The sequence below is a fragment of the Ceratotherium simum genome, chromosome 6, assembly GCF_057802395.1.
Source record: "Ceratotherium simum simum isolate JZ-2026a chromosome 6, ASM5780239v1, whole genome shotgun sequence".
NCBI classification, from domain to species: Eukaryota; Metazoa; Chordata; class Mammalia; order Perissodactyla; family Rhinocerotidae; genus Ceratotherium; species Ceratotherium simum.
In genome coordinates this window covers 20,201,056-20,252,267 of record NC_141905.1, presented here as the reverse complement: position 1 = coordinate 20,252,267, position 51,212 = coordinate 20,201,056, and the positions used below count along the sequence as shown (strand labels likewise).

Here is a 51,212-nt window from a genome sequence, read left to right as displayed (position 1 = left end):
AATAAATTCTTTTGACACTGCCAACAACCGGAAGACGTGGTATGGTCTATAATTATGCTCAGTGGCAAAGTCTGCCTTTCTCCAAACTGGCCCTGATGTCAGCCAGACAGGACAAGCTGCAGGAGGGGAGGCCAGCCTGTCTCTCACCCAGAGGACCCAGGCATTGTTAGGCATCAGGGTCAATGTGGATCTGCTGCAGGAAATCGTGATTACAGATGACTCTAAATTATAAGGTACCACATCAAACAGTGGGGAGTTCATGGGATTCATTTGTGCAAGAGGTACTAAGGCTGGAAATTGATAACAATTAACATATGGTTAAGATAAATTCATAAATAAAAAATTGATCATGGGTTACAAGTGGAAACTGAGCCATGGGGAAAACATCCTAATCTGCAAGCATCGAGGATACTAATCAGCCCCTTCAACCACACAGAATGAGCCTGAGTGTGTCTGACCTGAAAACTCTGTCCCTTGCTGTGTTCCTCAAGTCATGATCCTCAAGAGCAGCCATCTCACATGCCCCCAACAACCCCAAGACCCGGCCTCACCCTTCAGTTACCTGCGGATTACTGAACAGCTGGGCTAGGCTGGGTAGGGGGCAGTGGCAGACTCAGATTAGAGAGCAGCAGGTGCTCTTGGGATCAACACTCTTGGAACCAAAGGGAAGGAAGCAGGATTGGGCCGAGGGAGGTGTCGAGCTCTGATGCAGACCCAGCCAAGGCCTTGGCCAACTCAGCTCTGGAGTTGTCCTGAGTTGGGACGAGAGGACTGGGCTTTAATACCCTCACATCAATCTTTCATTGACTGTGGGCCACTCTGGGAAGGGGTGAGGCAATCCCTGAAGAGGGCGAACAGCGGAAGGCTGTGCCTTCAGCACTCTCAGCAGCTGAGCGAGCAAGTCCTTATTCTTGAAAGAGGATCTCAGTGGGACATACTGCATCCACCACAGTCCACCCACTGTGCCACAGATCTATGCTTCACTTAAGTTTGGGGAGAAGCTCTTCCAGAATTCCAAGGAGGGAAGCTTAGATGAGGAAAGTTAGGGGGACAAACGACGTTCCCTGCCACTGTAGCTGGTCTTGGAGCTGCATTGGACACCCATTGTCTGCCTCCCCTCACCCTCACCTGGCAGCTCTGCTAATTGTGATCCAGACCCTCATCCCTGGGGAGTCTGAGCCTCAGGTCACCAGGCCCTTCTCAGTCCAGCGTTGCTGCACTTGTCTATTTACCATCAGATTTGGGCAAAGGGAGTATCAAGCAATGCCCGAGTGGACTGCCTGGGTGCAAAGAGATTACTCCCTGCCCCACTGGGCAACAGCAGCCCTACCTCCTCTTGATGGTCAGGGTCAATGCCCCCTGCGAGCTGGTGGCTCTTCTCGCCCAGGCAACAACCTTGGTTCAGGGGGACACATGCTGTGTTCTCTTGCTTCTCCCTTTGGGAAGCAGGGTCTCTAGGTCCACAGGGCCAAGAGCTGTGGGGACGGGAATCACAAGTTCCCTAAGTGGGTCACTGGGAGTCACATTAGGTGGAAGTGTTGTGCGGAGCAAAGACTGATCTATGCAGACGCAACCATGGCAGGGAAGAAACCCCTGTGAAGGGGAAATGGCAGTATGGAAGACACAGTGAGGGGACATTTACCAACTGCACTGAAGCCCGGGTTTCTTCCCTTTGTGGCTGTTGCAAGAATCTTAGTCATAACCATTTTCCTTTGGATGACTGTTTATTGTCACTTCTCTCTGTGGCTAACCTTGCTGGAGGAAACTTTATCAACGGGGAAACAAAAAGTATGGTCTTCAGTCCTTACAGGACAGGTTGCTTTCTTTTAGCCCCTAAACCTCTAAGTGTTTCCAGAGCACACAATGGTCACAAAACTGCTCTTTAAATATTTATTCAGTAAATTAAAAGGTGAAACAAAAACAAGGTGAGAAACTTACACCTGAAATGTGCATGCTTTTCCAGAATTGACTAGCTTGGGGCTCTGGTCCAGAGTCTGGCCAAGTGCTCAGGTGTCTGAGCCATAATGGCTCGTGGGAGGTGGGGTGAGGTGAGGCCACCTCGGTCTCCCCAGCTCCCTGTTGAAAAAGAAAGGGAGTTAAATGGATCCAGCGCCCACTCTAAGAGGTCATTTCTAGGTCCTGAGATTTTTCCTAGTGCTTTGTCATGTTTGGGATCTTCTACACCTTTTAAAAAAATTACCCTTAAAAACTGCCAAAATATATATCCTAATAAATACAACCATTCAAAATAAAGCTGGAAAATAAAACACTAATTCCAATTTTGCTTCAATTCAAAATATTTTTTGAGCTCCTCATTTGGCAATGCCTTCAGAGTCACCATATGAGTCACATAAGAAAGTTAGCCATTAATACCCTGATTTCACCAAAACTTTATTACTTACCAGGTTCATTATTATTCACTAGGTTTATCTGAATTTTTTGCCAATGGAAAAAAAAGCCAAAATTGATTACCATCATTGAAAACTTTTCTTTTAATGTGCCACAAACTTTGAGAAGTTCCAGACACTTTCAGCAAGAGATATGTATAGCTACCAAAGGTGACTGCTTTGAAGGAGATAACATTTGCTTAAATGTAGGTACTAGGACATGAGTTAAACTCATCTGTTGTGCTACTTAATAGTCACGGTCATGTATACCACAAAAGTTGTACTTTGTTTACATAACTTCTTACGAAGTAGATTTTATATACTTGGTAGGCTGAAAATTAAAACTGCTTTTCCCACAAAACTACTGACAAATGATCACATTCTTAGTTCTTTCATGATATAGTCACATTAAATCATTTTTTAAAAATTAAAAGGCAATTTAAAGCTAATTATTAGCCTTTACAAATGAGTAAAATTACGAAAAATCTTCTTTTTTTTTTTTTTTTAAGATTTTATTTATTTATTTTTCCCCCAAAGCCCCAGTAGATAGTTGTCTGTCATAGCTGCACATCATTCTAGTTGCTGTATGTGGGACGCGGCCTCAGCGTGGCCGGAGGAGCGGTGCGTCGGTGCTGCGTCGGTTCACACCCGGGATCCGAACGTGGGCCGCCGGCAGCCGAGCGCACTCACTTAACCGTTAAGCCACGGGGCCAGCCCCGAAAAATCTTCTTAGGAGCAAATGCACAAAACACCAGTGAAAGTGAAACTAGAGTGAACCTTACAGGAGAATAGTAACATTCTTTTCAATAGGTTTACTTTATATTCACATGGCAGTTGGCCCAACACGGTTATTGCCACAAAACAGACACTTCAGCAACTAGAAATTTTATTATTTCTATTTAATTTTTTTTCCCTAAAATAAAAAAGCAGTCTATGAAATATGAAATAAATAATAATCTGGTAGTCTTGTAGGGGTCCAGCTTCAGTACCACGGCACTTTCCCATTCCTCTCTTTATTTTATAAAGTACTTCATTTAGCCACTCGGGAAGAATTTATTTTCTTAATATCAACTCGGCTCAGAATCAACGTCCCATTTTTGAATTTTCCAACCTGTCCAGTCCGTCCACTTGACAAAATACTGGGAGCTGATTTCTTCCTTTTGGATTTCCTGCATTTAAAGTGAGAGAAAGGCACCACAGCTAAGCTTATAAAGGATTGCAGCATCACCAACCAGGCGACGGTGGCCTGCTCCTGCAAACTCCCGGTCCCTCCCATGCACCGCCCCCTGCTCTACTGCAGCACCACTGGCCTTCTGCAGTCCCCGAAACATGCCAACTGCATCCTTGCCTCAGGGCCTTTGCACTGGTTTCTTCTACGTGGAATGTTCTGTTACCAGATATTTCCAGGCTGTCTCCCTTTCTTCATTCAATTACCAAATCAGATGTCACCTCCTTAGAATGACATCCCAGCCCATCCCAGTGATTTTCTTTCACAACGCTTTATTTAACCTCTTCACAGAACTTGCCAGTACCTAACATCTCCTTACTTATGTGTTTGTATGTTTTGGTGTGTTTCCCTCACTACAATGTAAGGTCCTGAAGGGCAGGGATACCCTCAGTGTGATCATGGCGTCATCTCCAACACCTAAGACACCTATGTGCCTGGCACACGGTGGGCCTTCAACACACATACATGGCCAGAACAAACAGCCACTTAACAGCATGTGCAAGCTCACCAGGAGGCCAAAAAAAAAGTTACGACAAAAGAAGTCCATTTTGAAACAGTAACTTGAGAAGAGAGAAAAAGGCACTCAAACAAAAGCTAAGAAACAAGAATAAAGCAACAAGATCAACATTCCATTACTTAAATTATGGTGCTCTAGTTCATGTGGAATGTCAAAGAACAGGCAATACAGACCCAGACCGTGCTGTCATATCAGCAGGCTTTCTTAGCAGGGAACAGAAGTCTTTGGTTAGGGCCGGCCCCGTGGCTTAGCAGTTAAGTGCGCGCGCTCTGCTACTGGTGGCCTGGGTTCGGATTCCGGGCGCGCACCGATGCACCGCTTCTCCAGCCATGCTGAAGCCACATCCCACACACAGCAACTAGAAGGATGTGCAACTATGACATACAACTATCTACTGGGGCTTTGGGGGAAGAAAAAAAAAAAGAGGAGGATTGGCAATAGATGTTAGCTCAGAGCAGGTCTTCCTAAGCAAAAAGAGGAGGATTAGCATGGATGTTAGCTCAGGGCTGATCTTCCTCACAAAAAAAAAAAAAAAAAAAGAAGTCTTTGGTTGGAAATGTCAACCTCAGCTTTCCCACTAGTCACTTGAGGTGTCTGGTCTTTGCAAATGGGAGCCTGGAGAATGTTCCTAACTCAGTCCTGAGGTAGTTGTTTGATCTTGGACAATTTACTAAATCCTGTTCCCCTTAAAGGGCTTGATTAGGATAAGTGAAGATAGCGAGGCATTCTCACAGGCTAAAAACACCACATAAATGCAGGGTACTATTTTCAGAACTAATCAATAGGTTTATTCCACCCTAGTATCTAATGGTATCACTCACCTGTCTTCCTGCCCTTTCCTCTTCTTTTTCTTGAAAATATCTGTGTCCTGGGCCTGATGTCAGAATTTAAGACAACATATTTGTCAGTAATGGATAATAGAGATTTAGAAAAAGGCAAGAGGTTTGTGACCAAAAGCCATTGAGATACTATATTTGATATTTTTTCAAGTAGGCATATTAAACATAATAGACTCCAAGTTTCATCCTAAAACCCTTTCAAGAATGTGAAAGCCCATTCCAGAGAAGACTGACAATAGAAATGTCAAATCTTCCACTTTAGGTGAAAGGAAGGCAATACTATATGTATTCCTCTGGTGGTCTTTCATAAGCTCTTGTGTTTCATACGATGTGAAATGCAAGAAAAAGACTGAGTCTAGGGAAAAGATCAAAGTAGCTTACATCATTTGAGCAGGAGTTTGCATTTCAGAGCAAACTTTTCATGTGAATATGCCAGATCACTTGGCTGGTATTACAAAATGCAGCTGACTTGAAGAAGTGGACAGAATTTGCTCATTTAACTCTAGATCTTGTCATTGTCTAGATTGCTTTCCAAGCAGTGGAGTACAGCCTTCCACTGTGGCAAATTACAACCATGTTTCTGTTCTAGAAGTTTAATAGAGTAAAGAGAAGACTATCACACCTACCCTTCTCTTTTCTTCTTCCTTTGCTACCTTTTTTTCTTTGATTTGCTCCTGTAAAACCCTGTAATTCACATAACTATTTTTGGGAGGCTGAAATGAAAGAAAAAGGACACATATTATCATTTTCTATTTTGCAAAAATTTCCCGTGTCCCTTGCACTGACTTGCCCTGGGCTCTCGCACCCCTTTTCTGTATCCTGTCTGGTAATGGAAGGCAGAAGCAGCTCCTTACCTTGGCACCCAGCATAATGGCACGTTCCTGTTCTAGGACTCTTTCCCTTCCTTTTCCATAGCCTGTGATCCCAAACCGGTGCACTTCCAAACGAGCCTGTAGACACAAAGCAGAATCCAAAAACTCTACAGTGCATTCCAAAACTCCACAGGAGTTTCCTAGGAGGACTGCATGTCAGACACGATGTGCTGCACACCAAATACTTTTATGTATTCTCACGACCTGCAGTGACTACAGCTAGCAAGAACTCTGATACGGTGTGGCTTAAGGAGCTCTGTGGAGTTCTCTTACAACACTACCAGGATCTCACAACACCATTCTCTGACAATTTGGACAGTTGAAGCAAAGACTTATCTCTGCACAAATCAGTGGCAGAACTAGGATCAAATGCAGAGCTCAGCAGGACTTTAGATGCTCTCTAAAACAAGCTACTACCCATAAAGACAATAAAGCAACTTGAAGGTACCTCTCCAAACATATTTACTCATACTTAGAAACCATTTATCACAGCAGCTTCGAACATATCTGTGTTTTTTCTTTAAAAAGATACTGTAGAAGAAGAGAAAAAGCCACCAATACCCACTCTCAGCAGTTGAATTACTTCCTCCTGTCTTTTTTCTCATGCATTTTTAAAACCTAGTTACAATCACAGAATACACACAACTCTGCTTTTCTTACCACTGTATCATTGGCATTGCAGTCACAAAACCATCGTGTTTTAAACAGTTGCATAATATTCAATCAACTAAATGTAGTGTGATGTGCTTAACCATTTCCCCAACTATTGGGCATGTAAATATATTCAATTTTTTTTTTGTTATTATAAAGCTGAAAAAATTAACAATTTCAAAACACATACCTTTTCTAAGTTAAATTCTTGTATATCCATATCTTTCTCAAGGATACTAGTTTTGGTCTGAAAGGAAAAAAAACTCTTATTAAGATCATCTGTTACTATATCATTATAGCATCCATCACCAACAGAGAGTCATGTTTTTAAAAGCCTTGAAACTGGCCCAGATGCCTAATATCAAACAATAATACAAGCATGTTGCACAAAAGCCTAATTAACAGCTAATGGAAGAAAAATGGAGAAAAAAATTTTTAAGATCTCAAAGCTTAAGAGAAAGGATTGATGAGAAACTAAGAAAAAAGAAAAGATGGTCAGAGAGAGACCAACGTCTGTATCTCATGCACCATATGTAGAAAATTCTGTTCAGGGGGAGGCGGGTGGGGGGTTTAGAAAAAGACAATTGTTTGAGCAGGGATTTTAGACGGTACAAAAATGTCATGTTTGGGGCTGGCCCCGTGGCGTAGCGGTTAAGTGCGCACACTCTGCTGCTGGCAGCCCAGGTTCGGATCCCAGGCGCGCACCTACACACCGCTCATCAGGCCATGCTCTGGTGGCGTCCCATATAAAGTGGAGGAAGACTGGCATGGATGTTAGTCCAGGGCCAGTCTTCCTCAGCAAAAAGAGGAGGATTGGCATGGATGTTAGCTCAGGGCTGATCTTCCTCATTGAAAAAAAAAAAAAAAAAGTCATGTTTAAATAATTCTTTCTCTCTTTCCTTTCCTCCCATCAGCCATTAGAATAATGGCTAAAAAAATTCTCTTGAGTTGAAAATTTCTTTCAGGAACATCAGATTTCCAGAAATAGTGGTGACTGGGTTTGTAATTCCCAACAGAAAATAACGATACTGCAAATGCCTTCAAAATATGTGACTCTTTACATCAATATATCCCTTGGCTGTGGTTACCAACCCATAGAATTGACCAGAAGCTTAAGATTTTAAGAAAACTGTTGTCATGTCTGGCCAACAACAGCAGTCACTACTCAACTCCAGCCCCGAAATCTGTACCAGCAGGCAGGAGGCTGTAAAAGTGTGCAGCCTCTAGAAAAGGCACCGTTTCCCTTGCAGGACAATGGTGAAGGGGGATGTTCGGCCCTGAGCTGCGAGCTGGCTGCATGCCAGGGTGCAGCATCCTGCCATTCCTGCTCAGCAGGGTGGGGTCTGTGCCAGGATGAGAGCGTGGCACTCCGCCCCACGCCACACTGAGAGGTGCCGTGCACACTGCACACACGAAGGAGCCCTGGTTTCTCCTTCTCAGAACAGGAGTTGTGCTTCAGCTTATCCTGTTTTCTCCCCCCACTACTGTATTTTGGGTGTGTGGGTCAGTCACTGAATGTTTCCATAGATGACAGCTTCTGTTTCAATGAGGACCCCTGTACAAACTTCACAGGGGGTTATGATGATGAAATAGGATAAAGTAAATAGTAAGTGTGCAGCCCAGGTCCCGTAAACAGGAAGACTTGGCCAATGCTCTCATATTAACTAATCCACTGACTATAAATCAACAACCTCCCAGTAATCCCCACAGCACTGCCCATCTGCTGTCACACCGGACGCCGACTCAAGATGGGCCTGGGTGCTGGTGGCAACAGAGGATCACATCGTAGAGGATGACCGTCATGCTCTAGGCATGTGGCCCTGCTCTGTGCTGTTAGTCACAATAAATGCATCTTCCACATTACTTTATTGGCTTTTATTATGCTTATGATTTTCTTCAGACAATCACATATTTCACAGAATCAAATGCCTTACTTAAGAGCATGGGTGCAGGGGCTGGCCCGGTGGTGCAGCGGTTAAGTGAACACGCTCCGCTGCGGTGGCCCAAGGTTCGGGTCCCGGGCACGCACCGACATCCTGCTTGTCAAGCCATGCTGTGGCGGCGTCCCATATAAAGTGGAGGAAGATGGGCATGGGTGTTAGCGCAGGGCCAGTCTTCCTCAGCAAAAAGAGGAGGATTGGCAGATGTTAGCTCAGGGCTGATCTTCCTCACACACACACAAAAAAAAGAGCATGGGTGCAGCAGGGAGGACGCTGCATGGGGCACTTCCATGTATCTACCCGAGAAAGTCTTATCTCCTTTTCCATGACTGGAAAAAATTCCACACTTACTCTGAAGTTAGGATATCTTTTCCATTGGCATGCACATCTAATCCATTTAGTATGATCAACAGTAATAATATTTTTGAAAAACAAATGGATTAAATCTTCATGATGTCAGGATCATATCCAAATCCTCAAATACACATTTTATATATACATATTAAAAAATGTATACTGTTCACAGACCTCTAAAATCCCATTTACCTCCTTTTCTAAATATTTAAATAGTTCTTCCTCTCTTTTCCTTTCTCCCATCCATCCAATAAGTGATGACTGACTAAACTCTTTCGAGTTGAAAACTTCTTTCAGGAACATCAGATTGCTAGCAATACTGGAGATGTCACAGATGCCCTTGGCTGACCTGTTACTAGAAGATCAGCATGAGAATGGAGCGACAGGTCCTAAAGAGGACCTAGGCTCTGTAATAAAATTCTCTGCCAACTGTGTGGTAGTTATTGTGAGGCTGAAACCCCTGGGTCCTGATGTCCTTGCTCTCCCCAACACTAGCCCCACAGAACACCCAGTCCTTGCACTGCAGGTCTCAGTTCATCCTGACTGTGGGGACACGTGGGCTGAGGGGTCCTGCGTAGATCAAGGGCAGACCTGGGTGGCAGGTCTGGCCAGACATAGAGATCTTGGTATTCCCAAACCTTCTGTTAACATTTCACCAGAAACTTCTTAGCTTTATAGCTGTTGATGTGTTTCTGAGGAAGGATCTGGGTTCTAGATTCTCGTTTATAACAAAAGCAAAATTTGGAAAAAAATTCTTGGCTAATTATTTCATGATGCTGAGTCTATTAGCATGACCCCACCACCATCTAACTTTAATTTTTATGCATAGCTTTAAAACCACTTCAGTACATTATTCATAATGCATTCCCTGATTTGGAAACAGTCAGCGGTTTCCTCTGTGTTCTTTCCCCTCACACTCACTGTAGTAGGAAGCACTTGTACCTATAGGCAATATTGGGTCCTTCTCTACTTCTAGACACACAGGAGAACTGGGCTTCGCTGTCTACCTGAACTTAGGCAGGGCTACGTTACTTTCTTTGGCCAAAGAAATGTGAGCAGAGGGGAAGTATGCCGCTTCCACATGGAACCTCTAAGAGCCAGTCATCAACTCCCCTTCTCCACCAAAGCCACTAAGACTCTTCCAGGTGGTGGAGACCCTATTATCCTGGGTCTGTAGACGAGGAAGGTGTGGAGCAGAGCACTCCACCCCTGCCAATCCTGATGGACATGCAACACAAGAAAAAATTAACTTTTGCCTTTAAACCATTGAGATGTAGGGACTACTTGTAATCAAACCACTGCCTAACCTATCCTGACTAATAAAGCCTATGGTAGAGAGAAATGTTTGGAGATTTTGAGAACTTGTATGTTAGGCAATGAAGAAGGAAGAAAGCTACAAAAAGAAGGAACAGTTTGGGAGAAATGTGTGGGGGTGAGGGAGGAAGGCAGGGAGCCCACCAGGCTCAATGAACTTGTCTACGGGCTGCCTTGCTGACCAAAAGTATTTTCTCCTACAGTGATCAGATTTTTTATTCTATTAGTTACACTGTCCAACGTTTGTCCAATTAGAGAATAGCTGGGTAAATAAACACTCTCTTTTTAAAATGCAAGCAGTTCTAGGAATATTAAGAAATTAATTCATATCTTATTGAGTGTAAATTACTTCAACCAGATTACTTTCTTCCTAACACCTATCTCACATTGCATCTACTAAAGAACAGGGAACAGGGAATGTGGTACAAAGTTGAAGGGTGACGCTGGAGTGTGGAGGACTTCAGGGTAGAGTCCTTGCGAGTGACCTAGATAACGCAGAGATTATGAGGGCGGTTAGAACCTGGGGCAATAACTGGGGACAATGGTAATGCAGGGTGAAGGTTCTGGGTCAAGTGTACTTGTGTTACTCAAGGACAAAGAGCCTAACCTAACCTATATTCTCTCTCTAGTGTACTAGTTAGGTACACAGCTTTTAAGCCAGAAAGCCTGGGGTCTGAACCTGACTCTGGCACTTACTTCACATCCACAGTCCTTTATCTGGAATCCTTAGAAAATTCAGAAGTTTTTACATTTTAGAAAGTTAACACTGTGAATATACCGAGTGTTATATACCACTTCCAGTGGGGTCCAAGACAACAACCCATAATTAACTACATTCATATGTCTATAGTAACATCTATGAATATTCATGCCAAATGGAACAAAAATAATTCGTAAGCCTCATATCAGTTCAGGTCAGGTTTTGCTGCCAAATAAATCTGCACCAAACTTAAAAAAAAAAAAAAACCAACTAACTTGTCATTTCCAAAGCTCTGGGGTTTTGGAATTGCAGATATGGGACGCTGGCAAATAATTGAACCTGCCTAAGCATCAATCTCCCCTGTAAAATGAAGAGAGGTCACATAAATTGTGAGGATTCAGTGAGATAATGAATTAGTTAATGAATATAAATAATCACTTTTAGTACACAGTAAGCACTCAGTAAATATTAGCTATTATCAGCAATTCGTTATATGCTCAGAAGCAGCCTATGTGTACCTCAGTCCAGGCCACAGGATCCAAGAGTCTCTTCTGATCTATAGTACACTATTCTATTATTTCTATTACGTCTCTCTAACGCCTTTTCTATGTAGGCCACAAAGGAGGCTAAGGTTCCCGAAACAGGGGCGGTGACTGACCTATATGAAGATGGACCAATGCTAATGGAGGAGAAATAGCGTTAGTAAGACATATCCCTAAGGGCAAACACTACTTGGATCATTTAAGCTACACATGACACTTTCATTTCTTAACAGCATAGGAATTGTCTTTCTCACACGCAGCCTTGCAATACTCATTACAGAGTGGGTTTTCCCACTCATTCCTCAAATTACAAGTCCAGGCCATACCTATAATCTCTTTACCATACAGGGGCCACAAAGATCTTTTTAAAATATAAATCAGACCACCTCATGTCCTTGCTTACAGTTCTTTGATTCCCATATACTTTAAACTAAAATCCAAAGGTCTCACCATTGCCTACAAACCCGGCAAGAGCTGGTCTCAGCCTGTCTCTCCTACGACAGCTCACACCACTCTCCCCTCGGACCTACACACCGCAGGGCATTTGCAGTGCTGCTTTCCCTCTGCTGACCATTCTTCCCTTTGTCCTACTCCCACTAGCCTTGGAGCTTCTGGAACACAGCAGGCCTCTTCACACCACAGGGCATTTGCAATGCTGCACTCTCTCTGTCCGCATTACTCTTCTCAGCTCCCTTCACCAGCACAGCACCCTTTAACAGAGCGCTAGCCTGATGTCACCTCCTCAGACACTTCCCAACCACTCTATCTAAAGGAGGTTCTGCCCATTACTCTCAGGACCCTATTTCTTTCCTTGAGTGTTTACAACTCTTTAATTATATTATTAATTTACCTGGGGTTTGCCTGACTCCACCAGTAGATGGCACACTCCAGGAGAGCAAAGGACTATATCTTGTGCACTGCTGGATCTCCTGGGGCTGGCAAACAGTAGGCACCCAATTGTTTGTGGAATAAATGAATGACTGAATAAGCAATCTCTTACCTACTATTTCCTGTCAAACTATTTCCATAGTCACTGCTTATACATGGGACATTATCAGGAAGTTTATTTGTAGGTTAGACATTTAGAATGAGTAAAATGTTATATAAATAGTGGACAAATTCCCAGATCAGCCCATTAAAAGAAGTTCTGGTCACCAATTCTGATGTGTGTGTGTTGGGGGGTTTCCCCACATATCCAACAAGCAACGCTCTGACACCAGCTGGCTGTCCTACAATTCAAATCAATTCTGACACTATCTACCTGAAGATAGTGTCAGATCCCACAGGTCAAGGGCTCAGTCCTACAAGACTGCCCTCTACTTCAGATGCCATTTGAAAGCCCAAGTTGTTACCTGTACTTCTAACCCACTGGCTATAAATCAGAGGTCCCCATGACCCCTCCTTGGGTTCAATTAATTTGCTAGAGTGGTTCACAGAACTCTGGACATCCCTTTACTTACTCGATCACCAGTTTATTATAAAAGGATACAACTCAGGAACAGCCAGATGGAAGAGATGCACAGGGCAATGCGTGAAGAAAGGGCGTGGAGCTCCCATGCCCTCTCCCAGCACCTCCACATGTTCACCAACCTGAAAGCTCTCTGAACCCTGAAGCCTGTCCTTTTGGGTTTTTACAGAGGCTTCATTATACAGGTATGAGTGATTAAATCATTGGCAATTGGCCACTGATTCCAGCCCCTCCCCTCTCCCTAGAGATCAGGGGGTGAGACTGAACGTTCCAACCCCCTAATCATAGAGTTGGTTCTCCTAGCAACCAGTCCCCATCCTTGGGTGCTTCCAAAAGTCAATTCATTAACATGACAAAACACACCTTTATGGCTCTCAACTCTTAGGAAATCCCAAAGGTTTTAGGAGCTCTGTGCCAGAAACGGAGACAAAGACCAGATGTATGTTTCTTATCATAAATCACTGTTTCAATACACAATGCAGTTTAATCACAATATTGTGAAAGATGACATGAGTGGAGCCATATGACAACAGAGCCGGAGGAGCCATTTCAGAGGAACTGCCTTGCAGGTCTTGTTTTCTTTATCTTCCAAACTGGACCAAACCACCAACATTCCAAGAAGTCAGTAAGGACAAGAACACCCTGTCTGTAAGAACTGATGGAACTGGACTTTGCTGATGACTGATCGCTAACCAATCAATGAAGTACAAGTCCCGCCTTTTGCCTGATGATCAAATCTTAAGCTAATCTATGAACCTGGCCTCACCTCATCTAGCACCAATGAACTCTTCCTCAGTACAACTCACCTCATCTTCCCTTTTTCCCATAAAAACCCTGAACCTCTCTCCTGTAACTGGGACACTATTTGGGTTTCTACCTGAATCTGTGTTCCCCAAATTGCAATTCTTTGATTCCAAATAAACGCTTTGCCTCTTAAACTGGTTTCTGTTTTTGTAGGTTGACAGTATTTATAGCATAAGCCTAAGTTCTGGGAAAAGAAGGTCATTTCCTGGGTTTAGGCCGGCCCAGCCGGACTGCCGTCCAACTCACTAGGACCTCTTCCATTCTCAAGTGTTCTTCAAAGATGACCAGCAGATTCCATGACTGATCAATGGAGGCTATCATTATCTTATTATATATGTTTGCTGATTCCATGCCTGTTTGAACTGTCCTACAATGACCTGAAAGCTTTTAGAGAGCAGGAGCCATAACTATACTTTACCATGTTACACAAACTCTTAGCATAGCATTACATATCCTAATTAGCCCCGACTGACTATTCTTTACCTGCATTCCCTATGCCCAGGATATACCATAATAACTGGTGTTATATTCATTTGTATTTATTTACATGTTGCAACGTCAACATTCTAAAGTCTTTTTATGGGCATATGTGTTTTCACTGTGTCCGTATTCTGTCTTCTCAGCCAGACACATTCACATTTTCAAAGGATAAATTTTTAAAAGGATGAAAGGGGAGAGCACCAAGGACCAAAAAATTTCATTCAAGTCAGGGAGTCCAAAATGTAGAATGAGCTGAGGTTCCTGAGAAAAGCCAACTACAATGAAAAAAGGGCTCATTAGGAGCAAGAAGAAAAGACAATTCAAGAGCCTGCTGCAGATGTTCTATTATTAAGAGAAATGCAGGCTTATTCAATGCCAACTTTTTGTCCTTTCCATCAGAGAGAAAACTTTCCATTCCAGGAAGAGGAACATAAACCAGTGTACAAGGAAACTGAAGGGAGGGTGCCTAGATGCTTTATGTTAGTTAAATTCTCCAAACACAGAATTATATTACAAAGCAGCGCTTTCCAATCTTTTTCATATCATGGCACACAGAAAATACTAATATTTGTATGGTACACTGAGGTACACTGTGGTAATACTAATAATTGTAAGCTTCCCTGGCTGGCCAGCGTGGGGGCTCTGGTTGCCCTGAGGGATGAGGGAATTCATTTCTTGGCCTGCCGCTAACAGTTCCCAGTGCCCCAGTATTTAGAGTTTAAGAGTTGGAAAGCTGACTTAGAAGCCTAAAAAAAAAATGTAGATATGATTATAGAATGCACTAATAATCTTTGAGGAAGAGATGCTGGTTGGTAAGCTTGACATAAAGTGCTACTTGAATTCTAGAAAAGATTTTATAGATAGTTTTTTAAACCATAAAAAAGATGTAAACACCGGGCACTAACATGTGTTCACACGTTCATAAAGAACAATGCAAGCCTAACTATCTTTGTCAGAGGTTGAATTGCGGTTTCCAAAAAGACCATGTCCATGTTCTAATCCCCAGAATCTTTGAACGTGGCCTTATTTGGAAAAAGGGTCTTTGTAGTGTAATTAAGTTAAGGATCTCAGGATAAGATCCATCCTAGATTTAGAGTGGGCCCTAAATCTAGTGACAGGTGTCCTTCCAAGAGAAAGGCAGAGGGAGATGAGAGACTCAGACACACAGGGATGAAGGCCATGTGAAGACAGAGGCAGAGGTCAGAATTATGCAGCCACAAGCCAAGGAATGCCTGGAGCCACCAGAAGCTAGAAGAAATAAGGAAGGATTCTCCCCTTTCGGAGGGGAGTGTGTCTGCCAACACCTTAATTCTGGACTTCTGGCCTCCAGAACTGAGAGAATAAATTTCTGTAGAGCAGCTGCAGGAAACTAATACAATCCTCCTTTCCTTTTATGATAGACAAAAGTTTATAAGACACAGGGAATGGTATAGAAACGGAAAATCTGATTTTTAGCAATGAATTTGACAAAACCATTATGCTATCCTTGTGAAAAGTCTGGATGAGCAACCACACCTCTCTCATGGACTGAATTTCGAGTTAGATTTACAAATTTAGTCTGAAAGAGATTGCTGCTCACTAAAATCAAACTGCTCTTCCAACAGAAGGAAAGTTCCTTGAAAGCAAGGAGTTTTGCCTATTTTCTTCAGTGCTACATCCCAGTGCCTAGAACAGTGGCCAGAAATAGTTGTTGAATGATCGAGTTTTTATTTCTCTGAACACGATCAAGCAGAAGGCTTATAAACAGAAAGCGTTAACTCGGCAGCCTTGAGTTTATTGAACCCTGCACATTCCCAAGAATGTCCTGTTTTCAGGACTGGCCCTTGGCTGGCTCCTGGAAACTCAGCAATTGGAATATTCTGTTTGTTAAGAGTGTTTTTGCATACCTGAGACCTTGAGCCACACTGTACCAAGCATGCCCCAATACTTGATACTAACAATGTGATTTACAGTGAACACCTCCTTTTCCTCCGGGGGTCTAGAGCTTGATCAACTAAGGTCAATCTGTATGCCTACATGACTAACCCCCAATACAAACCCTGGACACCCAAGCTGGGGCAGGCTTCCCTGGTTGGTAACACTTGGCACATGCTGTCACACATCATGGCTGGGGAAATTAAGCACAACCCACGCAACTCCACTGGGGAGGACACCTGGATGCCTGCACCTGGTTTCCTCCAGACTTTGCCCCATGCACTTTTCCTTTCGCTGATTTTACTCTGTATCTTCTTGCTGTAACAAATCGGAACCGTGATGATTATATGCTGAGTTCTGAGTCCTGTGAGTGCTTTAAGCAACTCCTTGAGCCTGAGGATTTGGGGACCCCGACACAGTCTATAAAGATATTCACTAATATTACAATATCAGGGTTTTCACCATAAACATAAACTAACCAACTCGTTACCTTTGTGTTCTCCTCTTGATCTGGCTTCTGTTTTTTTTGTTTACTTCTGCTGTGAAATTCTACCACTTCTACTCGCTCTATATTGTTCTTCAGAGGAGAGGGAAATACTGCAGCACTAGGGACTTCTGGTCCTGAAGGGGAACCACTGGGGGTCACAGCAGGAGCACACTGCAGCTCTTCTCTGAGTTCCTTGAAGAAGCTGCAAGCACTCTTTCGCTGGCCTTTTATAAGAGAACCAGGTGAGGAAGCTGGCTCTGCTGCCAAGGCTGCTGGAGTCCCCACATCTGTCTTCTTGTTTTCCCTTTTCTTTCTGATCTTTTTCTGTTCTGCTTCATCTTCTGTCTCTCCTGTTTGTTCAAACACACAAAGGAAAAATAAATATTCTGGGTTTTAGCTATCAACATCAGCTCATGTGAATGCACTTGCACATATGTCACAGCGATAAACACCCAGGAATACATACCAAGAAAAAAACTATTTGTTTTTCTTCAAATCGAGTTGTATTTGCACAATTTATAGAATCCAAAATGCAGTCATCTTTTCCTAAGTGACCATATTTATGTCTTTAACTTCTTATTAGCACAATTATTTTACATTTATCTCACCTTTGTCTTTACTAAAAGTGTCACCATGGCCATAGTCCCAAGGACTGGCAATCCCAGTTGGCTCACGTACTCATTTGTACTGAAAATGTCTGTCTGCCACTGCAGCCAGTGTTTCACATTTTCTAGGTTTGCTGTTAGGTATTAGAGTTTTCTTATTTTCTGTCACAATTATGAATTAAGATGAACCTAAGACAACTGGCTTAATTTGAGTGCGTTTATTTTCTACTAAATCCCCATATCTTCTCTGTTTCAACTGTTTGAACCCTAACCAGTCACCTGAAGATTCTGACAAAAATTCTAGGCTTCATTACTCACCTACAGTACGAATATCGCAGAACTCTCTAACAATCAGCTGATCGTTAATGTTTGCTTCCAAATGCTTAGTCTTTTATTCAATAAATACATATTAAGAGTCAACTAAACTTTGGCATTACGGATATAAAAATGAGTAGCTACAGCCCATGCCTTCAGAGCTCCTACTATAATTTCTAGCCTTTGTTGACATAAACTGTATTTAGGATTTTGCAGAACAGTCTTTTCCTCTAGGTTTTAAACTTCTCAAGGTCAGAGACTAAGTCTTCTCTGTCCTCCAATATTCCTAAAGGCACAGAGATATTCTGTCCACAGCACAAGTCAATACAAGTGCAGGGACTGGAGCCAGACGGTCTGGGGATTGGAAATTATTAGCTAAGTAAACTTGAGCAAATTTTTTAACCTCTAGTGCTTGTTTCTACATTTACAATAATGCGATTAAAGACAGTATCTATTTCATAGGGTTGTTGTGAAAATTAAATGAGTGAATACACAAAAAGCATGGAGTACATAGTAAACTCTCAATATTTTTTAGCTACCATTTTTACGTTTAAGTGAGCTTAGAATTTTCAGCAATGACTCCAAAATAAAACTGCTTTTGCAACACCACGATACCCATTTAAGAAATATGTTTGGTTCTTAAATGTACTAATGCCTAATGATTATCTTTGGTGCATGAACAAGGGATGTCACCTTCCCTAAGGCAAGTTCTTCAGAGTGTGTGGAACTGTCTTTCTACTGAAGTGCCAGGCGGTTGCACATCTTTAATGACAAGCTTTTTTTTCCTTTTCCCCCATCAAGATAGATGAAGGAAAGCATAGGTCGGCCAACTTATGGAAGAAAAGGTTGTGAAAAGCTTTGTGTGAAAACGTTCTCTCAAGTCCTTGGCGAAGGACTGAAGGATGAGGCCCCAACGTGACAAGGTGGCACCAATGCACCAGGGTCAGGCGGGTCTGGGGGTGGCGTGGGGTGAGGGGGCTTCCCAGAGGTCCGGAGAAGTGAAAAGGTGGGCTATTTCGAGAGACCATCGTCCTGTGTGCATCACCCCCGTTAAGTGTGAAAGCTCTGGTGCTTCCGACAAGCAACTAGGTTGGTCCCGACACTCAGGGACGAGTTGGGAGGTTTGACTCATGAAGAATAACTCAACAGAGCCCGACCATGGGGGCGGGAGAAGGGTGATCTCAGACGCAGGTGTGTGCTGGACCCGTTATCGGAACCAGGTTGGACGAACTGAGGGATGCTCGACCTACAAGAACCTTCAGCTTGAAACCGGAGGCCGGGCCAGTTCAAGGCGCCAGTAGACCCTCGGCTCCTCAAGTCCTCTGTCCACGTGGGTTCCGAGGCCCCGCACTCACCAAAGTCGTAGAGGTTCTGGAGCACAGCATCCAGAAGTGTCTGAGAACAGGCAGGCGCAGAGGACCCCAGCCCTTGATCCTGCGCCATCGTGGGGTCTGCGGCGGCGGTACAGCCCAAAGTCTGCCGGGATTCCGGCCGCGCGGAGCCCCCGCTTCCGGGTTCTGACGGGCTGCGCGCGCGCGCGCCGCAGGTCCCCACGCGGCTTCCGTTCTAATTAAGATGGCGGCGCCCGGGGGCTTGTGGAGCGGCCGTAGAGGGTGCCGCCGCCTTAGGCGAGGTCGGGCCTCACTGCGCGGAAGAACCGCCTCCGGCAGCAGCAGCACCACCGCTTAGCAAAGAATTCCAGGCCCTGCCCAGAACGGCAGCTACACCATGGATTCTTCCAGTTCACCTAACTCTTTTTTCTCCGTCGGCTCCACCAGTCCTGGCGCTGTCGTGCTCCTCTACTCGGTAGGCGCCCAGGAAAACGAGGCCCGGGGCGGGGCCGCGAGAGAGGACCCCATTCTCCCGGTCCCGGCTTCCTCCAGCCCAAGACCCCTATGCCCCAAAAGTGGGTCCCGACGCCCCCGAGGAGGGGTTAGGTGGTTGACTTGGTTTCCAAGGCAACAGTGTATCGCTGTGTGTGTAAATGTGTGCATGCTTTTAGAAGTTTCTACTGGTGGTGGTTCCTCTGGTTCCTTTTCATTCGTTCCTTCTCTTTCCCTCCACCAGGCACTGGGCCTTCAGAACGCCCCTGACACAGGAATGAGGCGTGGGAATGCAGTCTCTCCGTCTCTAGCGGAGGTGTGTCGGGCTGGCTTTTAGGCAAACCTGAGAAACTTGGGGATCTGATCCCTTGTGAGATAGCTCCCACCACGCCCTTTTGCTGCTGTGATATTCCTGGGAGAAAAGTATTTGGCTTGTAGCTGGGCATAGAGTTTTTAAGACTTTAAGTTTTTAGTCTAGGAAGATTTGGAACTTCTGGAAATTCTTATTGCCTGTTTTTGTCATAATCTGTCATTGTGCTTTTTCCACAAGTCATTTTGGAAGACAGTGCCATCCAGCCTCTCTCCATCTCACTGTTTCACCACCAACTCCCTCCCCCTCTCTTGATTTTAACCGGTCTCTTTTGCCAACAGAATGTTGGTCATTCCCAATTTTCATGAAGAAATTATGGTGGAAGCTTTGTAGCTCTCAGGTTTGCACAATCCTGGGGCAACTGATCTTTTTTTGTTTTTTTTTTTAACCACTAAATTATTATCTACTTTAGGAGGAAATAAAGGAATGCATTTTAAAGGCAAATTACCATGTTCTGGCGATTAGTGTCAGTTTCTGACTTAAATATGTTAATTTGTGTAGGAAGGTCAAAACAGACAAAACACAGAAGAGCAAGATAAACAAAAAACTCAACTTCAAAAGAGAATATATATATATATGGCTACCTTCAAATTGGGACACCAATATTCTTTGGAACATGGGGAAACTTCTGTTTCCCTGCTGTTGAGAGCTCTGGGCTTATAATTACTATTAATTGTCCACTTCTCTGAGGCTTACCACTTGAACTTTTCTCCTCCTTGATCTTCTCACCCCATGGTTCTGTGGTGGAAATATTTTGACCTTTCCCTACAGGAGTGTAGGGAAGAGGATTGCTGTGTAGATCTGATTCACCATAGGTAGCTTTTTCAGCCCTAAACTGCTTTGTGAATTGATTGCAATTTTCCACGAGTATTAAAGGAAAGAGTTGATTTTTCACTTCCCTGTTCACTAGTAGTTCTTTAATGATCAGACTTTCCTCAACTTCTTCATGTGAAAGACTAAGGCAATTGTATGTGAGTTTTTCCTAGTTCTGAAACTAGACAGCAATCCTCACTACTCTTGTGACTGTACATTCTTTACTTTCATGACAACCTGAACTTTTTCTTACTATTTCAGGCTGTCCTTATTTATTTTCTCAGCCAAACTGTTGTTGTGCAATACTCTTATCTAGTCTGAGAGTATTATTTTAGAGACATTTACAATACTGCTGATTGCAGCAAACATTGCAGCAATGGCTACTTACCGTGTCCTAGTCATTCTCAGTGTTCAAGATATGGAAGTTAAAGATCCAACCCTTGCCTTTAAGGACTTCAAAAAAAGTCATAAAAGTAAACATAATTACAGTTAAGTGAGATAAGGGTAATGATTGAAGCATGTACAGTATGCTGTTGGAGAAATGAGAAGGAGCACCTGACCTGTTTGGAGACTTGGAAAAGGCTTCTAAGAGAAGGTGACACCTGAGCTGAGGTTTTTTTTGTTTCTTTGTGTTTTGGTGAGGAAGAGTAGCCCTGAGCTAACATCTGTTGCCAGTCCTCCTCTTTTTGCTAAGGAAGATTGGCCCTGGGCTAACATCCATGCTCATCTTCCTCTACTTTATATGTGGGATGCCACCAGAGCATGGCTTGATAAGCGGTGCGTAGCTCCACGCCCAAGATCTGAACCTGTGAACCCCGGGCCGCGGAAGCAGAGCTCACAAACTTAACCACTACACAACCGGGGCAGCCCCTGAGCTGAGTTTTTGAGCTGTGAATGAGAGATGAGGGAGAGGAAGACTGTGCTAGGCATTGATATCAGAAGACCACTCCCTTGCATGTTTGGGGGAACCAAGTAGTTAGGTAAGAGTAGAATAAAGGGGACGTGAGAAATGAAATTAAGGAAGTAAGCAGAGGATATTTCCTAAAGAAGTTTTATATATCGTGTTTACACAGCCTTAAGGTTTAAATCTTAACTTTATAGGGGATGATTTAAGGATGATCAGATTTGTATTTTTGAAAGTCTAAGAAGACTACTAGGTTTCTGGTATGGTTATTTGTATGGATAACCTCTTTTACTTAAGTAGAGATGATAGAAAGAGTATCTGGTTGGGGAAGGAATTGATGCCATGAGTGTAGAGATCAATTAGGATGCTATTTCAGTAATCCAGAGAAGTGATGAAAGCCTGAAATAAGGCAGGGGCACTGAATCTGGGGAGAAGGGAGATGGGTGAATTTGTCTGATATTTAGGACAGTTGAATGCAGTGGCTAAGGAAAAGGAGGCAGTCTGAAGTTAACTCCTGGTTTCTGTGGTTTGGCAACTGAGTGGATGATGATGCCTTTTGCTGATATGAAATATGGGGAGGGGAGCAAGTTTAGTCAGGGTTATATAATAATTTCAATTTGGGATGTGTTTGGTTTGAGATGTGGGAGGCAAACTTAATGATTTTTAACTTGTGGATTATCATGTTATGGACCAGATACATCACAAGGTGTTTGGGAGACATCCAGATAGAGTTAGAAATATAGTACCAGAACAAAAGAGGTCTGACCTTTGGAGGGGAGGAAGACCTATCCTCTACCCACTCTGGGTCCTTTCTGGCTGGGCTACGAATTAAATTAACATGAGATAGAATAACAGGAGAAAATCAAACAAAGCTTTATAACATGTATACACAGGAGAGACCCAGGAAAAGCTGGGTAACTCAACAAAAGGGCAGAGGTTCTCATCTTAAATAGCATATTCAGCTAAAGACAAAAGAGGATGTTGGGGGAGGGGGAAGTCAGCTATGGGAGATTACCAGAAAAGCACAGTAAACAAGAGTAAGGTTATTATGCAGATTTAAGGCCTTGCCTTCCACACGGATGTTTCTAGAGATGAGGTCATCCCTCCTTCTTCCCTACTGAGAGGGAGATACCTTTAGAAATGGAGATTTCCCTTACAAATTTAAATGTTTGGTAATCAGAACTTGGATAAGAATGGGCTTAGCAAGGACCCTCCCAGAATATCCATACCCAGAGTTATCTATGGTGATGGTTTGTCCTGGGGACAGGCCTTCTATCTTAAATTCTTTTAGGCAGTTAGTGGGGTGTGGTGGGAGGAGGTCAAAGCTTCTTTCAGAGAAAATAATCAAGGTAAAGAGACATTTTGAGGTGGCCAGTTCTGATCCCCCACACCTAAATATATGGATTTGGCAGCCATCAGCAAATAGGTTGTATCTGAAGCCGTAGGTCTGCTTGAAATCTTTCCATGAGACCACAGAATAAAAAGAAAACTGGGGATGGGTAATCACTGGTGTACCCGTAAACCAAATTATGGCTTCCTGTCAGAGTCTGAATGAAAAATCTGGACTCCTTACAATGCCCTACAAGACTCTACATAATCTGGCAACTGCTGCCTCTCTGATTTTGCTAATCTTGCTCATTGAGCTTCAGCCACACTGGCCTTCTGTTTCTCAGACAGTAAGCATGCCCTCTCTGCAGTGCTTGTAGCCCCCTCTGTGTGGCATGCTATGTTTTCCCAGAATTTTGCATTGCTGGCTTTTTTTTATTATTGAAATCCCAGCTCAAACATCACCTCCCCAGAGAGGCCTTCCCCAACCATTCAACCTAAAGTTTAGCTTTCCATTCACTCTTCTTCTTTAGTTATTCTATTTTATTTTCTTTATATATGTTCTTCCCAGTGTTGTGCTGCAGTAGTCTTGTACTGGCTCTCGAAGCTGATTGTTAAATTTCTTTGAAGTTTGTAAGCCCATTTTTAAAACACAGCCATTATTAAAAATTAAAGATTGTTATATAAATTTACAATTAAATAAATTCTGTAAAAACAAAAGTAATAAATACTCAAAACTCAGCACTTCCTATTTTACTAAATGTTACTTTTATCTATGCTCTTGAGGTTATTGATGTCTATCATACTGTAAGGTGGAAATACTATATAACAGTGGTGATGGCACATCTCTCCCTAACTCCATGTTCACTGAGATCATGTCAGCAGCTTGAAATCTGCCATGATGGGAGTATGTATGTACTACAGAAATTGGCAAATGCTATAAATCAGGGCTCTCTCATAGTTAAACAGTTCCCAGCACGCTACTGGTGGTGTCCTTAAGTGAACTTGCGTTATTTGTTTGTTGTCTGTCTTCCCTTAAGGGAATGTCAGCTCCCTCAGTGCATGTTCCTTGTCCACCTTGTTCATGCTGTGTTCTCAGCCTGTAGAACTGTGCCTGGTATGTTGTGGGCTCCCAATAACTGTCTGTCGAATGAATGAATCCTCCAGAGCAGTTGAAAGGGAGGTACAAGGAGAGGCCTGTTTAGCTGTCAATAAGGAGGGGCCTGCTGTACAAATTAAGATAGGGAAAACAAACAAGGGTGAAAATACTTCACCTAAATCTTCTTACTTCAGCTACTCTTTGTATTGTGCTCCTGGGTGAGTAGCTGTGTAAATATATTTTGTGATGGTAAGTACTTCTCCAGCATGGTATAGGGAAGGCCAATTAATGAGCAGAAACACTCAACCCTGGCTGTGTGTAGGAATCACCTGGAGTACTTTTAAAAATGATTCTGATGCCCAGGTACCAGTCACAGACCAAATCAAAGAATTTCTAGGGGTGTCTAGGCATCAGTATTTTTTTAAAGTGCCTCACGTTATTTTAATGTACAGCTTGGGTTAAAAACCACTGGAGTAGACATTGGGTTGGGGCCAGATTGGGAGAAGTTCGAGCTATAGCCTGTGAATATTGGGGAGCCATCATCAACAGGATTCAAGAAGTGGCTTCATTCAGTAATTTGTTTTTTCATTCTATAAACAGTGATTCATTTCCTACCATAAATTGGGAATATAAGAATGTATAAGACACATTACCTACTTAGACAAGAAGTTCACAGTCTTGTAGGGGAAACACCAAGTACAAGTTTAATGAAGTATTTTAGATGCTGCCATGAAAATGTATTGAGAGTTCAGTAAAAACTCAAGGGAGAAGATGACCAGTTCAGTTTAGGTTAAGGAGAGAATTGGGAAATAGTACACTGAGGAGGCGAACAGGAGCTGTGGTTGATGGCTAAGTATTTTGCAGGTGAACAGTGGGGACAGGCCATTTGTAAATGCCCTGTCTCAGTAACTGGTCCCACCGTGCACCTTGTTACTCATAAAAGAGACTTTTTCTATCTTGATCACCACTATATCCCCCACACATACCACAATGCCGAGCCTGTAATAGGTGCTCAAATATTTGATTAATGAATGCTATTCTTAGAGATAGCAACTTAAAGATTTGAGGAGCCATGAGATATAGTTTGTTTAGAGAACTACGGGTCTTTGTATAGCTGGACTGTTGGAGAGAGGGGAATGGTAGAGAGGCAGTTGGTAGAGGGATCGTGAAAGGCCTGGGGTCATATTCTAAGAAGTGTGGACATGATCCTGCTGGTAACAGAACCATAGAAGGATTGTAGATGATCATGTCTGGCAAGCTTTTCAAAATATACATGCTTGTTGCTCTCCTTTATGAGTTCTTATCCTGAGGACTGACTCACACCTTCCCCCCACCTTATATATATATATCCCCAATTGATCCTTTTCTCTTCCCACCCCCAGGACCACTAAATGAGAAGTCTCTAAGATCCTTTTTGTCCCTAAAATTATATAATTTATAATGGTAGTTTGTTGCATTCTGCCAAGTCTGAGCCCATATAACTATATATTACTTTATTAATGTGAAATTTGAGAAGGTTCTCCAGCCTTATAAGCAAGAGTATGTGGTGTGTTACACTGAGTGCAGTGTTACACCAGAATTCCAGCAGTTAGAAAATTTTTCCCTCTTATATTCTCTATACTTTATATATGTGGGCATAAAAATGTTCGTTTGCATATTTCACATATTTTACATGCTACCCTCTTATATTGAAACTCCCCATAAATGCTCTTTGCTTCTATTTATATTCTCATTATGCCTGATCATAGTCTCAGTTTAACATTCTGTATTTTTTTATTACCTCAACATTTAGTCCTTTAATTATTGACCAATAATGCCATATTCCAAACACAGCTAGATGTTGGAAATACAAAGAGGTCCCAAACCGACTTGTCCTCAAGATAATAACATTTTAGTAGGGAGACAGACATGCAAACGAGTACAGTGTTATGGGATACGTACCATAGTAGATATATGTACAGTCCCAGACTTACCATGGCACTTAGAATTCTACACATTCAGTAGAAATCGTACTTCAGATTTTGAATTTTGATTTTTTCCCAGGCTCACAATATGCAGTACGATACTCTCTTGTGATGCTGGGCAGTGGCAGGAAGCCACAGTTCTCAGTCAGCCACACAGTCATGAAGGTAAACAACTGATACACTGACAACCATTCTGTTTTTCACTTTCAGTACAGTAGTCAATAAATTACGTGAGATATTCAACACTTTATTATAAAATAGTCTTTGTGTTAGATAGTTTTGCCCAACTATAGGCTAATGTAAGTATTCTGAGCGTAATAAGGTAGGCTAGGCTAAAGTATGATGTTCAGTAGGTTAGGTGTATTAAATACCTTTTTGACTTAGGATATTTTCAACTTAACGATGGGTTTATCAGGGTGTAACCCCATCATCAGTCGAGGAAGATCTGTAGTAGGTAAAGAAGTCCTAAGGCGGAAAGCAGAGTAATTCTATCTCGGGAACTCAGTTTTCACAGAATAGTGATGCCTAAGCAAGGATGACAGAGGAACAGAAGGGTATTCCAGGCGGAGAGATGAGCATGTACAAAGGCCCAAAGGTGTGTCAATAGTGAACTATATTGGGGAAATGCAAATCACTCGCTGTTGAGTAGACCAGAGCATGGTGGGCCATGAGTCTGGAAGAGAAGGAAAGACCAGGTCATAGAGGTTCTCAGATGATGTCAGAAGTGGCTTAGGTCTTATTCTGAAGGAGGTGGGGAGTCATTTAAGTATTTTAAACAGGGAACAATCTGGTCAGAATTGTGTTTTGAAAAGAGCACATGGCAGCATGGAGGATTGATTCAGAGGTGGCAAAACAGGCAAGGAGACCGGTGAAGAGGCTACTGTGATAAAGAGCACAGGCTGGACGCGTGAATGTGGAGTAGACATGATATATTCCTAAAGGTCGTGTTAACAGGATTGGATGGATTGGATTTGTAAAGGGTGAGGGAGTAGAGGTCTAGAATGATGCAAAGTGATGTAGATGGCTTGGTGGTTGCTGATTGAGATTTCAGGAAAATAATCAGGTTGTAAGAGTGTGCAGAGCGGGGAATGAGTTCAGTTTTGGAAAGGCCAAGTGTGAAGTGTTTGCAACTAAATATGTGTATTGGGAGCTCAGATGGGAGAAGAAGGCAAAGATTCAGAAACACATATAATTAGTATTTTAAACCAGTTGAGTAGGTAGAGTACTCAGCATACTGTGTGAAGAAGAGAGTTGGGGATGTTAACATATTAAGGAAAGTGGGAGGAAAGAAACATATTTGTAGGTTTGGAGGGAAAATCTCCCCCAAGTTGAGAATCACTGGATTAGAGAAATGAGGTATATTTTCCACTGAGACAGGGAGAGTCATGAATTAAAAACCAAAGTAGGAAAATTTCAGGATTGTTGGAGGTAGAGAAAGAAGGGAGCACTTGAGAATGGTGGCATGCCATAGAGAGGTCTAGCAGGATAAAGACTAGAAAGAGGCCAGAGTTTAATGATTCAATTCGAAAGAAGTAATAATGGTTATTGCACTTTTTATAATAGCAATGAGTGAAAAATAATCCATATGTCCAACATTAAACATAATGTTCTGGAAGAAACTTAAATGACGTGGAGGAGTGTTTGTGAGATTAAGTGAAAAAATCAGGTGGCAAATCAAAATGTATGTGTGGCAGGTGGAGGGAATGTGTCTACATGCACAGAAAAAAGCGCTCACTAAAATGGTCTCTGGATCATTGGATGACAGGTGATTTTAATTTTCTTTGTGTTTTGCTGTATCTTCTAAATTTTTACAATGAACATGTATCACTTCGATAATTAGAAAAAATTATTTTAAGAAGTTAAGGGAACATAAAGGCGATTATGCAGCCACTAAAATGTTTTAAAACAATATTTAATATAGGGAAATACTCATAATTGAAAAGGTAAGATAAACTTTATTTGGTGTGGTCCATGTCTTGAATAAAAAAATATGTATTTCTGTAGCTATGAATGAAATAAAATAAGGAAGCTAGTAAGTGTTAAGAGTAGCTATGCCTGGGGTGTAAAATGATGGGCAGTTTGTATTTACTTGTTTCTTTCTGTTTCCAAATTTTCCACAATTAAACGTGATGAGGAGTGTAGGATAGTGGCTAGGAGTAAGGTCTGTGAAGCCATAAGGCTCGAGTCTGAATAATGTCTCTTTTGTGAGCTGTGGGACCTTAGGTGAGTTATTTCACTTCCCCATGCCTTGGTTTCCCCATCGTAAAATGGGGGTAATGTTAACAACTACTTCATAGGTTTATTTTGAGGATTGTTCCTGAATGTATGTAAAGTTCTTAGAATAGTGCCTGACGCTTAGTAAACAACTATACCTGTTAGCTATAAGTATAATTATTATTCCTACTATGACTTTTATAATCAGAAAAACAAACTCTTAAGAATTAACAATGCCGGGCCGGCCCCGTGGCTTAACGGGTAAGTGCTCGTACTCCAATGCTGGCGGCCGAGGTTCGGATCCCAGGCGCGCACAGACGCACCGCTTCTCCGGCCATGCTGAGGCCGCGTCCCACATACAGCAACTAGAAGGATGTGCAACTATGACATACAACTATCTACTGGGGCTTTGGGGGAAAAATAAATAAATAAATAAAATTATAAAAAAAAAAAAAAGAATTAACAATGCAGACAGAAGTCATTCGTAGCCTGATAAACAGCAGTTTCAGGGGCTGGTTGGGTAGAAGCTGAATTGCAGTGGGTTGAATGCAGCTAAGAAAGTCCTCACAGCAAATGCAGACTGCTCAATAAGAGCTTATACAGGAGCACTTTTTTCTTGAGTGAATTTTCCTTTTGTTTGCTCCCATGTAGTTTTATTTGATTTGACATAATTTTGAGTTTCTAATGTATTCTTTGATTTAATTTTTAAAGCTGAGTAGAAGAGGCAGACAAAACAAGTTTAACAGTGTGATTGATGAAACCTTGTAAAATTGATCAGATTACTCTAGAGTTTAATATCTCATCTTTATTGTCTTTGTTAACTTTCCCAAAGAGGTACTAGCTTTACAAAGATAGCAATCAGAAAAATAATAATAAACTGTTATGATAATTCAATATCAGTTTATTGATCCTAATTATCATTACATTTCTTTTTCTTAGTATATAAAAATCTAACATCAGAACACTCTGCTGTGGTTCATATGTCATAGAATAAAAATTCTGGCAAAGGTGAAACCTTACCAATGTAGTCCCTAATCTGTCTTAATTTATTTTACAGTATGTGCATTACTTTTTTTGATTTGCTTCATCCACAGAAGGAGCTCAAAAAGTGGGATGAGTTTGAAGATATTTTAGAGGAGAGGAGGCATGTCAGTGACTTGAAATTTGCAATGAAATGCTACACACCTCTTGTCTATAAGGGAATTACTCCTTGCAAGCCAAGTGATATTAAAAGTAGCGTTCTCAATTCTGAACAGGTTCATTACATCATTAAACAGGTAAGTAAGTGATTTCCTCTTTAACCATAGCCAGATTTGTTCATTGTCAACAAGTTCTTTCTCTTCTTGATTCTATGAATTTATTTTGGTATCTTTAATGGATTTTTTTTTTTTTTTTGGTGAGGAAAATTGGCCCTGAGCTAACATCTATTGCCAGTCTTCCTCTTTTTGCTTGAGGAAGGTTGTCCCTGAGCTAATATCTGTGCTAATCTCCCTCTCTTTGTATGTGGGATGCCAACACAGCATGGCTTGATGAGCAGTGTGTAGGTCCATGCCTGGGATCCAAACCCATGAACCCTGGGCCGCCGAAGTAGAGCGCGCGTGCTTAACCACTACGCCACAGGCCGGCCCCTTTAACGCATCTTTTTAAATTTTGCTATATTCAGCACATTCATCAGATGTTTATCGTACTCATAATGTGTGTTGGCCTCTTTGCTAGAAACACTGGGGGTCTGACAGTGAGCAAGCTGAACAGAGTTCTTGACCTCTTAACTGTAGTCTGAGAGGGAATGATGAGTTGTACACTCAATTAGAATGAAGTATAAGACATGCTAGTGGGAGCCCAATGTGTAGGAACACTAATTAGTTACAGGGGCAACTCATTTTGTGTATTGAATTACAGAAGTGGTTTTTAAAATGAGGCCCTAAAGGTGATTAGAGGTTTTGCACGTGAAGTGGGTTTCTGCCCTCTCTTCCTTTCCAGCCTTTGTTAGGATTATCTTAATAGCTGTTTCACCAACATCCTTACTTCTCCTGTGCCCCAATCTGCCTTCCAGACTGCCCAGAAAAAAAACACAGCCCAGGATCTGTGCCACTGCACCTTCTCTGTTCATATAACCAGGTACCTACCTGGCTGCTTCCAGGAGGATGGGCAGAGTTATGCAGATCGATGCTCTTCAAACACAGGGTCCCTTCTTATGTCAGTCCCTTTTCTAATGTTGCTTCTCCCTCCCTTCCCCTCAGCTCTACCCAACCTTCATGCTGCCTTAAGCTGTTATTAGACCCTACCTCCCTTGCCATTAGTAAACAATCATATATTTTTCTTTGGAATAATGAAAAATATTAGAAATTATCTTCCTCAAATTCCTGTTCCTTATCTTCAAATGTATCTGTATCTCTATCCATTCCCATGTATGCTTTTTAGTCTAGGCTCAGAGACAAGGCTAACCACACGTCTGTGCCTTGATGCCATCCCTTTCAGTCTCTTCTACGACCTTCTGGCAGGCATCCTCCCCCTTCCCTCTCTCTTCAGCCTTTCTTTCTCAGTTGACTTCTTCCCTTTAGTCTGTAAACAGATCCAAGGCCACTGAACTGTACATTTAGAAATGGGTAAAATGGAAAATTTTATGTTATGTATATTTTATCATAATTTTTAAAAATGGGATGATGATTAAAAAAACAAAAAATAGGTCCAAGGCTTTTCCAGCTTGGGAAAGCGTTTTTGCTTTAACTGTTATCCTCCCTCTCCTCCTTCTCATTCACACTTTTCAGTTACTCATTCTGTGGCCACTGTCTTTACTTCCCTACCTCCTGTTTATTTAGTCTTCAGTCCATTTATATTCCATATGGGTTATCTTCTGGCCCTATTACTAAACCTTTCTTGCTACATCACTGTTTTAGATAACCTTTGAGTAAAATAAAGGAATACAGGTTAAGAGGAAACAGTTATCCTAGTCCCACACCCTTGAGTCTATTGAATTGAGCCCTCAAAAAGATAAGATATGGAGCTAGGTAGAGGATGATTGCACATTTGTGAATGTACTAAATGCCACTGAATTGTTTACTTTAAAATGGCTAATTTTATGTTATGTTAATTTCACTTCAATTTTTAGAGAAGGAGGAGATACTTCTTCACTGCATGTAATTGGGGAAGTTGGGACTCCAGCATCGCATCCTCTAATATTCTGTGCCTCATCCTAAAGCAGAGCATTCTCCTTTGGGAAGGATGAATATTATTTATCACATAGACTTTACTCTTTTTCAAAGTGCTTGTTTAGGGGAAAGTTAAAAGGATCAAATTAGGCTTGAGGACAGGAACTGTGACTTGTTCATCTCCAGGCCCTTGGCAGTCCTGGCACACAGCCAACATTTTATTCTCTTAAAGATGTGGTATGACCTGTGAATAAAGAGAGTTCCATTGTGAGATCATTGCTTTCACTAATTATCCTGTGATGGTTTGGGGATTTTTGTACCAGTTTCCTATATATCTGATATGGCCGGAATGGTTATTTCAATATAATCTTATATTCTTACCTTGTATATTACCTTGTAATAGCATTGAGCAAGCTGATGAAGTGCTGCAACAATCTACTGACAGAAACTACTAAATGTATATTCTAGGACACTACATTATGGGCAACAACTTATTTTAGAGAATTTGCACGTAATCTCATTAACAAATCTAATGGAAAGGTGAGATGTTTTCTTTAGTCTAAAATGCTATTCTGGAAAACCGATTCTCTTGGAATTTCTAGTCTTTAAACTTGTCTAAATAGGATCATGTATCTACTTTTGTTATGTTGGAAAATAAATTATGTCAATTTAAATTAAGGAGAAAACATAGCATTTTTGAGTTACACAATATTGATCCATATGGAATTAGTCATACTGGTTTAAGTAAAAGGAGTTCTGACCCCTTTTTTTCCAGAAATTTATCCCTGCTTTCCTTTTCCTTTTAGCTTTCCAAGGAATCCCTTCAATCTGTTGATGTCCTCCGAGAGGAAGTTTGTGAGATCTTAGATGAGATGAGCCACAAACTGCGTCTGGGAGCCATCCGGTTTTTTGCCTTTGCCCTGAGCAAAATATTTAAACAGATTTTCTTGAAAGTGTGTGTAAATGAAGAGGGTATTCAGAAAGTAAGTATTGCTTATTAAAAAACAATCTCTTCTTCAAACCCCTCACAATTTAGTCAACTCAAAGACTTGTCACTGCGCTAAATGAGCAGGCCCTAGTTGTCAGGCATCAGTCTGGCAGAAGAGGCTCTCCCTTTCTGGATGGTGTGTTTTTTCCCTTGACCTGCAGACCCACAGGCTTCAGACTAGCTTAATTAGTCAGGTGAGACCTACAGACTAACCTAATGTCAGACGTTCACCGAGTTACCAACGTAATAGAAAGGATTTCTGTATTTGCTTCACTTGGACTCTCCAACAACATTTCCTTTATCCTTTCATCAGTACTCTGGTGTGTTTTTCCTCTAAACAAGGACATTTTCTTATGGTGCAATTATCAAAATAAGCAAATTAACGTTGATACGATACTACTAATACAGACCTTATTCATATTTCATTAATTGTCCCAGTTGGATAGCTATCTTGGATAGCACAAGAAAATCCTACATCATGTATTACATTCAGCTTTCATATCTCTTTAGACTCTTTTAATCTAGAACAATTCCTTAGACTTTGTTGGTATTTCATGATCTTATTTTTGAAGAGAACAGACCAGCTATTTTATAGTGTCCCCCGATTTGGGTTTGAGTGATGTTTTCTCAATATTAGCCTCAGATTGTGTACTTTTGACAGGAATATCTCAGAGTGATGTTGTATCCTTCTTGGTACATCAGATCAGGAGAACATGGTGTCTGTCTGATTACTGGTGATGTTCACTTTCATCATTTGGTTAAGGTGATATTTACCAAATTTCTCCACTGTCAAGTTACTATTTTTCCCAGTGTAATTAATAATTATCTTGTGGAGAGATACTTTAAGAATGGTTCAGTGTCCTGTTTTTCATCATACTTTCCTCTGCTAGTTTTTACATCTACTGCTGATTTTTGCCTGAATCAGTTATTACTCTAATGATTGTCAAATGGTGATTTTTCTAATTCCATCACTCCTATTATTTAATAGTTTGCTTTTTTCTATAAGAAAGAGCTTTCCCTATGAAGATTATTTTTATTCATTTATATTTTTTAATACTTTTTTTCCTCTAACTAGGAAGCTCCTACCTTCATTGACCTTTGTCCTTGTGCTTTTTAATGTGTTGTTTTTATTCAGTCATTCACCTTACTTTCAAATATTTCTTCTTTTTCCTTCTATGACTATTTTTAGATTGCTGACTCTGGATCTCTGTCAAAGAATGTTTGGTACAGTGTTTAGGGCCAGGGAATGTTGGCTGGCCATGTCTTAACTCATCACAAATTACCCTGCCTCGGTTAGTTATATTTAGATTTCAGAAAAACAGGTAATACATTGATACTAGTGAATATTTTAGAGGTTTATGTCCTGAGGAATATATCTAGAAGCTCAAATGCATCCCTCCCACTTGATGGCATCCATCTCCCTGGCAGTGAGTCAAGTGTATAAGTAGAGAAATCCATTCCTCTCGTTCGTCCTAATAATTCATAGATTTTTTTTTTAACCTCCCCAAGAGAAGCTTTGTTCTCTCTTACTGTGGACAACCAGCCTAGTGCAGCAGTTAACAGGTGACTTTTTAATTCAGACTGACATCAATCCCATTCCCAGCACCACCATTTATTAGATGCATGGACCGTGCCACAAACAAGGAAGCTAAGGCTTAGGCTTAGTTACAAATATGTGGTATTAAAGAATGCACATAAAATGCTTAGTAGGTAAAAGGTTTAATATGGTGCCCAACTAATATATGTTAGTGATCATCACTACTATTATTGTGATTCATAAAAATTTACATTTTTAATGTTCTTGTATTGTGTGAGATGGTTTAATTAGAACTCTGAAATAAGTTTTGTGTGTGTGGTAGGGGATGCTGAAAAACGTTGTTAGTATTCCCTCTATACATGCACATGTTCTTCCAATTTCTGATTTGAGATATGATCTTAATAATATGAAAACTGAAATTATTAAAAATGTAACATTTATTTTAAAGCTACAACGAGCCATCCAGGAGCATCCAGTTGTTCTGCTGCCTAGTCATCGAAGTTACGTTGACTTTCTGTTATTGTCTTTTCTTTTATACAACTATGATTTACCTGTACCAGTCATAGCAGCAGGAATAGGTATGTATTGTTTTTCTACTTTTTTTGTTGTAAAAATTAAAATGTTCACTGGAATGATTTTAACAATACCAAGGTATTTGAAGAAGATGATGAAAAAAACCTCTCCCTTCTTTTTTCCAATCCCAGTGTTTAATAGTTTGGATTACATCCTTCTATACTGTGCTCTATTATGCCTAAAACAGACATAAACCAAAAACCCTATGCACATATATGCTTGTTTAGGTTTGAAAAATGAGATTATATTACTTTTATGAGTTACCTACCTTACCTGCCTTTTGCTTTTTTTTAATTTGATAATATATCAATGACTATTTTTATAGGTCAGGAAATAGATCTAACTTTTTTTTTACATGTTTTTAAATTGTAAATTTAAACATATTTAACATATTTAAACATAAAATTTTCCATCTTAACCATTTTTAAGTGTTCAGTTCAGTGGCATTAAGTATATTCACATTGTTATACTACCATCACCACCATCCATCCACAGGTCTTTTCATCTTGCAAAGCTGAAATTCTGTTCCCATTAAACACTGACTCTCTATTCTACTCTCTCCCTAAGCACCTGACAACCACCGTTCTACTTTCTGTTTCTATGAATTTGACTCCGCTAGATACCTCATAGAAGTGGAATCATACAATATTTGTTTTTTTGTAACTGGTTTATTTCACTCAGCGTAATGTCTTCAAGGTTCATTCGTGTTGTAGCATGTGTCAGAATTTTCTTCCTCTTTAAGACTGAATAATATTCCATTGTATGTATACACCACATTTTGTTTATCCATTCATCTGTCAAATGGACACTTGGGTTGCTCCCACCTTTTGGCTATTGTGAATAGTGCTGCTATGAAGCCAGGTGTATAAATATCTGTTCCAAGTCTCTGCTTTCAGTTCTTCCAGGTGTATACCCAGAAGTAGAATTTCTGGGTTATATGGTAACTTTATTTTTAACTTTTTGAAGAACTGCCGTATTATTTTCCATAGTGGCCACACCATTTTATATTCCCACCAGCAGTGCACAAGTTTTCCCATTTCCCCACATCCTCACCAACACTTGTTGTTTTCTGTTTTGGTTTTTTTTATAATAGCCCTAATGGGTGTGAAGTCATATCTCATCATGATTTTGCTTTGCATTTCCCTAATGATTAATAATGTTGAGCATCTTTTCATATACTTGTTGGCCATTTCTATATCTTCTTCAGAGAAATATCTATTCAAGTCCTTTGCCCATTTTTAAATCGGGTTGTTTTTTTGTTGAGTTGTAGGAGTTCTTCATATATTCTGGATATTAACCCCTTATCAGATATATGACTTGCAAATATTTTCTCTCATTCTGTGAGTTGACTTTTCTCTCTATTGATTGTGTCCTTTGATGCACAGAAGTTTTTAATTTTGATATAGTCCAATTTATCTGGATTTTTTTCTTTTGTTTTCTGTGCTTTTGATATATCTGAGAAATCATTGCCAAATCCAGTGTCATGAAGCTTCTTACATATGTTTCCTTTAAGAGTTGTATAGTTTTAGGTCTTACATTTAGGTCTTTGATACATTTTGAGTTAATTTTTGTATATGGTTTAAGATAAGGGTGCAACTTCATGCATAACATTTTTAATAGCTGTATAATATTCAGCAGTGTAGATGTATCATAATTTCATTGTTTTGCTGTTACAGACAATTTTACAATATACTTTTATGTTGGTGCTTTTATTTCTGTAGGATTGATTCCTAAAAGTAGGATTATTAAGGCAAATAAATAGTTTATCACCTCCTGTCACGGTAGCCAGGAAAGCAGAGATTCGAGCGTGCGCCTTTGTTAATAAATGCAGTAAACAGGGAGGTAAAAACTGCCCGAGACTTAGGCACTCTAAAAGCGTTTTCACCTGTATAGACGTGTGAGGAAGTTAATTGGAAATTAGGGAAAATGAAAAGAAGGACTGTTTTAAAACTGATGGTAGAACTTTTCTTCTCACCCCAGACTTGCTTTATTTAATTTGTGCCACTAAAAGAAGGTTGATTTTTTTTTTTAATTCAGAAATTCTATTGACCACTGCAGTTTTAGCCTAAGATCCAGTTCAAACAAATGCACAAAACTAAATTACACATTTTAAATCATTAAAGTAGTTGGATGAGGATCAAAATTCATACTGATTTCATTTCACTTAAAGCATATTTCAAAGCAAACAGGCATTGAAAGTAAATATCCCTACTATATGGTAATTGCAATTTTCTGCAGAGGTCGTTGCGAGGCCCTCAGAGTCAATCGTCTGTCTCCTCCTAGTATGAAATAATGTGGAGGCCAAGGGCCTAGGGAGCCCCATGCTTGAAAGAAAGTCTCTCTTTAATCAGTCTCCTTCAAGCATTTTCTGTCCTTGTCTCAGAAACATCCATGCCCCTTTCTGAGGCTCTTCTTCCTCATGGGCATCTGGGGCATTAATGTTGCCCAGGATCCTTACTCCTTAAGAGAATAAAGCATCTGATAAACTATTTCCAACAAAATATTAGTGACTTAAATACATTAATTTCTTCCTCCTTTTTGACACAGATAATTCCAATTTTAACCCATGTGTCAGCATACCCAACCTCCAGCCCAATCCTGGATCCTTCCTTCCGAGATTTCTGTGCATTCCTATGGTTAACCCTCTCCCTCGTATCACTAATGTGTCTGAGTTTTTGTTCCCAAGAGTCAGAAGGTTGATATTTTTCCCTGATGGGTAAAAAAGAAAGGTGAGAGCTGGTTTGGCCTGGCTGTCCGGAGTGTGGGGGACTCATGTTGGTCTGTCGTCAAGTTCAGCAGCAGTGCTGACTAAAGAAATTGGCATGATGACGTTGTTGTGGTTGTCATACTGCCTTCTGTTGCCTTCACCCCCAGCCGGTCTGGTTGTAGATGCAGAGGTTCGTGGAGGGACATAAGGTGACCTCGCAGGGAGCAGCGGCCCACAGAGTCCCTTCTTTTCCATAATTCTATGAGATGTCTCTTCTTAGGGATTTTAGTCTCAGAGAGTATAATTATTAATATCATAGGGGTGTTTTACGTACATGAAATCGTTCTTAATAGAGTTTGAGTTTAGGCCGGCCCCATGGTTTGGCGGTTGAGTGCGCGTGCTCCGCTGCTGGCGGCCCGGGTTCGGATCCCGGGTGCGCACTGACGCACCGCTTCTCTGGCCATGCTGAGGCCATGTCCCACATGCAGCAACTAGAAGGGTGTGCAACTATGACATACAACTATCTACTGAGGCTTTGGGGGAAAAATAAATAAATAAAAAAATTAAAAAAAAAAAAAGAGTTTGAGTTTAGATCTTTATAGAAAGTTTCAAGATCTGCCAATGAATATTAACCCCATCTTTATTTTTTAGACTTCCTAGGGATGAAAATGATTGGCGAGCTGCTGCGGATGTCGGGTGCCTTTTTCATGCGGCGCACGTTTGGTGGCAATAAACTCTACTGGGCTGTATTCTCTGAATATGTAAAAACTATGTTACGGGTAAATGCAAATAATTACCAAGTTCTTTCAAGCTATATTTTCTTTTCACTGAAGTTTGCTATAAGGTCTTATTTAAATTCTTGACTTCTTAATGACTGCTTAGCTTTTTTTTTCCCTTCAAGCAATGTGCATAACCTCAGCAATCTGTTTACTCTGTGCAGCTCTCTTGTTTAAGTTTCACTGTAAGCAGTGTTTGTTCAGAGGGCTGGGGAGGGAGCTGGGGAAAAGGAATCAAAAGAAGCATGTATCACTTTGAGGATAGGCAATGGGTTTTGTGTTTTGTTTTGTTTGTTTGTGTTCTCTCTTTAAAGAATGGTTATGCTCCTGTTGAATTTTACCTCGAAGGGACAAGAAGCCGTTCTTCTAAGACATTGACTCCTAAATTTGGTAGGTCACCTACAGAGTGAAGTTAAAACACCAACCCAAAGGCTTTAGGTGTGGTGTCGTCATAACTGCTAAGTAGAACTTGACACTTTTTTTTGCAAGACACTTTCTTTTCTTTATAAGTGTAACTATTTAAGTTTAACTGTTTATATTTTGGGACTTAGTATATAAAGTACACTTTTAGTATCTTCCTGTTTATATGCCTTGTTTTTCCTACTCTTCAATATGTATGTAAAAACCATTTCTCCCTGTCTACAGGTCTTCTGAATATTGTGATGGAACCATTTTTTAAAAGAGAAGTTTTTGATACCTACCTTGTTCCAATTAGCATCAGTTATGATAAGATATTGGAAGAAACTCTTTATGTAAATGAGCTTCTGGGCATTCCTAAGCCAAAAGAATCTACATCAGTACGTAAAGGAGAGCCAAACTTGATTTTCTTGGAATTGAGAGGAAATGCTGGTTTAAACATAACTATTTTCTGAATTTACCCCTTTTTGTTTTCTTTTCCCCTGTTGTGATACTATTAGAGATTGTTGAAAGCCAGGAGGATTCTCTCTGAAAATTTTGGAAACATCCATGTATACTTTGGAGACCCTGTGTCACTTCGATCTCTGGCAGCTGGGAGGATGAGCCGAAGCCCATATAACTTGGTTCCAAGGTGCAAGGCCTGTGTTTTCATAACTGTCATAGAAACAGTGGTGAAAATCTGAAAGTGTGAATTGTGATTCTTGAATTGACCACTTCTAGGACTGAAACTGGGTTATTTGAGATCGCACGTTGGGGAAGCAGAAAGCTTCAATTCAAGAAGAATTGTATGTTTGCCAAAAAACAATTATCTGCAGAATATATATGTCAAATTTGCCAAGTCAGACAGTGCTCATTCTTCTCAGGGGAACCAGTACCCTACTAACTTAAGAGTGGGAAGAAATACACCATTGTTAACAGTGCGTGTATGGGAATTGTTGAGCACTATTGGTAGGCCAGCCAAAATATGTACTAAGTATTATTTTTGAACCTAGAAAGAATTGTATAATAATAATGGATGAGAGTGAGTCCCTGTTCTCAAGAAGGTTATAGTTTTATGGGCAAGGAATATATTAGGTTCTTTCAGGATACAGGATACATTTGGGGTTTTCTTAATTTAGAGAAATACATCTGGGGAAGTAAGGGAAATAGAAACCATCTGTCCAGCCAGGCCTCGCTAACTGCAACATCGTTCATAATTTATCTGTGGCGCCAATGGTCCCACAACAGCTAGAGTGCCTCACTAGCAGCTTTGTTAGCTATCAGAAGCGGGTGTTAGCTTTTTGCTTTCTCTCTACAGATCTCAAATTGGGTTGGCCATTTATTATCTAGTACAGGGTACCCTCACTGGCTACACGTTTCACATTAAGCCACCTTATTATGTGGCTTGCTTTTAGGTCATATGCATAGCCCTGCTCCAACCAGCTCTGGTAGGTTCCCCATATCATCCAATTCAAAGTTTGGTGATCCATGCATGAAGAGGCCGTCAGGTGAGGGTCGTGGTGGTACTTGGCAGATGCCCTGAAGCTTCTCAGAAGGGCATTGTAGCAGTCAGGCAAACCTTACGGCCTATCCAGGGCAGACGTGAGCAGTTATCATATAACCTGATAAGTATGTTCTACAAGAGGTTCAAAGTACTGTGGATTTTGAGAAGACAGGATAGTTCATTCTGCTGGGGGAGGAATCGGTTTTCATAGAAGTGATATATTCTATTTATAAAGCAACAAAAAGTTTTTGCTTGGAACCAGGAATAATGGGACCCTGTTCCCTTGAGTATATTTTTATCACCTCTCCAGAGCATACCCTAGAGGTGTATGGACAGGTTACGCTACAGTAAAGCAAAGGTATACTTCTTGCAGTGTGACCTGGGAGAATTTGGTTGGCAGAAAGTATGAGAAGCCTTCTAAAGGGTCTGTCTTCTCCCATTCCCCTCTCCGTTCACATTTGTCTAGGTAGCAGAAATGTAATTTGTTGTTCTGTACTCTTCCTTTTAGATATATTCCTCAGAAGCAATCAGAGGACATGCATGCCTTTGTCGTCGAAGTTGCCTACAAAATGCAGCTTCTGCAAATTCAAAACTTGGTTCTGAACCCGTGGGCCCTAACAGTTGCTGTTCTGCTTCAGAACCAGCCATCCATGGACTTTGACGCTCTGGTGGAAAAGACTTTATGGCTGAAAGGCTTAACCCAGGCCTTCGGGGGGTTTCTCACTTGGCCTGGTATGTATGTGGGACATATGTGATGAGAATGCATGCTTTTTTTACTTCTTAATTTGAAAAAGTTATGGCCTAGATATGAAAAACCTGTATAGGACTTTGAGAAAAGCATTGCTCAGAGAGAGAACAAAAACCTAATCTGATTTTATCACTATAGGACACAGAACACAGCGTGTTGATTATTTGAGAATAATGATTCACATGTCATTTCTCCCTACGAGACTCTGAATGTCTTGAGGACTAGAATACCATCTCCTTGGCACGTAGGAGAGTGGAGAATCAGTAATGAATCTTCTTGTACTCCACATGTCCTTCCCTCTACACCACCTCTTTTTAAACCTCATTATATTTGCAACCCATTTGCCTCACTGGATTGTAAGGATTAAAGGGCTGGTCACATAGAACTTTATACAATTCTCTGATAATAACAACTTGGTAAAACTTCATTGGAGTTATGAATACTACAGTGGGAGTTTGGGATGTGTATGACAATAGTTAGCTCAAGTTGTTTTCAATCTCTGATTTAAAATGGTAGAGACTACAGTTGGAAACGCAATCCTTTTAAGATCAGGTAATTATTTATAGTCAGGTACCTACTGTACTCATGACACCTATATTGAGTACCTAGTTGGTGCTAGATACCACCAGGGATGCCAAAATGAACAAGATGCAGCCCCTGTTCTGGAGGTTCTTCTGTTTTGTGGAGGGCAGGGGTGAGTCTTTACTAGTTATGTGTAAACTAGTAAAGAGGGTTCCGTGGAATAAAGACAGAGCTATGGACAAATTGCAGAGGGTCACTGAGAATACTGTGCAGGCGAGGGCCCACACTCAGGGAAGATTTCATAGAAGTGATGTTTGAACCTATCTTGATGGAAAAGTAGGAGCTCTTCAGGAAGATGAACAAGAGAGGATATTGCTAACGTAGGGATTAGGAAATGGGAAATGGCGTGACACCACCAGGTATTCCCTTAACCTGCAAGTGGTTTGGTAATGTTAGAATGTTGGCTATGAATAAGGCAGTGAGGGAAGTGAAGGACATGGATGGCAGCTAGGTCGTATAGGTCTGCATACCTGAGGATCTGGACTGGAATCTGTAGGTTATGGGAAGCAGTTGTATGTCATATATATTCAGTTCCTTTTTTCTTTTTTACTCAGATTATCCCATATTCCTAAGCATTCTCATATCTAGAGCTTTTTATTATATATATATATCATTATATCATATTATGCATATAGATATAAAATATTATCGTATACTATATCATTACCTTGAGCAAGCTGAGACAAGGCAGATTAGTCCAGAACAAATGTGATCAAGTCCAGAAGGAAAACCACACCTCTTACTTGTCCCTTCCGTGAAGCATTAGCAAAACTTGTTGCCCAGATTGAGCAGTGTGCCTGCTTACATATCTCTGTCAGCCACCTCTTGGCCCAGGTTAACAGTAAAATGATTTCCCTTACCAAAAATATTTTTGAAATATCACCATCTCTTCACTATGCTTCTGGAATTCTAACTCTTTGGCTATCTCCAGGCCAGTGTAGTGTCAGGTGATGAGTTACTAGGAACTGTTATGGGTCCACTCTTTAGTTATCTTTGATGTATGAAAACCAGAAAACTTCTCAGCATCCCTCTGTGCTCAGGGAGGCCTCTTCGGTTCACCTGCAAAGTTGCAAAGTGTTATTCTTGCCATCTTGGAATTGGTCTAAGCGAGTGTGTGTGTGTGTGTGTGTGTGTGTGTGTGTGTGTGTGTGTGTGTGTGTGTGTGTGAAGCATGTTTTAATATACTTATACCCTGATCATGGGCCTTCTTATCTTAATATTATTAAATTCATATATGTGATTTTCTTGTCATCTAGCTTGCTATTACAAAACTTTGGATACCCTAGTTCTGAGGAAGTGTTGGTTTTCAGAGTGTGAATTGAGTGCATTTCAGAATGGCTGCCAAATTTGGGGTAGATAAGAAAGTATGTTACATGTCCTTAGAGAGATTTGATTTTTGAAATAGTACTTTTAAAATATCCTTCACATATTGTATCATTACCTCAATTGGTAGAACCTAAAACCAGTACCTGGCACTTGAAAATAAATATATCAGGTCACTAGCATTGATGCATACTAGGCCTAAGACTCCCAGCAGTGACCCATCCCGTTTCTTTGCCATTTGCCTGAATGAATTGTCTTTGTGTGTAGATAATGAACCTGCTGAGGAAGTTATCCATTCCAGCATTCTTCTGCATTCCAACATCGCCAGCCTCGTCAAGGACAAGGTGGTTCTAAAATTGGAGTCCGGGGACTCAGAAGTGGTCGATGGACTTATTTTCCAGCACATCACTCTCCTCCTGTGCTCAACTTATAAGAACCAGTTGCTCAACGTTTTTGTTCGTCCCTCCTTAGTAGCTGTGGCATTGCAGATGACACCTGGGTTCAGGAAAGGTAACTTTCGGGAATGTGGTCTTGCATTTTGGAAGAGACTGGGCCATTCAGTTCCATGTAGGGAACAACGTTCAAAGTCTTATAATGCTCAGCCACATGTGTGCAGCCCACACCCCAGCAAGGAATGGGGCCTGAACACTCAGAGGAAGTTAGGTTTTTTCCCTAAATATGTGGCCATCTGCTTAGGATTTGGGAATTGAAAGGGACCTAAGAAATTATCTAACCTAAACCTCTCCTTTTATAAATAAGGAAAATTAGACCTAGAAAGTTACATAATCATGTAAGGAAGGATCTGGGACTAGAGTACAGTTCTCCAGTTCCTGGCCTGATGTTCTTTTTCTGCCGTAACAGTTCTCTCATTCGCAGAAGCAGACGGGGTGACGAAACAATCCAGCAGTATATGAGTGCTTGCTAGATGCACAGTAGCATTCTAGTTGCAATGAGGAGTGTAAAAACAAGTAAAACACAGTTTTTGTTCACAGGAACGTGTAGTCAAGGCCAGGAGTTTCTACCCAGACTACATATTAGAATCACTGGAGGGTGCGCCCCACTCCCAAATGTTCTGATTCAATTGGTCTGGAGAATGGACCAGACATTGGTGTTTTTGTTTTTGTTTTTCAAAGGTCCTTAGGTAATTCTAAGGAAAAGTCCTAGTTGAGGAGCACTGGGCTCAGCCACAGACCTTTAGCCTTGGAAGGAAACTCAGAGGTCCTGTGTCCATGCCCTCATTTTGAGGATGAGGAAACGGGCCCAGAGAGGTCAGGTGATGTAGTTCAGGACACAGAAAATTCAAATCTTGACCTTAGTTCTATCTGAGGTTTCTTAACATTGGAATTTATCCACAGCTAAGGGGCACATGCAGGGTCTTCTAGAATGTTATGAACACCCTGAAATTGGAGGCAACATTTCGTATCTGTATGTATGTATATTTTTCTAATGAGAAAGTTGATAGCATATATCAGAAAGATGAAGCCTCTGTAGTTGATGGGCAAGGTAGACCTATGTGTCTGGAGAATAAGACAGCATTTTCTGTTGTTGTGTGGTGGTGTATTCTACTGCTAAAGATATAGTAAAGACATCAGGAAATATGAATATAGAAGGGAATGAAGAAATCTGTTCCTTTTCTTCTCTACTAGGGAACCATGGGTAAGGGACAGTGAAGTACCCTGAATTCTAAGGAATGTGGCATCTTGCTCATTACCAGACTGACTGGTTGGAGGCCTGGTTGTAATTTATCAGCCATTAACACTATCCTAGACTGTAGTTTGCTCTGTAGGTAAAATTTGGATTGGTTATAGCTTCCTTTGGGGACCTTAATTCTTGTCTGTGGTATATTAATATGTCTTTGAAATACTGCATTTTGGAGTGTCACGGACTTCTTAGTACTCTCTGAAAAGCAATTTAAAAAGCAATTTTGTAATTTTATGTAATAACTTTATTTCCAGAGGATGTCTACAGTTGCTTTCGCTTCCTACTTAATGTTTTTTCAGATGAGTTCATCTTCCTTCCAGGAAACGCACTAAAGGTAAATCCTTACAACCAAAGAGCAAGTGTGTTTGCAGTGTGAGTTCTGGAAATGTTAGGCTTGGATTCACAGATGTGTCTTCCCTTTCTTCAAGGCTATGTGCAGCAGAATTAAAGAGAAACTTGGACACTCATAGTTCAGCGAACTCTATTTTGATTCTTGCTCAAGTTTAATCAATAATTTAGGGATTATTTGGTGAGAGGAGAGTCATTCTTTGAACCATTAGTGCAGCTACTATAAATAAACCAACTCTATTTTGTTAAAAATTTAGCAACCAGCACACATTTTCCTGTTAACAACTTGTTGAAATGAGTCAGGCCTTTTGCTTTGAGATTAGAGAGCGATGGTCTTACCTGGTGTAGACAGCTGTGAAGGATCAGGCTCCCAGAGCTGGACAGCTGGTTTGCTGGAGTGGAGTCTGGCGGTGGGGGTGGTGCAGGATAGACAGAAAGTGGGTTAGATTTCTGTATGCTGTGCTAAGGAGCACAGGTTTCATTCAGCAGAGGATGAAGGAAGCAGTTTTTGAGCATAAGCCTAATTCTAAGTATTTTTAGGACTTGTTGTATGCACTTCCTATTTAAATTTATGGAGTGTGGCTGTGCAAAGTGAAAGAAAATCCATCACCCAAGTCATGATGTCTAAGGCTCACACATTTTTTGTTTGTTTGCTGTGTTTGAGGTTTAACATTTTGAGTGTTAGAACAAGTGCTCTCTGGCTAGTGTCTAACAACCAGAACTGTTTGGAAAGGGTGGTGGAATTAGCTGGTGTTCTCTTGTTCTGGGGGCACATGGCTGCATATCCTGAGACCAGCAGTGTACTTGTTAACCTAAATTAGTGGGTGCATTCTGTCTCCTCCCCTCCCCTTCCAGGACTTTGAAGAAGGCTGTTTCTTACTTTGTAAAAGTGAGACCATACAAATGACGACAAGGGACATCCTAGTTACAAAGAAAGGAAATACTGTGTTAGAATTTTTAATAGGACTCTTTAAGCCTTTTGTGGACTGTTATCAGGTATGTAAATCTTTTGCAAATTCTCCTTCATCCTCTCATATCAAATATAACTAAGACTTTCCCACCTTGTACTTATTTCTGGTCTGAAGGGCAGGTATCTTCCCCAGGTGGATAGAACTAGAGAGATTGATTAATAGGATGAATGCTTTCACCTCTCAGGTGAGACTTTGCTTCTTGCATACAGGAGGTTTGTTCTATTACAGACCCAAGAGGATAACAGCTTTATGATGCCACAAGCACAGTATTCCTGTAACAATTATACCCAAGCATTGTCATACTGTATCTTACATCTTTTGTTCATAGCATGTAGCAAGGTGTTTGATACATACTAGGCAGTCAATAAATGCAAGATCTGAAGGATACATAAAGTCAGTTATTTATATTACTAAGTGCTAATGCTGGAAGGGAAAGAAAAAGTTCAAGTGCAAGTATCTGAGAGTTTGTCAGAGCTCTAAGGAGTGGTTAAAGACAGGGGATGGTATATACGCCCACCAGGAGCTGTGCAAGGGTTCAGAGGGAGACAGGGAGTTTGAGATAAAATCCTTCAGAGGGGCTCCGTACATATTTGGGAGAAGAGGACTCAATGGCTCTCAGCTCTGTGCGCTGGTGAGGTACCCAGGACCGCCTTTCTGGCAGAGTAGTGCTGTGGTCAATGAAATAACCCATCAGCCTCCTTGCACAAAGTCTAGCACTTGGTAGGTGTTTTATAAATGCTCCTTCTACCTTTAAGCACCTCTCTATGGTAGAAATCATCAAGTGTTTTAGGACCTAGCATGTTATTAGCTGTTTTTAGAGGAAAAACAAAGTTACAGGGGCTGGCCCTGTGGCGTAGCGGTTAAGTGCTCGCACTCCACTGCTGGCGGCCCGGGTTCGGATCTTGGGTGCGCACCAACGCACCGCTTGTCAGGCCATGCTGTGGCGGTGTCCCACATAAAGTGGAGGAAGATGGGCACAGATGTTAGCTCACGGCCAGTCTTCCTCAGCAAAAAGAGGAAGATTGGCATGGATGTTAGCTCAGGGCTGAGCTTTCTCACAAAAAAAAAAAAAACCAAAGTTAAAAAAAATCTGGCACCTCTCTCCCTAAGCAGCATAGGCTATATTAAGCTGATAGTAAATTTACTTAACTTGCAACCCATTAAAGTGAGAAATTATATTTTAATAAATGTCAATATTATTTCAAACTGTTTTTTTTTCTAATTGTAAACACTGATACAAGCTCAAGAGAGACCTCCTAAAAATTCTGCAGCTTTTCTGTGCTCAAACTTTGGAGGGTCTTTATTCTGCTCTAATATAATATATCATTCTGTTAAGAGGGCAATGTAAAATTATTTACTGTTGTATTATCTGCTCTTTTTCTCTTTCTGTTCCTCTCATCCTCCCTGTTAAAATCAGATAATTTGCAAATACCTCTTGAATGAAAAAGAAGACTACTTCACTGAGAAACAGTACTTGGCTGGTGTTAGAAAATTCGCAACTCAACTTCTCGATCAAGGTTAGTCACACTTCTGTAGGTGGTGATTTCTTTTAGTTGAGAATAAAAAGTGGTCCACTAACTCTTCCTCCCCCTCTGTTTTAGGTGCCTCGCAGTGTTATGATGTGTTATCTTCTGATGTACAGAAAAATGCATTAGCAGCTTTTGTGAGGCTAGGGGTGGTAGAGAAGAAGAAGGAGTAAGTACTATACCGACTCCCCTGGGTGCAGCGGGGCAGTGATGACTAGTAACAGTTGATCCAGAGAGAGATGGAGAAATGTGTGATCTAGTGAACATGATGTGCTTCACTCATCCATCTCCAGATAGTTAAGTCACTATGAGTTACCATGCACATTTTATATGGTTATGAATAAAAAAGATATTGAAGCAAAGAAAGTGCTTTAGGCTAGCATTTTGGCCTTGACCTAATATTGAAATTTATAGATTAATTATAAGAAGGATTTTTTGGGAGTATAGTGTAGTGTGTGTGTATACACTTACATATATGCACATACAGATGGGTATGTGTACTTAGACAGATGTTTACTCTTCTGAGTGAATGAATTTAAGAGTGATAAAGTGTAGTGGGTAAACTCTCCCAGTATGTCTCTTATGTGGTCGAAACAATGAAGCATGAATCCAGGAAGTAGGACAGGAGCAAGAGGCCTTTTTAATTATTTAAGACTGGCTTTAGGCCAGCCCCGTGGCGTAGCGGTTAAGTGCGTGCGCTCTGCTGCTGGTGGCCTGGGGTTCGGATCCCGGTCGCCCAGCGAGGCACCACTCGTCAGGCCATGCTGTGGCGGTGTCCCATATAAAGGAGAGGAAGATAGGCACAGATGTTAGCCCAGGGCCAGTCTTCCTCAGCAAAAAGAGGAAGGATTGGCATGGATGTTAGCTAAGGGCTGATCTTCCTCAAAAAAAAAAAAAAAAAAAAGGGCCGGCCCCGTGGCTTAGCGGTTAAGTGTGCGCGCTCCGCTGCTGGCTGCCCGGGTTCGGATCCCGGGCGCTCACCGACGCACCGCTTCTCCGGCCATGCTGAGGCTGCGTCCCACATACAGCAACTAGAAGGATGTGCAGCTATGACATACAACTATCTACTGGGGCTTTGGGGGAAAAAATAAATAAATAAAAGTTTAAAAAAAAAAAAAAAGACTAGCTTTGAGGAAAACTATTTAAAAGTAGTCTTACTATATAAATAATGAAGATTGTGTTTTCCCCCTAGTTTATGCAATAAGAAAGCTTGCTTACTTTTTCTTCTAGAAATAGTGACTTTATATTTAATGTGAATGAACCTGCCACAGCAAAATTAGAAGAAATGCTTGGTAAGTACCGTTTAATAAAATATGATGGATTTTCACATTGTGTTTATCATCAAATAGTAAAACAAGAAAGTATACTATGGCACCAAATGCTTTATTAAAATGAACAGCAATAGAGTTTTAATATAAACAGAACTATTTATATTATCTAGAATTTTCTTGAGGAAAATGAGAAAATGCAAAGAAAATTAACAGAGAAAACACAACAAGCATAAAAAAGGCAGTCTTATACAACATAAAAATTATCAGCTCCTAAAGTAACTAATCAGGGTCCGAGATCTAGACCCTTCACATCTAGGCTTGGTGGACATGGAGAAAATACCTCTCATTGTAGTGCATGGATTCATTCTCTCCCTCTCCACTCTTGGATCTCTTCTTTCCTAGGTAAGGGGTTGGGGTCAGTGTCCACATCAGAGAGACTTTCTGAACTCAGAATTGAGGGCTGATAGCACATCCTTGGGAGAATAATCCGACCCTTATTCTTCTCCAGATCCTGTCAGCTTAAATAATCCGACCCAAAAAGGCAGGGGCATTTGTTTATGGTATACAGTAAGAGTCAAGAGTGTTGATATAAACAAAGAGATATAAAAAGTCAGAGGAGGTAGTGAACACTTCTCATAGGAATGATGGGGTAATCTTAGAAGGGGAAGGTATTAGCGTTTGAAAAAAATAATCTGCTAATTATATGGAATAAGTACTAAATCATTGAGTGGATATTCTTACAAGTAGTGTTTTTGTACCTAATCCTAATTTAGTACATTTGTCAAACTTGTATGGAAGAGCTTTAGATAGATGTCTGCTGGGATTTGGGGAAAACCTGGATGGGGCATATGGTTAAAGGAGAATGGTTGAAGAAAAAGGGTAGAAGGGCAAAGGACTAGTTGACATAAATAAGGAAGGTGAAAATACTAGTTTCTTCTTGAAGAAAATATGTAGGTTGAAATCCCAGACTTCTATTTATATTGTGTCTGAAATCTCAGGATATGTAACCTTGAAACTAATTTTGAATTTGGTAAGGGGGCATATAGCTAAAACAAACACAAACACCTTCATTCGGTGAGGATGATAATGTGGGTGTGAACATACTAGAACATACTAGACTTGAAGTTCAGAAAACACGACTGGGTTCAAATCCTGGCTCTGCCCCTGGCTGGGGTGTGCTGGCCATGCCCATTACTTCTTTGAGACGCTGCTGCTTCTCCTGCAGAGGGGGCTCGTGTCTCCACTGGTGCTTTGCGAGCCTGTAAAAAGTGTCAGGTGTTGCTCTTTTGCCAGTGGCTTAAACAGTTGTACAAGGAAGGGCAAACTCAACATCATTTCATGAGCTGTCTCTCTTTTTTTGTCTTAGGTTGTAAGACACCAGTAGGAAAACCAGCGACTGCAAAACTTTAATAATTGCCAAAGAGTTATGGAAAATTTGATCATAGAATTACTGTCATTCAAAGACTCTTATTACAACAAACAGGGAAGTAAAGAAAGAGACCCATCTTCTCGTACTTCTTGAGACTTTGAGAACAGTGGGCTCAGTAGAGAGGAAGAGATGATCAGTGTAAGTAATCAGTGTCATCTTCTCCACCACAATAGTTAAAAAGGCATTTGTATCCAGCTCTGTGTGTGTTTTAAAATAAAACAGTCTTTTGGAAACATGTTTGGAAAAACAAAGCCCAGCTCCTATTTCACTAATGCTCTTTGACTTATTACATGTATTAAACTTTTCCGTTGATTTCTGAATTAAAGTGTGACATCAACACTAAAGGTTGTGGCTATCAGAAGAAAACTGCTGGAAAGGGCATATCTTGCATTTCTCGTGGCTTTCTTTAATTAAAATTGCCTCAAACGAGTACACGTTTCACAGAGATGTATAATAAATAAGCTAGTTTATATTAAATTTTGCCACCCAAAGGCCTTAATCAATGAAACTGAATTAGAGAAAGTGCTTGCAACGAGGAGAAGTTGTATGATGTATCATAGGCTGAAGAATTCAAGGGAAGAAAAGTTTGAGATAAGATGGGTGAACACCAAAAGCCTTGATAGCTAACCACTTCTGGAAGCGACATTTAAGCTGAGAATTAGGATAAGCAGGAGCCACCCTCAAAGTATGGAGTTGGGGTGACGGAGGAGGGGACAGAGGGGTGGAGTCTACATTCAGAATAATGGTCAGTGTGTCCTGGGGTTGGGTCTAGAGGACCTGAAAGACCAACATGGCTGAAACGAGTCATGGATGCTGACATTAACAGGAAAGGCAGGTGTATTAGTCTGCTTGGGCTGCCATGATGAAATACACAGAGTGGGTGGCTTAAACAGCAGAAATTTGTTTCCTCACAGTTCTGGAGGCCACAGGTCCAAGATCAAGGTACCAACCAGGTGGATTTCATTCTGAGGCCTGTTTCCTGGGCTTGTAGGAGGCCAGCATCTCACTGTGCGCTGACATGACCTCTTCTTTGTGCACATGGAGAGAGAGCAAGCTCTCTGGTGTCTCTTCTTATAAGGGCACTAATGCCGTCAGACCAAGGCCCCGCCCTCCTTACCCCATCTAGCCCTAATTACTTCCCAAAGGCTTTCCAGATACAATCACATTGGGGGTTAGGGCTTCAACATCTGAATATGTGGGCCACAATTCAGTCCATAGCAACAGGCATCAACATATACAGTGGCTTATGGGCCGGCCTGGTGGCGCAAGTGGTTAAGTGCGCACGCTCCGCTGCCGCGGCCCAGGGTTCGCCAGTTCGGATCCCGGGCGCACACCGACGTGCTGCTTTGCAAGCCATGCTGTGGCAGCGTCCCATATAAAGTGGAGGAGGATGGGCACGGATGTTAGCCCAGGGCCAGTCTTCCTCAGCAAAAAAAGAGGAGGATTGGCAGATGTTAGCACAGGGCTGATCTCCTCACAAAAATAATAAATAAATAAAGTCTTAAACAAAAAAAACATATACAGTGGCTTAGAGACTCTTGTAAAACACTTGAATTGCAATGTATATGCCATGGGAAATGTTGAAAAGTTTCTCAACATGTGGTTCTAGGACGACCTGTATCCAAATTCCTGCAATGTGCAGTTGTTCCCCAGAGGCCAGGCTGTTTCTGCTGCACATTCAAATTGGAGAGCCATTGCACTAGTCCATGCATTGGTGGCAGAGGGGTCTCTCCATGGCTCTGCTTGTTTGGGA

General features: G+C 41.2%; 2 protein-coding genes across 4 annotated transcripts; one reads left to right on the top strand and one right to left on the bottom strand.

The window, feature by feature from the left end:
- Positions 1 to 2,468: 2,468 nt before the first annotated feature.
- FSAF1 (40S small subunit processome assembly factor 1) lies at positions 2,469 to 18,929 on the bottom strand. The gene is made up of 7 exons (XM_004432368.3): positions 18,773 to 18,929; positions 16,501 to 16,847; positions 6,685 to 6,741; positions 5,826 to 5,921; positions 5,598 to 5,684; positions 4,954 to 5,006; positions 2,469 to 3,556 (listed from the first exon to the last, which is right to left on the bottom strand). Exons 1-7 carry the CDS (start codon positions 18,858 to 18,860, stop codon positions 3,418 to 3,420), a joined length of 867 nt encoding a protein of 288 aa, XP_004432425.1. The 5' UTR covers positions 18,861 to 18,929; the 3' UTR covers positions 2,469 to 3,417.
- A 67-nt stretch (positions 18,930 to 18,996) lies between these two features.
- Positions 18,997 to 49,803, top strand: GNPAT (glyceronephosphate O-acyltransferase). 3 transcript variants are annotated; one of them, XM_087431947.1, is made up of 17 exons: positions 18,997 to 19,223; positions 29,025 to 29,207; positions 31,548 to 31,619; positions 31,886 to 32,062; positions 34,053 to 34,182; positions 37,536 to 37,663; positions 37,975 to 38,050; positions 38,306 to 38,457; positions 38,578 to 38,708; positions 40,069 to 40,292; positions 42,481 to 42,723; positions 44,169 to 44,248; positions 45,118 to 45,258; positions 46,651 to 46,750; positions 46,835 to 46,928; positions 47,990 to 48,051; positions 49,397 to 49,803. In XM_087431947.1, exons 1-17 carry the CDS (start codon positions 19,146 to 19,148, stop codon positions 49,438 to 49,440), a joined length of 2,115 nt encoding a protein of 704 aa, XP_087288073.1. In that variant the 5' UTR covers positions 18,997 to 19,145; the 3' UTR covers positions 49,441 to 49,803. The 3 variants fall into 3 exon arrangements, with proteins under 3 accessions (XP_087288073.1, XP_004432426.1, XP_087288074.1); XM_087431948.1 differs by lacking the exon at positions 18,997 to 19,223 and adding an exon at positions 25,836 to 25,881; XM_004432369.3 differs by lacking the exon at positions 31,548 to 31,619 and having other exon boundaries at positions 18,998 to 19,223.
- Positions 49,804 to 51,212: the final 1,409 nt, after the last annotated feature.

Coding starts and splice junctions, on each gene's coding strand:
- GNPAT (XM_087431947.1), top strand. CDS start 19,146: ATGGATTCTTCCAGTTCACCTAACTCTTTTTTCTCCGTCGGCTCCACC. Junction 19,224..29,024: donor CTGTCGTGCTCCTCTACTCG/GTAGGCGCCCAG, acceptor CTTCATCCACAG/AAGGAGCTCAAAAAGTGGGA. Junction 32,063..34,052: donor ATGAAGAGGGTATTCAGAAA/GTAAGTATTGCT, acceptor TTTATTTTAAAG/CTACAACGAGCCATCCAGGA.
- FSAF1 (XM_004432368.3), bottom strand. CDS start 18,860: ATGGCGCAGGATCAAGGGCTGGGGTCCTCTGCGCCTGCCTGTTCTCAG. Junction 5,922..6,684: donor AAGAATTTAACTTAGAAAAG/GTATGTGTTTTG, acceptor TTGTGTCTACAG/GCTCGTTTGGAAGTGCACCG. Junction 5,007..5,597: donor AGGAAGAAGAAAAGAGAAGG/GTAGGTGTGATA, acceptor TTCTGACATCAG/GCCCAGGACACAGATATTTT.